Here is a 72089-nt window from a genome sequence, read left to right as displayed (position 1 = left end):
TTCCTGTAAGATGTTATGGAAAAACCGAAATGAACTTTTTGGCCAACCCAATAGTATAGTGTGGCCCCTAAACCCAGGGTCCCAACTATTATGAAGCCAAACATTCACTTTACCATAATAGCAACACAAGTCTGGTACAGTATCAACAACATATTTATCCTTGTTTGTTTCTATTATCTTGAGATTTGTTTTCTTTTTCTTTCTTATTTCTCTTCCTTCCTTCTTTCTCTCTCTCAATCTTACTTATATATGTTTAAAATCCCCTTATATAGCATTTCCATTTGTTGCAAAAATTTTTCTGGGTTGCTGCTGCTGCTGCTAAGTCGCTTCAGTCGTGTCCGTCTCTGTGCGACCTCATAGACGGCAGCCCACCAGGTTCCCCCATCCCTGGGATTCTCCAGGCATGAACACTGGAGTGGGTTGCCATTTCCTTCTCCAATGCATGAAAGTGAAAAGTGAAAGTCAAGTTGCTCAGTTGTGTCCAACTCTTAGGGACCCCATGGACTGAAGCCTGCCAGGCTCCTCTGTCCATGGGATTTGCTAGGCAAAAGAGTACTGGAGTGGGGTGCCATTGCCTTCTCCGTTTCTGGGTTGAGTACCATTTTTTTTCAGAACTGAAAGTATTCAAATTAGTGTATTTATGATGATTTTGATATACAGACTTTTATATATGCATGGAAAGTTAAATCTGAATGTCTTTTAAAAATCATTTTATTTTTTCTTTAAATTTTCTATCATGAGATAAAATAATCACCCATATATTCTACTTGTAAGACTACATTTTTAAAAATAATAGGCACTTTAGTCTATGCTTACTTGCTTAATATATGATTCAGAGTGAAGCTTTTTTCCAACATATTTTTCAAAAGTGAGCCATGTCACAGAGTCATTTATTAAATAATGTTTTATTTCCCTACTGATTTGTAAAAGTATCTAACATCAGAAACAAAATTTTCATCTTGATACTTGATTATATATATTATATAAAAATGATTTTGAAATTGTTAATAGAATTTGACAAATTATTGTAAATACAAAAATATTAAAAATGTCTTATCAGAAAATAATTCTGTCATAATGTTTTTAGGGTAAAATCTTACCTTCTTTTTTATTTTTCAAAGTGTTACAAGTGACCTTTTACAGGTGATGGGTATTGAGTTGAATATGCTGATGAAATCACTTGGTTTGAGAAATGTTTGATAAAAAAATGAAACCTTAAACTACCAACTGTGTTTGAACAGATGATGTTTTTCTGCCTAATGCACCAATATTCATTAAACAGATATATGTGTCCAAAGTTCAGGTATGAATAAAAATGAAATGGATTTTCTCTGTTGCTTACATGTTAATCTCCATTAGGTCATCATTTCTCAATACCTTTATGATTTGTACTTTGTTCTTCAATATAAAAAAGCAATTAAAATATTACAAAGCTTCTGTGAACTCTGAAGAACTTTTGTTCTCATTACTAACCATTTTTAAACTGGAATTCTGTACTTAGCTTTGCAAATTTGCGCAACTGGCTAATTCTAGGATCGTGTTCTATTCCTATTTTCATCCTTCTTATTTCCCTAAAATTTCTATCTAGATTATGGATATTAACTACTAGTAGAGGATATACTAAGAATAATTTTAAAAGACAAAATTCTTTGTAATATTTTACATTATGCTTACTATATCATAATTAAGTGAATCATATGATGTGATGTACTTATCTTTTATATTAATATTTACCAAATGTGAAGAATGACCAGAATTCCCTGCTATATATATCTCGTGTGTCTGTTTCTACCTAACGTTACACTAGATTCTCCCATTATACAAGCAGATCTTTTAAACACATAGTGTATCATTAACCCTCTCTGGTCCATCCATCTCCCTTCCCGTAACTCTCTCTTCCTTACCATCCCCTTCACCTTCCCCCTCACCCTCTCCAACCTATTTGACCCCTTGGAAAATATATAGAGTTAAAGTAAGACAAGTAAGAAAAATGTTTATTCCACTGTATATCAACTAGTCAATATATTTGTATTAAAGGTAAATCTATTTTGCAAAAAATTGTCATGTATTTTTTATGTCTTGTATGTATTATCAATATTTTTATCACTCGTCATTCATGACTTTTCAATCATTGATTCAATCTTTCATTATAAATATAATGATCATATTCAGTTTAGTGTACAATGTATTTTTAAGTGATCTTATTTCATAGAGTGAAATAATTAGGTGATTCTGACCATATTTAATTTATGATTCCATTAAAACTCACTGTTTAATTTTCAAAGATCCTAACAATATCAGTGTCATTGGTTTTATCACTTTTATTGGTTTTATTTATTTTATGTGTTCAACTTTATAATCATAAACAATCCAGGTCAGTTATTATGTTACTGTGATTCATTATTTATCATGATTTAAAATGCAAAATTTAGCTGATCTGGCTTTAAAAAATTCTGTCAAAACACTTTGTTTATACTTTACATGTTCTCTGAGAACCGTGGGAAGAACAGCTTTATCCTCAGAGATAGCTCCTTTCTTTAATGTACAACAGAGTGGTTTTCATTTGCAGAATCAGTCTGGTACACGGCAGGTGTCTCAGTGAAAGAAATTCTAATTTTATTTACCCTTTGTTGAAACCTTCATTTTTCGTAATTAACCTTCTAGGTTCCTGTCAAGAGTCATGTAATTACTTTCATTTTTATTCAGAGATCTAAGATCTAGGCAGCTAATAAGTCATAAAATTATATGTGTATATCCATACATACATATGACACACACATACATGGTAAATTGCTATTTTTCAGGGCATAGGAAAGAATTCTATAAATTGTTTTAATCTGTTGTCTCCATTTTCCCCTGAAGAAACAAGTGCATTTTACTTGCTTAATAAGAAGTCTAATAAAGAATTGAAATTACCTCCACAGACTTGTTCAATTACTGCATTGAAAGGGTTCTTGTACTTGATGAAAATATATGAAGGGATTAAGATTTTTGAAACAAGTACAAATCAGAATATTTGGGTATTTCTGTGATAGTAACACTAAAAAAATATATAGGAAATATTTTCAACTAAATGTATATAAAAACTTTATACTTAATAATCTATATATCTGACAATATTGGGAAAATATAGAAAAGAGATCAACATAAAATCACTTGGATATTATAAAACTACAGTCTTTTAAATAACTTATGAAGGGAAAACATACTTCAAAGCACAGCAAAAATGAGTCACAAAGTATGACAAACAATAATTGAATCTAAATTCAAATTAGAAAAAAGTCTTATTATTTACCATACAAAAATGTTTTATCCTGATAATTGGGCTCAAAGCAGTACTATGTGACTTTGCGCCAAGAGAGGCCATCAGACACGGAGGTTTTCCAGTAAATTAGTTCTCCCACATTCACCAATCCATTCAGTTTTCCCCCATTTTAATCATTAATTGAAAGATTTAGCCACATCTGATTTAGACTAGTACAGATTTATGAAAGTTTTCAAAACACTTTATCTGCTCATGACATTACTGCCTGATAAGTTGTTTTTGTTTTTCAGTTGCTAAGCCATGTATGACTCTTTGTGACCCCATGAACTGCAGCAAGCCAGGCTTCACTATCCTCCACTATCTGATAAGTAGAAAATATAAAAGCAGCATAAACATGATAGTAAAAAAAAATAAAAAAAAACAAGGATAAGCACAAGAGGAGATGGTATAGTTGACATTTCAGGCTAGGTAGTCTTAAAGCAGCACATAGTATGAATTTGTTTTTTGAAAGCCTTCTAATTTTTCATTATGATCTGTAACACCATGCTTGCATTCACTTTTATGAATTTTTTCTTCCAGTTTTATTGAAATATAATTGACTTACAGCATTGTTTAAGGTGTACAGTATAATGATTTTACTATTTATATGCACTGTGAAAGGATTACCACATTGATGTTACAGAAGTTTTTTTTTTTAAGTAAATGTTGTGAATTACACATAAATGACTGGATTTTTCAGTTGACATATTTCAGCCGCCCTCAAAAACAGCACAGAACACTGAGGCTATCCCAAATAATCAAAGGGAGCCTTTGATCTCTATCAGAGGAAATGAAACACCTTGCCCTCTCCTACTTTGCACCCCTGTTTACCTTGTCCTCCCTTTACAATCCCTACAATAGATTATTTTGTGTCATGAACTAAGCCGCAGCCAGATGATCATAATTAAATAATCTCACTGCAGTAACTAAGGAAAGCGTTTGCTTCTTTCATCTTCAGAGATGCCTAAATGAAAAAAAAGGAGTCAGACTTACTCGGCACAGTATCAATTAATTGGTTGTGCTCTGTATACATTTCTTGTTACACCACATGATATCCTTGTGTCACCCAATAAGGCTGCTAAGGAGCTAATCTTTTTTTTTTTTTTTTTTAACACCATGAGTATAAGAAATAACAATATAACTTCTAATTTAGGTTCAAATAGCAAACATGTCTCATGAAAGATTTACTCACTCTAAAATGTATAAGCATCGTGTGTTAATGCGTATAATTAAACTCGGAGCAAAGAGATTTTTTCAACTAAATTAATTCAAGCACAGCAGTCTGTTGTTTAGACTAGACTTACTCTGGTTTAAGTGAGTGAGGCAAATAATAAATCTACCCATAAGCTGTAGTACAACAGGGATACTACCCTTGTGGGCGAGCATCATTCCTAAGTCAGTGTCTCACCTTGACGTTTATTTTCCATAAGTACCCAGTTTACCCTTTAGACAGCATTAAGAAAGCATTCATCTTCAGCAAGGCTGCAAGTCATTGACGTTATCTCTTCCTTGGGCAATAAAGAATCTGATTTCTAGATATGAAAGGATTTAAGTGAGAATAAACTGCATAATGCCCACATTCGTTGCTGCTTTCACTATCAATAAAGAGCTAAATATGACATGCATGATGGATGCATGTTTTGAATAATGTCTGTTTCCAATGTAACAAAGTTTCTTTTCAAGCCATATGGCTGTATAATCTTTTCTTTAAAAACCGCTTTGAGTAAAATTTATTATCTTTTTGAGTTGTGGGAATACTATATTGTCACTTAGACCAACTGAATAAATTAATTTAGATTCATTTTCATATCCTGATGGGAATCCCTTGTCTTAACTCCTTTCTCTCTCTGTTCTCAATAAATCTCCCTCTGTATATATTATATATGTGTGTGTGTGTAACATATATCTACAAATTCTAATTAGTTCAAAGTGACTTAAATTACAAGTTGGTAAAGAAAGAATTTTAACACCAATTGAACAGATTATTGAATAGGGTTAACTTATTCAGCAGTGCCAGTCCGTTACCCAACGAGAAATAATACTTATATTAGTCATGTAGTATACTGGTAATATGGGACTTCCCAGGAGGCGCTAGTTGTAGAAAACCCACCTGCCAATACAGGAGACATAAGAGACATGGGTTCAGTCCCTGGGTCAGGAAGATCCCCTGGAGGAGGGTGTGGCAACCCACTCCGGTATTCTTGCCTAGAGGATCTTATGAACAGAGGAGCCTGGTGGGCTACAGTCCATAGGGTCACACAGAGTCAGACACGACTGAAGTGACTTAGCATGCACACATGCACATGCTGGTACTATACTATTACAATAAACCCAATCTAGGTTTTTAGACAGATCCAGATATTAAAAAGATGAGAACACTGCATCTTATAGAGAATTAGCTCTTTTTCAATGTTTTCTCCCTGAAGTCATGTGACAAGCAAAAATCTGAATATAGAGATACATAACTAGAGATATGGAACTAGAATTCAATAAGTCTCAAAATCATTATACCTTTTGCTTATACAATAAAAGGCAGTATTATGTAGCTTCAAATGAAGGGCTTGGATTTCTATATCAGCTCCACTACTTATCATATGACTTTTGGTAAGTCTTCACCCTCTCTATTCCTCAGTTTCCCAGTCTGTAAAATGTTGCCTAGCTAACTGGATTAGTGAGAATCAAATGAAGTAATATCCATACAGCACATAGGCTTAATACACATAAATATTTATTACTTTAAAATTCATTGATTAATAATTATCAACACTTATTGAGAACTTATTACCTGCCTGGCATTGTCTTAAGTAGAATGAATATTAGTATTATATCCATTTTGCAGAAAAGGTAAACTGACACACTGTAAGGTGATGTTACTTCCCTGTCATTTTACAGATATTAAGGTGTCAATCTTGAGTTCAAGGCCAAAGAGTTTGGCTCTAATATATATCTACTGAGTTGGCCAAAAAGTTCCTTTGGTTTTAAATAAAAATAAAAGACATTTTTTCATTTTCATGAAGAAATTTATTATGTTTAAATTGATTTATTTTTAATTGAAGGATAGTGAAAGTCACTGAGTTGTGTCCAACTCTTTGCGACCCCATAGACTGCAGCCTGCCAGGCTCCTCTGTCCATGGAATTCTCCAGGCAAGAATACTGGAGTGGGTTGCCATTTTCTTCTCCAAACTGAAGGATAATTGCTTTAAAATATTGTGTTGGTTTCTGCCATACATCAGCATGAATCAGTCATAGATATAAATACATCTCTTCCCTCTTGAACCTTCCTCTCACCCTATTCCACCCCTCTAGGTTGTCACAGAGCTCTGGTTTGAGTTCCTTGGGTCATACAGCAAATTCCCACTGGCTATCTGTTTTACACGTGTTAATCTATACGTTTCCATGCTATTCTTTCCATTCATCCCACCCTCTCCTTCCCTACCTGTGTCCAAAATCTGTTTTCTATGTTTATGCCCTGCAAATAAGTTCATCAGTACCATATTTCTAGATTCTATATATATGCATTAATATACAATGTTGTTTTTCTCTTTCTAACTTACTTCACTCTGTGTAATAGATTCTAGGTTCATCTACCTCATTAGAACTGACTCAGATATGTTCCTTGTTGTGGTTGAGTAATATTCCATCATGTATGGCTTCTTTATCTATTCATCTGTCAGTGGACGTCTAGGTTGCTTCCATGTCTTGGCTATTGTAAATAGTGCTGGGATGAACATTGGGGTACACGTGTCACTTTCACTTATTATTTTCTCAGTGTATATGCCCAATAGTGGGATTGTTGGGTCATATGATATTTTTCCCCCTAGCTTTTTAAAGGAAACTCCATACTGTCTTCCATAGTGCCCGTTTCAATTTACATTCCCACCAACATTGCAGGACATCAAAGATGACATAAATAGATGGAGACATATTCCATGTTCCTGGGTTGGAAGAATGAATATTGTGAAAATGACTATACTACCAAATACAATAGTCATTAGGTCGTGTCCAGTTCTTTGTGATTCCATGAACTGCAGTACACAAGGTTTCCCTGTCCTTCACTATCTCCTGGAGTTTTCTCAGACTCATGTCCATTGAGTTGGTGATGACATCCAACCATCTCATCCTCTGTTGCCCCTTCATCCTCCTGTCCTCAATCTTTCCCAGAATCAGAGTCTTTTCCAGTGAGTCAGCTCTTCACATCAGGTGGCCAAGTATTGGAGCTTCAGATTCAGCATCAGTCCTTCCAATGAATATTCAGGGTTGATATCCTTTAGGACTGACTGGTTTGATCTTGCAGTCCAAGGAACTCTCAGGTGTCTTCTCCATCACCACAGTTTGAAAGCATCAATTCTTTGGCATTCAGCCTTTTTTATGGTCTAACTCTTACATCCATACATGACTGCTGGAAAAACCATAGCTCTGATCATATAGGCCTTTGTTAGCAAATTGATGTCTCTGCTTTTGGGAAAAAGGAATAAAAATGATGTCTGTGGTTTTTAATATGCTGCCTAAATTTGTCATAGCTTTCCAATGGTATTTTTCACAGAACTAGAACAAAAATTTCACAATTCATTTGGAAATACAAAAGACCATGAATAGCCAAAGCAATCTTGAGAAAGAAGAATGGAACAGGAGGAATCAACCTTCCTGACTTTAGACTATACTGCAAAACTACAGTCATCAATACAGTATGGTACTAGCACAAAAACAAAGGTATAGACCAATGGAACAAGATAGAAAGCACATAGATAAACCCATGCCCCTATGGGCACCTTATCTTTGACAAAGGAGGAAAGATATACCATGGAGAAAAGATAATATTTTCAATATATGGTGTTGTGAAAACTGGACAGCTATGTGTAAAATAATGAAATTAGAACACTTCTTAACACCATACACAAAGATAAAATTAATTAAAAACCTAAATTTACGATCAGAAACTCTTACAGGGAAACATAGGCAGAACACTGTATGACCTAAATCACAACAAAATCCTATATGACCTACCTCCTAGAGTGATGGAAGTAAAAACAAAAATAAACAAGTGGGACCTAATTAAACTTAAGAACTTTTGCACAACAAAGAAAACTATAAAGAAGATGATAAGACAATCCCCAGAATGGAAGAAAATAATAGCAAATGAAACAGCTGACAAAGGACTACTTTCCAAAATACACAAGCACTTCATTCAACTCAATACCAGAAAAACAAACAACCCAAACAAAAAGTGAGTAGAGGCCCTAAACTGACATTTTTCCAAAGAAGACATACAGATGGCTAATAAATGCATGAAAAGATGCTCAACATGGCTCATTATTAGAGAAACTCAAATTGAAACTACAATGAGATATCACCTCACACCAGTCAGAATGGGCATCATTAAAAAATCTACAAATGATGAGTGGTGAGAGGGTGTGGAGAAAAATGAAGAACTTTACTGAACAACATAATTACTAATCGAAAGAAATTTTGGCCAACCCAATTCATGCTGAATGACTACTACATTTCTCAACTCATGCAAAAATATAGAGAAGAAAACAAAGATGTGAAACCAGAAAAAAAATTATTTAAATTCTATTACCTGGAAGTAAATAGATTTAAATATTATTTCCTAATAGCATTTTTCCTAGGTTTAAATATTTTTGTCAAAATATGATTATTTTGTCAAAAATTAATGTATTTTTAAAAATAACTCTTTACTTAATTGAGGAGAAGCCACAGAATGACCCAAACTAAAAAATATGCCTGACCTAAGTATCTACTCTATTATATTACTTTAATTTGAAGTGAATTTTTCTTATTTACCTGATAGTTTTCAAACTGTGTTATAGTTTTTATTTGTATCTAAGCAATTATAAATGAACTCTATTGCAACACTACTTACAATGGCCAAGATATGGAAGCAACTTAAGTGTCCATAATTAGATGAATGAATAATGTATGGTATCTGTATACAGTCAAATACTACTCAGCCATAAGAAAGAATGAAATCTTGTCATTTGTGACAACATGAATGGACAAAGAGTGTATTATTCTAAGTGAAATAAGACATACAGAGAGAGACACATACTGCATGATTTCATTTATATGTGAAAGTTAAAAAAAACAAAATATATGAACAGAACTAAGCAAAGACTAATAGAGTTTTGCCAAGAAAATGCATTGGTCATAGCAAACACCCTCTTCCAACAACACAAGAGAAGACTCTACACAAGGACATCACCAGATAGTCTACACCGAAATCAGATTGATTATATTCTTTGCAGCCAAAGATGGAGAAGGTCTATACAGTCAACAAAAACAAGACCAGGAGCTGACTGTGGCTCAGATCATGAACTGCTTATTACCAAATTCAGACCGAAATTGAAGAAAATAGGGAAAACCACTAGACCATTCAGGTATGACCTAAATCAAATCCCTTATGATTATACAGTGGAAGTGAGAAATAGATTTAAGGGACTAGATGTGATAGACAGAGTGCCTGATGAACTATGGAAGGAGGTTCATGACATCGTACAGGAGACAGGGATCAAGACCATTCCCATGGAAAAGAAATGCAAAAAAGCAAAATGGCTGTCTGGGGAGGCCTTACAAATAGCTGTGAAAAGAAGAGACGTGAAAAGCAAAGGAGATATCTGAATGCAGAGTTCCAAAGAATAGCAAGAAGAGATAAGAAAGCCTTCCTTAGCGATCAATGCAAAGAAATAGGGGCAAACAACAAAATGGGAAAGACTAGAGATCTCTTAAAGAAAATTAGAGATACCAAGGGAACATCTCATGCAAAGATGGGCTCAATAAAGGACAGAAATGGTATGGACCTAAGAGAAGCATAAGATATTAAGAAGAGGTGGCAGGAATATATGGAAGAACTGTGCAAAAAAGATCTTCACAACCCAGATAATCATGATGGTGTGATCACTCACCTAGAGCCAGACATCCTGGAATGTGAAGTCAAGTGGGCCTTAGAAAGCGTCACCACAAACAAAGCTAGTGGAGGTGATGGAATTCCAATTGAGCTATTTCAAATCCTAAAAAATGATGCCTTGAAAGTGATGCATTCAATATGCCAGCATATTTGGAAAACTCAGCAGTGGCCACAGGACTGGAAAAGGTCAGTTTTCATTCCAATCCCAAAGAAATGCAATGCCAAAGGATGCTCAAACTACTGCACAATTGCACTCATCTCACATGCTAGTAAAGTAATGCTCAAAATTCTCCAAGCTAGGCTTCAGCAATACGTGAACTGTGAACTTCCAGATGTTCAAGCTGGTTTTAGAACAGGCAGAGGAACCAGAGATCAAATTGCCAACATCCGTTGGATCATGGAAAAAGCAAGAGAGTTCCAGAAAATCATCTCTTTCTGCTTTATTGACTTTTTTCTGCTTTATTGACCAAAGCCTTTGACTGTGTGGATCACAAGAAACTGTGGAAAATTCCAAAAGAGATGGGAATATCAGAGCACCTGACCTGCCTCTTGAGAAATCTGTATGCAGATCAGGAAGCAGCAGTTAGAACTGGACATGGAACAACAGACTGGTTCCAAATAGGAAAAGGAGTACGTCAAGGCTGTATATTGTCACCCTGCTTATTTAACTTCTATGCAGAGTACATCATGAGAAACGCTGGCTGGAAGAAGCACAAGCTGGAATCAAGATTGCTGGGAGAAATATCAATAACCTCAGATATGCAGATGACACCACCCTTATGGCAGAAAGTGAAGAGGAACTAAAAAGCCTCTTGATGAAAGTGAAAGAGGAGAGCAAAAAAGTTGGCTTAAAGCTCAACATTCAGAAAACTAAGATCATGGCATTTGGTCCCATCACTTCATGGGAAATAGATGGGGAATCAGTGGAAACAGTGTCAGACTTTATTTTTGGGGGCTCCAAAATCACTGCAGATGGTGATTGCAGCCATGAAATTAAAAGATGCTTACTCCTTGGAAGAAAAGTTAGTGACCAACCTAGATAGCTTATTGAAAAGCAGAGACATTACTTTGCCAAAAAAAGGTCCAGCTAGTCAAGGCTATGGTTTTTCCAGTGGTCATGTATGGATGTGAGAGTTGGACTGTGAAGAAAGCTGAGCACTGAAGAATTGATGCTTTTGAACTGTGGTGTTGGGGAAGACTCTTGAGAGTCCCTTGGACTGCAAGGAGATCCAATCAGTCCATTCTAAAGTAGATCAGCCCTGGGATTTCTTTGGAAGAAATGATGCTAAAGCTGAAGCTCCAGTACTTTGGCCACCTCATGTGAAGAGTTGATTCATTGGAAATGACTCTGATGCTGGGAGGGATTGGGGGCAGGAGGAGAAGGGGACAACAGAGGATGAGATGGCTGGATGGCATCACGGACTCTATGGACATGAATCAAGGCAAACTCCGGGAGTTGGTCATGGACAGAGAGGCCTGGCGTGCTGCGATTCATGGGGTCACAGAGAGTCAGACACGACTGAGAGACTTAACTGAACTGAACTGAAGCAGAAACAGAGTCATAATACAGAGAACGAACAAGTGGGTACCAGAGGGAAGGCGAGTGGAGAGAGGAGAGAAATAGGTGAGGGAGATTAGGAGGTACAAAGTTCAGTTACAAAGTAAGTCATGGGTATGAAATATATAGTATGGGAAATATGGTCAATAGTATGTAGTATTTTGTATGGTAACAGATGGCAAACAGATTTATCAATGTGATCATTTTGAAATGCATAGAAATATTAAATCACTATGTTGTATACCAGGAACTAACATAGTGTTATAGGTCAACTGTCCTTCAAAAACTAACAAAACATAGTAAAAGAGATATGACTTGAGGATACTAGAGGTGGGGGTTAGGGGAAAGAGAAACTGGTTGAAGGTAGGGCTTCCCTGGTGGCTCAGACAGTAAAGAATCTGTTTGCAATGCTGGAGACCTGGCTTCGATCCCTGGGTTGGGAAGATCCCCTAGAAGAGGGAATGGCAGCCCCCTCTATTATTCTTGCCTGGAGAATCCCCATGGATAGAAAAGCCTTGTGAGCTATAGTCCAAGAGGTTGCAAAGAGACATCACTGAGTGACTGAGCACAGCACAACACAGTTAAAATGTACAAACTTCCAGTTATAAAATAAATAAATAGTAGGAGCATAATGTACAACATGATAAAGAATTCACGCTACTATTTGTTATATATGAAAGTTGTTAAAAATGTAAATCTAAAGAGTTCTCATCACAAGGGAAATTCTTTCTATTTCTTTAATATTATATCTATAAGGGATGATGGATGTTCAGTAAACCTATTGTGGTAAACATTTCATTATGAATTGATATTTAAGTCAAATCATAATGTTGTACACCTTAAACTTATACAGTGCTATATATCAATTGTATCTCAGTAAAAGTGGAAGAAAAAGATTTTAAATCAATCAACTCTAGAAACATAATGCATGTGCCAGCTTAAAATGTTAGAGGAATTTTTTAAGCCTTCAAAATAATAAAAACAATGACAAGAACAAAAACAAAACCTCTAGACAAAAAATGAATTTTAAAACTTAAAATCAATAAGAAATGCACAAAGGAAATGGTCAACATTATTTAGTTCATGTGCAAAACATTATTTATGCCAATGTCTAAAACAAATGTAAAGGACAGAAAAATTAAAAAAATTTAACCATAAAACGATGGAAACAATGAAAATTATTATTCTTAATATATATTAAAATCACTAATTTATAATAAAATAAATATTAAGTAAAAAGGCAAATATAACATTTCATTAACAAAACAATAAATACGTATAGCTAATGTAAATATGCAAAAACAGCATATTAGCAATAAAATATGAATTAAATTAATAAAATGTTATTGTCTTAAGAGACAAATAGAGCTAAGTGATTAAACTTTAGTTTATTAATGCCCCTGAGAATGCAGCAAAAGTGTAAGTTTTATTTTACTAACTCTATTTTGAAGTTGTGGAACAGGATCAGTCACATTATGAGGATGTCTTCCCAGTTAACAATCCTTCTGTCCCTCATTGTCTACAAATGCCTGAAAGTGTTCAGGGCAAACCAATCCACTCACAAGTGTGAACAGAGGGAACCATGTTGTTCTTTCGGAACACCACAAAAGCCATGGCCAGTCAGACTGTTTCTCTCATAAATGTAGATTGAGAAATAGAAGAGTAATCTTTTGGTTAAAAGTTTAAGGTATGATCTGGAGATCTGTGTGGTGGCCACACACAGGCTGTGGTTTAAAGAGTGAGAAAGTGAGAGACACAGAGTAAAGCAAAGAGGAGCGTCAGAGAGACGTTGCAGATGACTTTCATTTCCTCTTCAGTCTCTCCCTGTGGCCCGGCCTCTGTGAGTTCTAAGAAACCTCTGTGTTACTTAATAACAGATGACTATTTTTTGTTCAATTTGATCCTGATATTTGAAAGAAACCAAATCATAATAGAACAAATTGTTTGAAAAGCAGCTTGAAAGACAAGCCACAGGCTGAGAAAAGACATACCTGATAATGGATTGTTATCCAAAATACATAATGAACCCTTAAAATTCAACGAAAGGAATGGTAAATTAAGAAAACAGTGAAATACTACTGCATATCTATAAGAACGGTCAAAATCCAAAATACTGGCAACACTGAATGCTGGTGAGGATGTAGAGCAACAAGAACTCTCATCATTGCTGGTGGAAATAAAAAGTGGTACAGCCATTTTGGAAAACAGTTTGTCAGTTTCTTACAAAATTACACATATTCTTACCATACAATCCAGCGATCTTGCTCCTTGGTATGTACACTAAAGAGTTGAAAACTTAATGTCCACACAAAATCTTGCACACAGGTGTTTACAGTGAAAGTGAAAGTCTCTCAGTCATGTCCGACTCTTTGCGACACCATGTACTATAGAGCCCATGGAATTCTCCAGGCCAGAATACTGGAGTGGGTAGCCTTTCCCTTTTCCAAAGGATCTTCCCAACACAAGGATCGAACCCAGGTCTCCTGCATTGTAGGCAGATTCTTTATCTGCTGAGCCACAAGGGAAGCCCGGTATTTATAGTAGCCATATTCATCAGGCTTCCCATGTGGCTCAGCTGGTAAAGAACACGCCTGCAGTGAAAGAAACACAGGGGATGCAGGTTCAATCTCTGGGTCAGGAAGATTCCCTAGAGGAGGGTCATGGCAATCCACTCCAGTATTCTTGCCTGGAGAATGCCATGGACAGAGGACCCTGGTGGGCTATAGCCCATAGGGTAGCAAAGAGCCGGACACAGCTGAAGCAACTGAGCATACACATTCATAATCATCCAAACTTGGAAGTAACGAGATGTCCTTCAGCAGGTTAACAGATAAACTGCGGTACATCCACACAATGGAATATTATTCAGAGCTAAAGAGAAAGGATCTACAAACCCTAAAAAGATCTAGGGGAAACACAAATGCATATTACCAAGTGAAAGAAGCCAATGTGAAAACTCTACATACTGTATGAATCCAAACACCTGTCATTCTGAAAAGACAGAACTATGGAGATCAGTGGGGCCAGGGGTTAGGAAGAAGGGAAGAATCATAGGCCAAGCAAAGGGAGCATTTTTAGAGCAGTGAAACTATTCTGTATGATTCTACAATAGTTGATACAGGTCATTAAACATTTGTTCAAGCTAGTAGAAGACACAGGAGTGAACTTCATATAAGCTGTGGACTTTGGGTGATAATGATGTATCATTATCAGTTGTAACAAATCAGTTACAACAAATCAGTTCATCAGTTGTAACAAATATATCACTCTGGTGCAAGATATTGATATTGAGGAGGACTGTGCGTATGTGGAGGCAGAGTGCATACAAGAACCTTTAGTACTTTCTGCTCCACTTTGCTGTGAACCTAAAAGTGTCCTTTTAAAAATCTTTTGTTTTTATAGCAATTTGAGACTGTTTTCAAGAACTTTAAAAATATCATAGGGGAAACCCATAATTCCATTTCTAAGAACCCATCCTGAATGATGGATATTCAAAACAAGTCTACAGATAAGTTATAAAAATGCATTGCGTAAAAAAACATATTTTGGACAAAGAGTTAATTGCATTGTTGTGTGTGTGTGTGTGTGTGTGTGTGTGTGTGTGTGTGTATATATATATATATATATATATATATATATGTCAGAGAAGGCAGTGGCACCCCACTCCAGTACTCTTGCCTGGAGAATCCCAGGGATGGGGGAGCCTGGTGGGCTGCTGTCTATGGGGTCATACAGAGTCGGACACGACTGAAGTGACTTAGCAGCATGTATATAAGTGGCGCTAGTGGTAAAGAACCTGCCTGCCAATGCAGGAGACTTAAGAGATGTAGGTTTGATCCCTGGGTTGGGAATATCCCTTGGAGGAGGGCACGGCAGCCCACTCCAGTATTCTTGCCTGAGAAATCCCATGGACAGAGGAGCCTGGTGGGCTACAGTCCATAGGATCACAAAGAGTTGGATATAACTGAAGCAACTTGACACACACATATAGAAGTGAAAAGCAAAAAGCAATACAAACAATAAAGAAATAAAGATGTAGACAGCTGGCTAAATTGTGATAGATTTATGTAGTTCAATAATCAGCAAAAGGAAAACTGTTTACAAAAGATGATTCAAAAATCTGATAAATTAATAATTTACAGTGCTAAGTAAAGATTATAATGGGAACATCTATTTCCTGGCTATACACTATTTTAACTCTACACTATTTTAACTCTAACAGTGTGGTTTCCACTTCATAGCACAAATAGTCAAAAAGTAAGAAATCATTACTAAAGAAATGATGTGTGAAATTGCAATTTTAGAATATTAGGTAGCATGGCAAATACTGGTGAAGTCCTTCATTGCTGTTTCAGGCAAGCTTTACAGTGCTCGTCTTTATTGTTGGGTTGCTATAATTTACTGATATATTCCAATGACCTAAACTATAGAAAAATTGTTAGGAGAAATTTTAAAGTGCTATTCTTTCTAAATACCATTTAGTTTAATTTTTAAACTAAATTTTCTTAGCAAATTCTCTTTATAAAAATTTTCTTAAATTTTTAAAAATTAAAATGTATTTCAAATACATTTTTGTATATGTGAAGTCTAAAAATTACAAGAATTCTGCAAGAGTAAAATAAATACTTGATTACTTGTAACCTTCTTCTCTCATTAGTGAAGACTAATGGAACTTAAAAGAGAATTCAGAATGAAAAATATGCCATTTTAGAACAAATATTTTTCACACAATATCTAATGACCTTTTTTCTACAAAATAATTGGTTAATGATAAAGCATTCAAATTTCAATTTTTGAAAGCGTATTCTCATCAACGTTAATATTAAATTTAGCATGAAGCAACCAATTCCAAGTTAAACATTCTGTGATATAAAATTTCAAAAGAATTGAATGGAGCATAAGTTCCTACTTATGTCAATAATATCTATGTTTGTCAGGTTACATCTCATCCCTATATCGTCCCTAGTATACATTCTAAAGATAGTATTGCAGTCATTTATTTATATGTAGAAACCATGATCATTGTGAAATTGTCATACAGATAATTATCATCAAAACAATTATTTATAGTATTTTTTTTCATAGTCTTATAATGTCAATATACTTTGTGTGGAAAGTTTGTGCCCATTGAAGGTTCTGGAGCAGAATGGCTAAGATCAGAGGCTCTGGCAGAATTAAGCTCAGTTAGAATGGTACAGATCTCACAAAGATGCTGTGAAATTTGCTGACATAACTGTGGAAAGTGACTAGAACAGTGTTGCCATCTAGTAAGAGTTCACTAAGTGAGTACATCTGGTTGAGCAAATTGAAATCAAGAGAGAGATACTGTCGCTCATGTTCATCTTGTCTACAAATGACTCCAACTTTAATATTTTATCATTTCCTATTTATGATATAGGAAAAGTTCAATTGTTCTTACAGTTTTTCAGGATTGCACTGTGTATGAATCAGTAGTCAGTAATATAGTCATTCTCACATTTAGTCTTCTATGCTTCTTTTTAAAGACTCTGCTTCTTAAAATTGTGTCCTGTACTTTTATATTATTTTTCAGATTTAATGAAGTCATCAGAAAAAAGGGAAAAACAAATCTCATACATATACATTCGTCATTGTGTTCGTAGCAAAGAGGCACCCGGTATCTTTCAATTCATTGCAGCATTATTTCTTTGAGGGACACTTTTTTATTTTTAAGTTCTTGATTCCTTTCTAAAAGGTCTGAATCACTAAAGTCGTCAAATTAAGTTTCAGATTTCTCCTTTGCCTTCATTCCCTACCCAAGAACCAGCTTCCCCTCTTGGGCATGGATTGTGTTTGGGTAAGAAGGAAGACTGTCCAGATTGATAAAGCAATACCCCTGGGAAAAGATGATTAACATGTATAAAGGGATTTCCCTGCAGTTATAAATACCAGCGTGCACTCTCTTGGTGCTTCAGAGCCTCCCTGATGTATATATGCAGGTAGTGAGATTTGAAACGGCCCTTTGAGATGGTAATATAATAAAACTGACTTGAGGAGTGGCACCTCTTCTCCGTTTTCTATTCTTTTGTGGGAATGAGTTGCCAACCTTTTACTTCGACTGATAGCTTTATACCTCTGAATTCTGAGTCTTCTGCAACTCTGCCTCTGATAATGCATCCCAGTGCTGCGGAGTGCCTACCAGTCTCCAACCACGCCACCAACGTGATGTCCACAGGTACTAACTTTATAACGGTCTACATGTGGCTGCGCCTTAAGATGTCAGGATGGGTGCTTTGAATCTTGTTAGTTTAGAATCTCATTTTTTAAAAAAATTTAATGTGTATTAAGTTCAATATTCAGGATATTAAAGAAGCCAAAATGCCTAAGAAAATATTCAAAAAATATTAGCAAGTGTAGTAATTTCAAGTATTGTTGATTTTATTATAAAAATCTGTCTTCTATATAAGTAAACAGTGAGTCTGAAAACTATTTCTATGCAAACATGTATGGATAAAGAGTAAAACTAAAGAAATAATGTAAAATAATTTAAAAGGTGATTTTTTTTCATCTTAGAGATTTATTTGGTTTTTAGATTACATTTATTACCATGTCTAAAAAATGCTGTACACCTCATAGTAAACACAACTGAATGATTCCTAATACCAACAACAGTGGGTTTCAAAGAATGAAATAATTAGATGTTTAAATACACTTGACTCAGATGGTAAAGAATCTGCCTACAATGCAGGAGACCCAGGTCTGATCCCTGGGTCAGGAAGATCCCATGGAGAAGAGAATGGCAACCCACTCCACTATTCTTGCCTGGAGAAGTCCAAGTACAGAGGAGCCTGGCAGGTTACAGTCCATGGGGTCGCAGAGTCGGACACAATTGAATGACTCACACTTTCACTTTAAATACACTTAACTTCTTTAGAATAGCTAAAAACTCAGAAATCAAGTCTAGAGGCAGTATAATATTTATTTGTTTATTTTTAAAACTTTTTATTTTATATTGGAGTACAGCCGGTTAGTCATGTTTTGATATTTTCAGATGGATAGCAGAGGAATTTAGCCAGACATATACTATATCTATTTATACCCAAACTCCCCTCTCATCTAAGCTAGAGGCAATATAATATTTAGAACCCATGAACTGATTTGAATTTTTTCAAAATTTAGTTCTGAAGAGATTTCAACCATTAACCAAGCTTTTATATTTTCTTATATAACTTTCGTAGATGAAACTTAAAATTAATTCAAATATATTGTCTCAAACACAACCAAGCAAATAAGTATGTTTTGTTAATGTGTCCACTTTTTACTCAGTAACAAAGGGTTTTGATTAATAAACAATGTCTTGGGTAAATGTCTGTTAAATAACACTTTTCACTTGTAAAGCAATCTAAATATGAACTAAATTTTATAAATTTAAAAATCAATTTGAGTTGATACATTTATATGCCAATTTAAAATATTTTAGCCTTAGATTTTGTTAAAATTAAGCAGCTTTGAAAGTTATATGTAAGTTTGGTATTAATCTTCAACAGAATTTTCAAGTATCTGAAGATCATATATCTAGATTTTGGGAAAATTCCTAATATAGAGATGTTTTTTATCTACTGAAGAGTCTCAGAATTTAATTAAACATATATTGATGCAAATATCCTCAAACATGGTTTTAAAAAATTGTAACAAAGTATTTTTACAAAGAGGTGTGGTATAAGTAAATTTAAACAATTATCACATATTGTTGTATTGTTCAGTCATTAAGTCATGTCCAACTCTTTACAACCCCATGGACTGTAGCATGCCAGACCTCCCTGTCCTTCCCTATCTCCTGGAGTCTTCCCATACAATTATCACATAGCTAATTGTGTATTTTAAATAATGGACATTTAAATAGATTGAGAATGAGACGGATAACGCATTGTTTGCATAATATACTGTATGTGGATAGTATTTGGCTAGAATAAAAATTGGAATTGAGGTTAAAATTAAGCAGGTTTAAGCTCAAAACCCTATTTACTTTAAAATAAATAAAATTAAATAAATAATGTATCTAGTAAATTAGTTTCTCATTTATACGACTTCCCCAAATCAGCAAAACAAAAGGAATTTAAACCTTGGAAGTAAAAAAAAATCATAATTAGTAAAAATGTCCTAAATGGCTATTGTTATTGTTTTAAATAGCAATAGCATTGATTTTATAATTTCTCCATCAAATTGTAATCATATAGATCTAATTGTCTAGGTAAAGAATTAGAAATGATTATAATGAGGGGGAAATGGCAACCCACTCCCGTGTTTTTGCCTGGAGAATCCCAGGGACGGGGGAGCCTGGTGGGCTGCCGTCTATGGGGTCGCACAGAGTCGGACACGACTGAAGCGACTTAGCAGCAGCAGCAGCATAATGAGAGAAGCAGTTGGATATTCAATGCGTTTCATGTTTGTTTAGTTTTGGAATGTGTAGAAATCATAACACAAAATGACTTCAGTTCTATGTGTCAGTTGTAAAATGAAAATTTATACAGATACTTTAAAATATTAAAAATGAGTTATAGTTAGAGAAAATGTTTTACTTTATGTCTTTAATTGATAGAGTACATATTTTCAAAAAGGACTATAAATATCTTCTAATATCATATTATTCAAGAAGATACAATTATATTTTGAAAATCCACCACTCTATTCAGGATATAATGGGGAAAAATAAAAAATAAGATACATAAGACAACATTGATTAGTGGTTTTATTGTTAGTAGTTCATTGTGATTCAAGTTGAAAGCTTGATAAAAGTTAAATAATTCAAATTTAATTTCAAACTACACCTCAATTCAGTGATACTTGTAGCTATTTATACATGAAGTTAAATTATATGCTGGATTCAACCTTTATAAACCTCTAGTTTGACCAGCTTCATCATTAGAATTATTCAATTAATTGTGTGCATGCAGAAAATCTACAAGTTCATGGTTTCAATACCAGGCTAAATACATTGTACATTGTCACAGAGTTTTTGTAAGCCTCTGAATTTAATGGAGTTTTATGATCATACCCAATAAAAGGCTAGTGGCTCTGCCACTTCCTCTTTGATGGAAGAAATTTGTTAGGTGAATAAGCAGAAGTAAAAGTAAACACAGATGAAGAGTTGATTTCTGCATTCATTGCTCCAGAAAGAGACAATTTTATAGTACCATGTTATATGAGAATTTTAAGAGACAATCCTCTGGTCAGTTCTTTGCAATGTCTACATTGGGTGAAACCTGCAAAAATTCTGCAGCTTCTGGTTGTGTGCGTGTGCTCACTCAGTCATGTCCGACACTTGGCAACCTCATGGACTGTAGCCCACCAGGGTTAAAACTGGTCAGTTACGCAACTCAGAGCACTGGATATAATTAATGAAGGCTTTAGTCCACTGTGATGATTCATGAACTCATTACTTGGGAAAATTTTCAACCCCTAGTTTTAGCATACTCATCAGAGAACTGCCCCCAAATGAGAACAAATTATTGGCATATAACTTTAAGAATAGCATAAATGTGTACTTTTGAAATGAAACGAATGTGTCTTGAATCCTCATACATTTTCTTACCAGTCCCGTCTATTTTGTCTTTGATCCAAACTCCTAAATGTTTGTGCACATGTTTTGTGGTGACAACATTGGGAAACACAGCAACAGGACTTCATTATTCTGTTCCTTCCTGTCATTATGGAAACCAGTCATCGACCTATGGCGTGATGGCAGGTAAGAAAAATTGTCTTTACATGTAAGATTGAGTTTGGGGACGCTTGGATGCATTTTCTGGGTCAAAGGGAATCTTGACCAGAGTGTATCATGAAATTCAGATCTCCTAACCTTAGAAATTGCTGCTAAATCCACCACTTACTATAATGGTCCCTGATCTGTGACACCTTCAGAGATCATAATGATTATACCTGATCACTGCTGTTCTCCACAAGTCTGAAATGAACTGCTATGCTTCTTAACTCCTGTGTTTGCTTTGTATGATTTTTATTCTAATTCTCTGTTGCCAAACTGCTAATTGTCACTTTTTTATGCCATTGGTGGGCTTGCCTCCAGTGATAATAAGGTAGCTTTATGTAACTATTTAAATTTAAAAGTAAATTAACTAAAATAAGGTCAGATTTAAAATTCCTCAGTTGCCAACAGTAAGCAAGTCAGCAAAATCTTTAAATGACCACTTCATTGCCCGCCTCCATACCAACAGGGTTAATGATTATGAGGTACGGAACTTAATAGTCATTTCCCTTGAGATTTTGGCTGTTCCTTCGGTTCCTGAATTTAAAATAAAACAGGAAAGTGTTTAATAATCTTTTGCGGCTACCAAAGCAGACAGACTAACTTATAGAGCATTTTCCTCATCACAGTATTTCTTTTGGCCATTTGGTCTATAAAGATAAATAAGACATTGAAGGCTAAGAGAGATTTGCAGCTGCTTTAGCAATAGTTGAATCTTTGGCAGCCCTGTCTGAGATGCTCTGAGTCTTGGATAAGATTGAAATAGTATAAGTTACATACTTATTTCCCTCTGGATAAAGAAAGCATCACTAGATCAAGATAAACTATCTTGTTTGTTGACACTTAAATGAAGGTATTGTTAGCAAATTTCTTAAGGAAAAGAAAATCTGGCCTAAGAGATCCACTCATCACAAAATTTATGACTTAATTTTAGACTATGGCTGTACAGTAATTTTTTTGTGCACAGAAATTATTCAGAAATCTCTTAATCTTTTATTTCTGCAGCAAGAAATAATTTCAGTGACAATAAACTACTAATGTTCTATGTGAAAAATATAAATGTGTGTGTGCATGCTTCTATGATAGTTGTTATCTAAATAGGTAATTTAAAAAATCAAACATAGATTTATGCCTATATATTTGAAATTAAATTGAACAAATAATTTATTTCACCAACCTTTAATTTCTAAAAATTTCTCAGATTAACACTAAATAAAACATTAAAACTTTAAAATGAGATATTACAGAACAAATTAGCTTTCCCTACATTCTGTTAGAAAGCATTCTGAACAAACTCATATCCTCACCTTTATGATGAAGTGAAAACTGATGTTCTTAATGTTACCTTTAAATCCTAATGTCTCTCTTCAATAATTAAAAAATAAGGAAAGTCATATTTTTCTTCCTCTGTGAAAACGGATCATTTATGATTTGTGTACTTAGCTGTTAATCAGTTTCCATGGTTAATGAGAGGATCTCTCATTGAAGATGAACTACTTTCATTATAAAAATAGTAGAATAATGTGCATTTAGCCACTAGCGCTCTGGTCAAATGCTTTCTGTGGCCTCCACCACACTTGGATTACAGAGACAAGAAATGACGAGCTCATAGACACGCGCTACTCTTTCTTGGAGGAGAGAGTCCTTGCTGTTCCTTCACAGTAATTCCGAGGAACCCAGGTGCAAATTAAGTCATCTCTGCACCCTGCAAGGGGCAGCAATGAGTGGAGGTTAGCCATCAGACCAAACACTGTGAGATGTAGGTAGAACACCAGATCTAGGTAGAAGCTGCTGAGTTCCACAGCTGGCCTGAGAAATCTGACATCCCTCCGGTTTCCAGGGTTGCAGATAACAAGCCCAGGTTCACAATGAGAGTCCACAGGCAACTCAGGTTGTGCTGGTCCAGGTTTCCTCAGCAGGCCCTCAGCAAACTCTCATCTTCACTAAAAGTTAAAAAGGAGAGGTCTTTGGAAAAACCTTTTAAAATGATTCAAAGCCTTGGTTGATGATAATAACAAAAAAAATTGATGTCCTAAGCTTTGGAGGTATTGCTGTAGTCTTAACCCAAAGTTACATATATTTTGTCGCTGAAAGAAAAATTCACCATGGCAAACATAGAGATTATATTTGAATATTTTTGAGAGGGAGATAATTAAAATGTGATGTGCTTTGTAATTTGTTACAATGTCACTATTTTGACATATATTCAGTATTAGCCTTTGCATCACAGCAGATTAAATCTCAGAGAATCTGAACCTTTCCGCTGTCATCCCCAGAGAAGCTACACAAATTGAGTTATAAAACACAGGGATTCAGAAGTATTCAGGAATTCAGAAAAGGTTTAAAATACACAAGAGAAACCTGGTAATGTCATTCGAATTTTCTGAGAAGTCTCAGGCATTCATCAAATCAGCCACTTCCACACAATCCACAGAAGCATCTAATCACCAACAATGAAGATGCATTGTCACATACTCCATATAAAAGAGAAGCTGCAGAAAGAGCCATATTTCAAAGGGTGTGAAATTGCTTTATTTGAATATGGTTATTTTATCCCTATACTCTGATGCTTATATTTAGTCTGAGCATTTCATTAAACCAATAACCCACTGGAAAGCAAGAGCTACGGCTCATATTTTAAGCTAAGGTTGGTAGGAAGGATTCTAATCATCAGATGAATCCTCTGTGCCTCATAGTCCAAGTGTGGGGATATCAAAGAGAATGATTGGTGGGGTGAAATGAATTAGCCACACCAGGAACTAATTATAAATCTCGTTCAAATGAGCATCTCAAAGTGTTAGTCTCTTCACATCCAAGTTGAGATGGGTACCATACATAGCTCTATCGGAGTTGAGTTGTGGCAGCTTTCTACCAACTCAGCCTGGTTTTCTCCTTGATCTTCTCTTCAGATACATTCGTAGTTAAATTTCTTCTTCTGTCTCTTCTCTCCTAAGTACTTAAATAATTCAACAGCCTACAGGATGGATGATAGGAAAGAGGGAATTACAAATACTATTCAAAATTCTCTTCTAGATAAACACAAAAGAAAACTAATAACAAAAACCTTTCAAAATTCTGATTTCTGGGTATACAAGGTGGTGTCTGTTCTCATTTGTAAAGCTGGGTGAAAGTTGGAAAGCAAACTTAATGAGCTGTGTACCTTGTCCACTATCCTGTGTAAACTGGGCCAATCAGCTACATTGTAATGATTGCTAAACCCAGCAAGGTTATGTGTCATAATGGCCACCCAAGATGTACAGTAAGAGTCCTTGATTAAAAATTGACCTTAAGAGGAAAGCAAAATAGCTGATATTGGAAAATTATTCAAGGAGATGAATGCTCTTTTTTAATGAGATGTAGATAATACGAATAAAGGATGAGTATAGCTGAAAAGTGTCTTTTGCACCTGGGCTAGGACAAAAGGTACCAGAAATATGTTTCACATTTACATAGGAAAACAGTCTACTTTGGAGGCCATCTCTTCATTCTTGTCTTTTTTCTATTTCCTTTTTTCTTTTTTGTTTTATTTAGTTTTATTTTTGCCTCACTTATTCTGGATGTGTTGACACTAAGGGAAGAAGTAATTCTGACCATCTTTTGCCTCTGGATCATGAAAGGCGCCTGCAGTAGCATGGACACTGTGTATTTTCCTTAAATTATGTAGCATCTGTCTCAACTTCACAACTCAAAAGCCGCCACAGGCAATCTGTAATCAAATGGCCATGGCTGTGCTCCAAATCAACCTAATTTACAGAACTAGGCAGAAGACCTGTTTATATGTGGATAGGATGTAGCAATGCACAAACGAGAAAAAAATCACAATTCAAATTTATGATTTGTTTCACATTGTCATGCATGAACGTAAAAAAAGAAAATAAATGGAAATATTTAAATGAACTTTGCTGTGCATATCTACAGCAAGGTGGGGGTATTTTACTGTGTCCTTCTGCTTCCCCTGTCTGCTCTTTTAAAGCTTCTAGCCCACAACCTCAGAGATGTTGTCAGTTAGCATCTAGCTGAGCCACGTGCTGCAGAAAAGCAGTCTGTCCCCTATCATGGGACCTTGAATCAGGTGCCTGTAAGGCGCGCTGGACCTCAGCTTCCCATCATCTGCTTTCAAAGACTTAACCTCTGTTCGTCTCCCTCCTCTGCTGTCCAGAAGTCCGTGCAGAGCCGTTCAGAGAGGCTATGGCGGATTAATCTGCAGAGTGGAAATCCATCTTGGACTGTAAAGAATGTACAAACCCTTCCAAGCTATTTAGGTGTGCACTTGTTCTAGGCTTATAGACAAGTTTGGTTTATCAGTGTTTTGGAAAATATTCATGAAACTTCTGCGGCACACAACTTTCTGCATCTTGTCTCTCCGTGCTCAAACCCCGACTTCTTAATATTCCAGGCTTTAGAAAAACCTTTTAAAATACCTTGTCACATATACCATACCAATCAAATCCCATTTTTCCCCAAATATAGAATCATATAATAGAAATCAGTTTGTCTGACTGTGCTTGTGACTGTCCCAAATTTCTGTTTAACATTAGCTTCAGGAAAACTGTGTCCCTGTGGATAATTGTGGATACTTTCAGTTAATGAAAAATAAAGCAGCACACATTGTGTTTTCCTTTCTCCTCTGGATGCCAAACTTTTAAACATGGTATTTCTTGTGTACTCTTTATGGACTCATGTTCAAATTTATTTTCTAAATGTCCATTTCTCCAGAGTATTTATAATGTATACACTAGCTTTAAATCTTTCCATAGAGATGGCACACTTCCAATATTTTAGTAAATACTTACACTACTTTCGTTTGAAAGCATCTTTTGTTTGAACGCATCTTTTGTTTCAAAGCATTTGTTTAATGTGGCCAAATATATTTAAGATGCCGAATCCTTGAGTCATTTGATTTCCCTGAGTACAGATTACCTGAAAAATGAACTGATTATTGATGCAGCTTATTGCGGTGTTCACTGGGCTTCACTTCTAGTTTCAATTGTATAGTGAATTCATCTTAGCACCCAAGGAAAGTTATTTGTTTTTATATGGATTTTAAATTGTGGATTAAAAAAATACACATTTTTTTCCTCTGAAAATAAAGCAAAAGTCCTTAGATAAATATTAAGTAAATGTTAACATAAAGGTGATAAATTTTTTTATATACTAGTATTTTACTTAACTAGTAGAAATCTAAAACTAATATTAGGCCAAAAATAAGCTTTGTTAAAATGTAACAAACATTTTAAAAATTGAATTTTGTAATAAATTAAAAATTGATAAAATTGTTTTTTAAAATTTTATCTGGTCTATTCAATGTACCACCCACTAAAGCAAAAAGTGGATTATTAACAACAACAACAAAAAAAAACTGGATAGTTTTGATTTTTGAAAGTAATATGAATTGCTTTAGACAGAAATAGTTTCTTTTTGTACATTTTTTATAGCTGTGAAACAGCTAAACTTATTTCATGATATTTTGCTTAATTTCTCACTTGTATGTTTTTTTTTTTTTCAGAAAAATAATAGTCTACTGGATAGGGGTACACGTCAAAATTATATTTTCTCATATAAATAATATGAGCCAACAATTTACTGGCTTGCAATTTTTCTTTGCTCATTACATATTGATATATTAATTTAAGATTTATATACTCTGGCAAAATACACTATTACTCATGTCTGATTTCTGACTGTATTTATAGAGAAATTATAAATAGCATAAAACTGATGTATTTTTTAGTACGTTTCTAAGAATGATTACTGCCTATATTCTATAGTCATTTAAATTTAATTTATACTCATAAGAAAAATGATTAATTATTGAATATTTTATTTATATCAAAATGTCTTCGTTATACCCATGTCATTTAATATAAAGTGAAATTCTTAGGAATAAAAATGTAACATACTGCTGAAGAAAACAGAAATAAAATGTGTGGGAATTTAGCTTATACCATCCTGTCACCCATATTCCCTGACTGAGACAGTCTCCTCTTTCCAAGTGAAGAATGAAATCTAGAAGCAATTAAACAATTAAATCATGTAGTTTTTTGAGATTTCTCATTTAACTAACTCAATGGATTCAGTGCTCCATCATTTATGAGGGATTATGTATCATATCTAGAATTGCACCCTTCCTTGACACTTACTTTTTCTTCTTAAATAGTAATCAAGAAATGATTCCATCATAGTATATGTTTTGCAAGAATCTTGTTGCAGACCTTCTAATAGATCTTTAAAAGTTACTTTTTGTCAACATCCATCGTTACCATTAAATCTATTTAAACCTTATTAATGTATTTTGTGTTCTCATAATTTTCTTTTTACCTGCCTTTACCTAATTAAGCATTTACTGATAAAACATTGGATTTCTTAATGCTGTAATATCAATTTTTCAATGCTATAAAAATTTCCCAGCATAGCACTTAACATACACCTTGATTATAATTAAGAAAATAGAGATCAAAATATACATTCTGGTAGAGTTGAACCTCAGATTCACAGTAACAGATGAATAGATTTTTGTTTGTTTGTTTTTGGGGAGCCAGGCTGAATTGCATAACCAGGAATCAAACCCAGGCCCCCTCTACTGGAAGGATGAAGTCTTAACCACTGGACCGCAAGGGAAGTCCCTAGATGTCTTTTAAGAGAAAAACATTGATGGAAAACTCACACTGTTTTGAAATTTGCTTATTTCTATTTAAATTATTTGCAAGTCCCTGTTTCTTTCCTTTGGCTTTGCATTATCTTTGTTTTCGCTGCTCCCAGGAAGGTGGAAAAAAGTGATCCCATTTATACTAAGCTACACTGACTTCTACTTCAGAAAACTGAATGTCAGGTAACCTTTTAGAACTGAGACTGGCCTTCACAGAACAATCTGATGGGCCAAAATTTTCCATGTAGCAAAATGAGGGATAATTACAAATGGTGCTTTTCTTGTTGTTACAGGGAGCTTAACCCCTTGTCTTTATAAGTTTCCTGACCACACGCTGAGTCATGGTTTTCCTCCCATGCATCAGCCTCTCCTTTCAGAGGATCCCACTGCCGCTGATTTCAAGCAGGAGCTCAGGCGGAAAAGCAAATTGATTGAAGAGCCAATAGACATGGATTCTCCAGAAATTCGAGAACTTGAAAAGTTTGCCAATGAGTTTAAAGTGAGAAGAATTAAGCTAGGTAGGTGCTTGTTAACAGCTGTGGGACACACAACCCCATCTGCAAAGTCTTACGCTATTACTGTTTCGTGTCTTACACGCTGCTCAGAAATCCAAGACAATTCTCATTCTACATCTCTACTGTGGATGTAAGTTACTTGAATTATGAAAACCTACAGAAACCTTCACTTCCTTCTAAATTCTTAGCAGCCAAAATGTATAGATTTCTAAATTAATGGTCTCTTTTTCAAACATAAGTTCAGAAATACCTTTGTTTTATTTGAATTAATACCTTTGTGTGATTCAAAGGCTAAAAAGCTGTGTGAATTGTATCCCTCTGCTTATCCTTCCTGTTTATCAATGTTATTAGTTTCTGTGTATCCTTCTATTCTATGCATATTCATATAAGCCAATTCATATATTTCTTCATATAGATGTTTTTCATTTGACTATTTTGGAGAGCTTTCAGTATTAGTTTTTTAGAGAACTCTTCTTTTTAATGCATCTCTCAATTCCATTTTATGAATATATTACCAGTCTCCTATTGATGGAATTTAGATGGTCTTCAATCTTATGTTACTGAAGACAATGATGCAAGGATTAACTTCATAAATAGCATTTTGCACCTATAAAAATATATGTGTAGGGAAATTTTGTTAAAAGCAAAATTGCTTGATTGAAGAATATGTGTATTTGTAATTTCAATAGATGTCAAATTGGTCTCTATGTAAGTTCTAACAAGTCTTATTGCCACCATGAGTATCTCCTTTGCCACTCTTCAGAATATGAATTCTGTTAAGGCAGAAGTTTTTTGTTTTTATTTCCTTTAGCTTTCTCCTTAATGGCATGTCCTCAGCACTTGGAACAGTGACTGGCATATAGAATAAAAAATAGTTATTGAAGGGAAAAGATGCTATTAATCTTTTGGACCTTTGCAAATCAGTTAGATGAAAGTAGTAGTTTCATTTTAAATTTCCCTTATGAGTGAAGAGTGAAAGAAGTTCTTTCATGTGTTGGACAGGCATTTGTAATTCCTTTTCTGTGAGCCATCTGTTCATAGCCTTTGCTCGCTTTCTAGGGTGAAGTGTTTTTAATATAAATAATCATAATAATTAACCTTGATTTAAATGCATGAAATATATTTTTAATGGATTGAACTCATAGTACAAACTTCTGCATTTGTGGACTGAGCCATTGGTAACTTTTAATGATATCAATTGATGGGCATCATATGTAATCATTTTATGCATACAGGTATATAGCCTTGGGCCCTGAATTAATATGTAGTTACTATTTGTCATAAACACAGCAGTAGGCATCTTTATAACATTTATTTTCAATTTACTTTTTATATGACTGTGAGTGTTTCAAATTCTACATTGATGACATTTATCAACTTATATTCTGAGAATGTTTGAGACAATCTATGAAAACTTTTTGCCTGGAGATAGAAGCATTACCAAATGATATAATAAATGCTTGGTGATATACATAAAATGTTGTGTGACCAAAGTCTCATAATAAACATGCTTTTAGGGAAAGTAAACACAGTTCTTAGTTTTATTTGGTAACTTCAACATGTTGAATTTTTCACTCTTACAGTTGAGATAAAAATATTTGTGATATATCACCATATATTTTACATATTATATTTTAATATCTATAGATTTTGAGCATATTTCAACAGATGCCTAATAATAATGATTAGAGAGAAATTTTAAATGTCTTCTAAAGTGTGTGTTAAGGATTCCCTCATAGAACAGCTGGTAAAAAATCCACCTGCAATGCAGGAGGTCCCAGTTCAACTCCTGGGTCAGGAAGATCCGTTGGAGAGGGGATAGGCTACCCATTCCAGTATTCTTCAGCTTCCCAGTGGCTCAGCTGGTAAAGAATCTGCCTGCTCTGCAAGCGATCTGGGTTCAGTCCCTGGATTGGCAAGATCCCCTGGAGATGAGAACAGCTACCCACTCCAGTATTCTGGCCTGGAGAATTCCATGTACTGTATAGTCCATGGGGTTGCAAAGAATGGTCTGGCTACATTTATATTAGGTTATAAAAATGATTCATGTATAATTACTACCGTATATAGCACAGTGGCAAAAAAAAATACTGGATACATTAAAAAGAATCATTTCACTACTTTACACCTATGCTATATTGTCTAGAAACATTTCTTATATATTTTTGCAAAGTGTGTATAACACATTTATCCAATTTGGCTAAATATGAATGGCAGATGTTCCTATCTGAATTCTTTTGACTTCTAAAGTATTAACTTATTAACTAGAAGGAATTTTTTAAAATACCAGGCAATTCTACACTGAGTAACATTACTGTTATTCTAAATTGCCAACAAATATATTGTTAAAAGCAATATTTAATAGTTGACAAAGATACATACACACATTTACACAATAGTGGACCAAAATCAGTGTTTCTTGCAAAACTGAAGCTGATGGCCTTTGTTGTTCTTTCACAGGATACACCCAGACAAATGTTGGGGAAGCTCTGGCAGCTGTGCATGGCTCTGAATTCAGTCAAACAACTATCTGCCGATTTGAAAACCTGCAGCTCAGCTTCAAGAATGCATGCAAACTAAAAGCAATATTATCCAAATGGCTGGAGGAAGCTGAGCAAGTAGGAGGTACAAAAGCTGTGTTTCTGGAAACAGTGATATTTTAACCTGAAAACAATGGTTTCCCTTGGTTGAATTTGTGCTAAAGCGAGAGGTTTGAAGTTTGGTTTGATTTTTCTCTTTGACATGAAAAATAAGTATCTTGTTTCATCACACTATAAAGAAAAGCAAGGCCAGTGAAAGTGTAGAAATAAAGGTATTGAGAAGGTAAATAATCAGAGAATAAAATATATAGGGAAAGTTTCTACACAATGTGGCAAAGGTGTAAAGTGGTGAAATGATTCTTTTTAATGTATCCAGGTTTTTTCCTGCTGTGCTATATACTGTAGTAATTATTCATGAATCATTTTTATAACCTAATATAAGTGTAGCCAGACCATTCGCACACACCATTCTTTCTAGTGAATAACAAGCAATTGCTAGATGAACAATTTAATGTGATAAAATTATTTACTTATATTAATGTCAAGGCTGGCTAAAGAGCAAGGTTTGATAGCGTTTAGAGCAACTGTTTCAACAAAGATAGCGTATGATTTAAAGACAACTGTTAATATTTATAAAGTTAGTATTTTTTTTCTGTGTTAACATTTTAACCTAGGGCTTTTAATCTAAAATGATGATAATTCTATTTTGTATTGTTTTATAAAGAAACTTTAAATCCAAATCTGATAGTTAAAAAAAAAAACCTGCTTTGTTTTTGTAATTATTCACTGTTTTTGCAACACAGCTTTATACAATGAGAAAGTTGGTGCAAATGAAAGAAAAAGGAAACGGAGAACAACTATCAGGTATACTTTTGAGATATTAAAAGTTAGTGGAGAAGAAAATGATATTTTAAAATGGAATGAGCATTTGAGTATAATATAGGTTCAATATAACATGAAAATGAATAGAGCCAATTGAGAAAATAAGATAGGTGAAAAAACACAACATTCAATATAGTACTGCTGAGAAACAGCTGGAAATTTAAAATTTGATGGAAAAAATATGTATTGTTTGATTCAAGAACAGTTTTGCTCTGCAGGTTTTGGATAAAACAGAAGCTGTACAATCACAGCTAAAAAGAATGACTGTTTCTACTGTCGGTTTAGACGTAAGTCTTGCTTCAGGAAAGACCCCATGGACTGTAGCCTACAGGCTCCTCCGTCCATGGGATTTTCCAGGCAAGAATACTGGAGTAGGTTGCCATTTCCTTCTCCAGGAGATCTTCCCGACGAAGGGATTGAACTCGGATCTTCCACATTGTAGGCAGATGCTTTACCATCTGAACCACCAGGGAAGTCAATATGTTATCTATGTTATTACAAATTAACAAAACTGGTCACTAGTATTTTAGTTGCTTAAAGTTCAAAGTGACTTCTAGCATTTCAAGCCAGATTGTTCATTTATCTTTTTGTAGTTTCCATGAGGTTCATGGAGGAATTGCTAAAATACAGGTTTTGTTTTGGTTGGTTAGTTGTACACTAAACACTTCAATAACCTGAGTTCTGGGGGGACATTTAGAAACGCATACAGAATTATTTTCTTCTCAGTAAGTCAGTGCCCTCTTGTGGCAGAAAGTGGGTAAACAATGTCTGGGTTGCCTTCCTTAATTTCTTCCTGTGACTCTGGTAAAAGGAACCTACATGAGACAAGCATCTAAATGTTCAAAAAAAACTTCACATTTATTATTGTTGAAGAGCTTGGAAGGTGTTTTCAGAGTCTTTAGGTTTCCTTTTTACGTTAATGTTAATACTAATGTTTAGGAAATTTAACCTAACTTGATTTCGATCATCTCCCTTCTTCTTTTCTGCCAACTCCCCACCTCCCAGTATTGCTGCTAAAGACGCCCTGGAGAGACACTTTGGAGAACAGAATAAGCCTTCCTCTCAGGAGATCCTGAGAATGGCTGAAGAACTAAACCTGGAGAAAGAAGTGGTGAGGGTTTGGTTTTGTAACCGAAGACAGAGAGAAAAACGGGTGAAAACAAGCCTGAATCAGAGTTTATTTACTATTTCTAAGGAGCATCTTGAATGCAGATAGGCTCTCCTATTGTGTAAGAGCGAGCTTGTCTGCTTTTCATTCCTTTCTCTTCTCCAGCCAAAGTAGAAATTAGTTATTTGGTTAGCTTCAAAACGTCACATCCGTAATTTTTGCAGAAGTGTTTGTCTTCTACTTTAAAAACAAATACAATTTAAATTATGTTGATGAATTATTCTCAGAAGGCACATTGTACATTTTAAGCCAAAAACTAATAGGATTAAAACAATGATTCTGTCCCTCTCACTATATCTTTCCCTCTATGTCTCCCTAACACACACACACACACACACACACATACACACAGAAGTATGCACATGTGGTCTTTTAGTTTAAAGATTCTTTTTGCAAAGGCTGTATATCTGCTTTTTAATATTTTAGTCAGTTCTGTCACATAAAGAATATCAGTGGAGAAGATCCAATTAGAAAATTCCTTACCTGATGCCCTGCTTGCCATCAATTTTAATAGTTTGTTTGAACTAAAAGTTTTGCACTTAAGAACCAGAGGTGCCTTAGAATTTAATTATTGCATTTAGGAATGAATCTTAATCAGAAGTGAAACCTTTGAAGTAATAATTAGGGCACAGAGCCCAAAGAAGTGTTTCAAAAGAAATTTGTAGAAATATTAATTTATGATCTTTTTATTCTTCCCAGACATTAGCTTTTTGATGTTTAGCTATGGAAAATATGCTTTATGGATTCTTGAGCCCCACACTACTGTTTCTATAAGCTATAAAAGTACAAGGAAGATGTCTAGGGATGTGCCTGGGAAAGCCTTTGCTCAGAGTGGAAAGAAATCTTTGTTAAATGAACAAGGGAGTTTACTCTTAACAGTGGCTACAAACTTGAAGAGAGTCAAATTTAATACCATAGCTCATTTTTGAAATCTCACATCCTAGAAAATCATCTGGGGTCCCATCAGAAAAGAGGATCATTTTTGGTTTAATTAGTTAGAATATGATTTATTGCTAATGAAAAAATTTGCTGTATTGAGCTTTTCAATTCAGGGAGTTGCACCTTAAGGAGCATGTATTTAATAAGACTGTGCACCACTGTACAGCATATGGAATATAGCCAATAGTATATAGTAACTTTAAATGGAATATAATCTATAGAAATATTGAATCACTGTTGTACACCTGAAATTAACATAATATTGTAAATCAACTATACTTCAATTTAAAAAAAGAATGCACTTCTTTAAAACTTGTAGGTAGAAGCAAACTGTGATGCGTTACCACTGTCAAATAGCGACTTTGTTTTGCATTTTGAATGTCAATCTGCTGGCAATGTTTACCCAACTTATTTTATATAACAAAAAATGGGAACAGTTAGACTAAATTTCTTTATTTAGAATGCTTACTAAATAAACTATACTGTCCTGTCTCTTGCTTTTTGTAATATTAATAGAGACTAAGGATTATGCAGATCATAATATATGTAGATTATATATATATGTGTGCACATAATCAACATCAATTGGATAGCTGGAAACATTGATATATTATTAAAAGCAAACAAAAAAAAATCAGTTTTCAGTGGCCTGATAATCCATGCTTAAGTACACATCTAGCACCCAGGAGGTGTTAAATACTATCCAGATACATACATACATATATACACATATTTATGTATACTATGTATATATAAAGACTTTTCATAAGAGTAAATTCCAAATTATTCAGCTGTGTGGATTTATAACTTTTCTCTTGATAATTCATTTGCTTAAAACATGCATTAGTTGGGGAAGTGATTCATTAGTTTGTAAAAAGCAGAGCAAAATGTACATACAGACCGACATTCCTAAAAATACATGCATGCGTGCTGTTGAAACTTGCAAATAAAAGCAAATGTAATGCATTATAAATCTAGAATAGTGACTCTTTGCACTTAAATATGAAGCTTCTGGGAATGTTCAATCTGATTCTATATAGCAAAAACAAGCACGGATATGTGCCTCAGTCATTATTACAGATGTTTAGATTATAATCAGACATTCTTCTAAAAGGTCATTCTTTCCAACTTTAGATACAGTTAGCATTGGAAACCAGTTTTTCTCCCTAAAAAACATCGAGGCAATATTTAATATTGAAATAGCAATCCCTTATTTACTATTTATTACTAGTAATACTACTACTACTAGTCCCTTATTACTAGTTATTTACCAGTTGTAAATGTACTGGTGTTTGCTATTAACTCATTTCTATAAATGAGTTTTGAGACTATATTTTCTAACTATTTAGATAGTATTTTAATAGATATTGGCTTCCTTAAAAATAGAAAATGGTGAATGTTATTTAGAATTCTAAACTGCAATTAAACAAGTGACAAATGTGATTTACTGTGGTGTGTATGTGTTTAACATTTGGGAATACATCCAAAGCTTACATTAGCCACAGAGCCTTTCCATTCCTTGTTTTTATGAGCTCTTCTGTGAGAAATCTTCAAGAATTTCAGAGTTCCATTAAAATGAAAGGCTCTGTTTGTCACTTATACCTATTGGTACACTCAGTTTTACCCTATAGAGGTGGCTGAGAAATTCATTTAATTTACCTTTCCATTTCTAATGGTAAAAATAAAGAATCTGCCTGCAAAGCGGAAGACCCAGTTTCAATCCCTGTGTCGGGAAGATCCCCTGAACAATGAAATAGCAACTCACCCCAGTATTCTTGTCTGGAAAATCCCATAGCCAGAGGAGCCTGGCAAGCTATGGTCCACGGGGTTACAGAGAGTCAGACACAACTGCACGGCTAACACTTTCACTTTCCATATCTAATGGTAAAAATAGTTAAAAGAATTATTTTCAGTGTTTGGGACAGAGATGTGTGTGTGTGCACCCATGCATATTTTCAGGTTCTTGGGAGGATGGCTTGTGGGGAGGGGGAGTGTGTATGCTGTTCCTATAGCTGGGTACCTGAAATCAGACTTCAGGATCCTCAGGCTTCCTTGAAGGGAAATTCAATCCAGTTGACTCTTGAAAGAACTAAGTAATAGGAATTGTCTTAAACACATTTATGGACTCAGAAATTGAAAAGTTAATCTATTCTTCTGTAACTATAAAACCCTATTCATGTAGAGTAATGGCATCAAAAGAGAAAGTCATCACAGGTCTCTTTTTCAGATTTGCACATACACAGTTTAAACATGGGAATGTCTGAAACAGGGGTACAGATTTAAATTGGGCCAACCAGGACCAAGCTAGGGGTGTGGCTACTGGGCTAGTAAGGAATGTCCATGGGGTGAGGGCGGGCTTCTCCTAAAGGCATTCATTACAAATAATATACCTCAATGTGCAGGTAACATGAAGCTCACAGGTCACCACATTTTCCACTCTGGTCTACATAGGCACAATTGCTTTAAAATTTATTTTATTGAAGTATAGTCGATTTACAAGGTTGTATTAATTTCTTGAACTCATTTCCACTACCTCTGCCATAACCAGACACTCCCTCTCCAAACGTAAGAGTAGTCTGTGCAACACAATCAGCTGACAGATGGTCATTTTATGTTTTCTAAGATGAGTATTGACATTTTTGTGCCAAATTCTACTTCTCTCAGACTCAGTGATCTCCATCCATGACATTAACATCCAGTAATAGAATATGACATTGGGCTGCATCCTTCAGTAAGAGAAATTGCTATCCTCTTCCGCTCACTTTCTATTAGCAAACTGGTCAGTTGCTAAAGAAATCCTTTTGCCAAAAGTAGGAAATGAGGAAAATCAAGTAAACATATAAATCAGTTGTTTCATTAAACTCAGTGTGTAAGAATCCTCGTTTACTAATTTTAAGGGTCTAGAAGGAAGTTTTGTTTTTTGCTGACAAAGGTCCATATAGTCAAAGCTATGGTTTCTCCAGTAGTCAAGTACAGATGTGAGGTGGACTGTAAAGAAGGCTGAGCACCGAAGAATTGATGCTTTCCAACTGTGGTGCAGGAGAAGACTCTTGAGAGTCCCTTGGACTGCAAGGAGATCAAACCAGTCAATCCTAAAGGAAACCAACCCTGGATATTCATTGGAAGGACTGATGCTGAAGGTGCTCCAATATTTTGGCCACCTGATATGAACAGCTGACTCACTGGAAAAGATGCTGATGCTGGGAAAGATAGAGGGCAGAAAGAGAAGAGGGTGGCAGAGGATGAGATGGTTAGAGAGCATTACTGACTCAATGGACATGAGTTTGAGCCAACTCTGAGTTAGTGAAATACAGGGAAGCCTGCGTGCAGCAGTCCCTGGGGTCGCAGAGTCAAACATGACTTATTGACTGAACAAGAGGCAGCATAACTTACAAATTTATGGACAATGCTCATGAAAACTAGAGCATTTTATAAATATAGCCAAATCAAAATGACTCTATTCTTTCCTTTGGGTCCCAAGGTCTTCTGTGGCATTCATGTTTGACTGAAATTGTTTTTAAAAATCTCTAAGACTTATCTGTTTAAAGATTTTAAAATGGTTATCCCCTGCAAGTTCCAGGAAAGAAATTATCAGATAAATTTCATGTGAAACCACCAATTATTAGATTTATTCCATTCACAAGCATCAGTTCTATACCAACTGCTAGTTCTTAAACAGACATATAAACAGCATTGTTATCTAATTTTTCCTTCCAAGAAAGTAATAAAAATCATTCTTTTGAAAAATTACCAGATATGCATAAAACTTTTAACTTTAGCAGAAATCAAAAATAGAGTAAAAGAGATAAGGGGAAAAAAAAACATAACAGCAATAAATCTTTATTGAGGTTTTTTTAAAACAAAATAATTTTAACAACAAAAAACCCCACATGTAAACAAGAAAGTAAATAAAGTTAGTTGGCATTATTATGTACATCCAAGAATCAAGACAAGTCCTGTGTTAACATTCCATAATCAAGTAAAATGTTTTGACCCATCAATGCTCAGGGTACCTGTATTTAATGTCATCAATAATGAAATCTTATCTTTGAACATTATAAAATGGTTTATGGATTATAAAGTTTAGGTTTTCATTTTTCTCATCAATCCTTATGCCATATGTCCACTAGTCCTAAAATGTATTTATGTTGTCCATATTAGTCCAAAACATTCATTGTCCCAAATTAACCAGGTTACAGTTATTTGATCTCCTCCAGAAGAGTTTTTAAAGGGTGGGATGTACTAAAATCCATATATGACAACATCATTTTTCAAAGCTAACATAATTCTAAATTCTATCTAACTAATCTGCCATGTCTTCATTTCTTCTCACTTTCTATACATACATTAAATAACATAGCAACTTTACCTTAAAAAATGCAGTTAATACATTAATACACATTCAGGCAGCAATTTCTGACAAAGCTGTAGTTTATTTACCAAGAAAAAAATGTTAATTTTTAAAATTTAGGTTGAGTACTGTCTTAGTAGTGTAACGATGGCTTCATCAAACCCCAATGAGGGTTTGATATACACATTAATACAATTCAAAACTAAAGAGATTCAATTATAATTCATATGGAAGAAATCTTCTCAGTTCTGGAAGAAAGACCAAAATATATTGTTTTATTAATATAAAATGTTATTAATTCAGTGTCTGTTTTTGCTAATTATATTTAATTCACTTTATAAGCTTTAAAACAAAGTGCCTGGCTAATTTTTGCAAGAGGCTTCAATTTGAGTTTAAAATGTAGTTCTTTTCTGTCAGTTAAAATAATTTAAAGATGTGCACAATATGTTTGTACTGTTTAAGGCAGGTGCCAAGCACATTTTCAAAGGTAATAAACTTACCAAGTAGAATGTTCTCCCAAAGGAAAAGAAAAGCTCATAACAGTTTTTGTTTAAGACAGATGTTCAAATAGCACTCTTCTTTTAGGTGATTTAAAAATAATTTGACAGCTGAACCGCCTATGGTCATAACACGTATCACTTACAAAGGACAAGTAACAGACACAAAATTAATGGTACTTTTAATATTCTTACAAGTCTCTTTAAGTTGGTGCCTCGTGGCTTTAACAAGATTTGTATTCTGTGTAAAAAGATTCAGAACGTAAATACACTAAGGAATGAATATAACTCCTCTATGCCATGCAGAAAAGAAGTCAACATTTTACACATCATCACTCTCAAAGAGTTCTAATTAAAATCCAAACTGTTCCCATTTTTGCATCATTGTCATTCTTTGGCAAAAGATTCAAAATAGCCATGGGTTAGGAAAAACTGTTTACTCATGGTCTTCATTTTTGCAAAATAAATGTGCTTTGTAAAAGGAATCTTCACTCTGCCTGGTTTATACTAAATAATTATTATAATAGGCAAAATATAATGGCTTTTTTAATTAATCTACTCCTAAAGCTTTGAGTTGCCGTTCAATCTCTTCATCGGAGATTGTAGACTTTGAAGTAGAGGCAGATGGTAAGCTTCGGGCAGCTGATGGAGCTTTGGCCATCTACATTAAAGAGAGAAAAAGAGAAAAAAAAATGTATTAACAAACTTTCGGGTTAGGACATAAAGGATATGCTGCAAGGGGTGTAATTTACTTTTCAAACAGATATTAAAAAACATACACCTAACATAAAGGAAACCTGAAAATAATGAAGTGAAGAGAAAGCATTTCCATCTGAGAGAATAGGACATTCGTTCATACCTTTCCAGAGATTTCAATTCCAATTTCATCAAGAACTTGATTCACAATGTCTTGGCTTTCTTCTTCATCATCAGAGGCATCAAAGATGTCATCAAGTGTGTCATTGACTTGAGGGGAGAAGAGGAAACAAAGCAGTTACTTTCAAACAGATTTCAGGTTAGGTTTATATTTTTAGAAAAAGGCCTAGCAATGTAATTTACACAGTGCAAATAAAATCTATGAATAGATGGAGAAAAGTAAATACCTTAGATAGTTTACACTTAAGGAGAACAGAAAAAAAAAAAAAACAGATTCTGATAAATGGAAAGGTGAATGATTATAAAAGTTTCAAATGGAAGAGATGACGCCCATCTGGAAGGAAGAAATACTTGAGATGGTCACTGAAGGACACGTAGAGATACAGTAGCATGAGCAAAGTCATAGTGGAAAGCAACAGGGATACAAATAAGGAAGAGTAAGTTCTTCTGTTTGACTATGTAAGATGTATAAATGCAAAGTGGTTGGGAAGGAAAGAATTTTAAAAACTGGCCTATGATTGTTATTAACATGATCACTGGAGAAGGTCCCAGAGGAAGAAAGACAAGTAACCTAGCCTGATCTCATGTAAGCACCCTGCTAATTGGTTGTCCAGTAAACTGACTAATATTTGCCAGCAAGAGAGTCCCTGTTTATGAACTTAGCAGGCTGTTTTTGTTTTAGGATTGTTGTAGCTACAACCTATGGGTTTATATCTATGAGTTCCTTGAAAAGAACATATAAGATAGGTGACCATCTGAAGTATAAATATATTTCCTACACTTTATAAATGTCCTGTTGAACATGAAATAAGCAAACAGATTAGACATATCATCTATGATGCTTATGTCTGTTACGGGAAGAAAAGATCTGGCGAGTCATTTTGGATGGCCCCACCCCTCTCCCTGTTCTGCATGAGTATCTTAACAGCTTGTATCCTTGACATTGCTAATAAAGCTTGATATTGATTAAGATCTCTACTGAGCATTGTTTGATAATTTTGATTTTTTGTGTTAGTTTAATAGTATAAAATCAACTGGAAAAAGCTAAAGAGCTTAGGACCAAAAAAAAAAACAGAAACACCATCTCTGAAGAAGTAAAGTGAATGCTAAACTTTTATTTAGAATCTCAGTTCTTACACTTAGTAACTGGCCAACTTTATGGGAAGTCACTTTACCACTCTGGGCCTCAATATTTGTATTGAGAAAAGAAAGGGGCTTGACCTGAAAATTGTTTTTGATTTATGATGTGGGACTTTATTTTTGTAGTCAGAAAAGTGCCACTATGGGAATCTGATCAGCATGCTCAGAAGTAAGCCTCCAGAAAAATTATTTAGCAGTGATACTCAGATGGTAGTGAAGTAACAAGGGCTGTAGGGAGTCCAGGTTAGAGTTAATAAGGGCCGGAATGAAACACTACTCACAGGAAAAAATGAAAGAAGAGGACAGAGAAGCAGCACCAGAATGGTGTAATCAGGATTAGCAGAGAAAAATGTTTTCAGGAAAAGTGTGAACAAATTTAAAGATGTAATAAAAATTTCCCAAAGATCTTGTTTCCAAAACCTGAATGTGAACAAGCATTGGAACAACACTGTAAAATATAAATTCTAATTTGAAAAAGATATGTCCATCTAAACCTTGTATTTATCTCTGGATGAAAATACTAATGTTAATACACTTTACTGAAAAAATGAGTAACCACCAATAACTACTATTCTTTCAGATTTGCAAATTACTAAAAAACAAATGAGAACAACAGTGATAGACACGAATTTTAAATACAGGCTTATTGATTCTCTTCATTATGGCTTAATGGAATATTTAATTCCTCCACTAAGATCTGCTCACACCTGTGCCATCATTGGAATCCACATAAACATGTTAGATACTATGATCATTATATAAATGGCAATTCTCTCAGTCACTAAAAATTCACTAATGATGTTTTTGAAAAATTATATTTTTAAAAGTAAAAGTGAAACCTAAAGAATTTTTGAAACTGTCAAAGATATATGCATGTGTGCTCAGTCATGACTGACACTTTGTATTCCCATGAAAGAGCCCATGAGGGTCCTCTATCTAGAGAATTCTCCAGGTAAGAAAACTGGAGTGGGTGGCCATTCCCCTCTTCTCCAGGAAGTCTTCCCAACCCAGGGATCAAACCCAGGTCTCCTGTATTACAGGCAGATTCTTTACCATCTGAGCCATCATGGAAGCCCCAAGAATACTAGAGTGGGTATCCATTCCCTTCTCCAGGGAATCTTACTGACCCAGGGATTGAACCCGGGTCTCCCGCATTGCAAGCAGATTCTTTACCATCTGAGCCACCAAGGAAGCACAGTGTTGTTAAACCACAGAAGGAAAATAGATACTCTGAAATAAAATACTAGGACTATCGTGAATTTAGTAATCCTAGTAATTTAGATACTACTTTATACAATAAATGCTGTCAAATTAAAATGTTAGGAGATAAACAACAGCTAAACTGACATATCCCTATACAGCTGTAAAATAGTTAAGACAATATCTTTGTGAAACGATGCTAGTTTTGACATATTATACAAATAACAATTCAATGTTGACCAGGGTGCTGTGAAGGGTCACTCATTTGTTTTTTATGAAATAAAGACTGGATAGTCCTTCTGAAATAATCTGGTAGGTTGAACAAAATTGAGAGTCCCTTGGATAGCAAGGAAATCCAACCAGTCCATCCTAAAGCAAATCAGTCCTGAATATTCATTGGAAGGACTGATGCTGAAGCTGAAACTCCAATACTTTGTCCACCTGATGTGAAGAACTGACTCATTTGAAAAGACCCTGATGCTGGAAATGATTGAAGGCGAGAGGCGAAGGGGACAAGAGAGGATGAGATGTTTGGATGGCATCACCGACTCAATGGACGTGAGTATGAGTAAACTCTGGGAGTTGGTGATGGACAGGGAGGCCTGGCATGCTGCAGTCCATGGGGTCACAAAGAGTTGGACATGATTGAGTAACTGAACTGAACTGATGAACCAAAAGTCTTATAAAAGTTAACAATCTAAGAACACTGAAGAAATTCAGACAAAGATATTACAGAAACATATCTATCAAAAGACTGTCAAATAAACTGAACATTTTAAAACAATCTTACCAATATAAGAATTGTTCAATAAATTAGGATATATTGATGTTATATAATATTAAATCCATTTTATATAACAAAATTCAAGGTTATGAGGTCATCTTTATGTTATACTACTATGTTTTTAAAGGCAAGATAAGATTCAAAATCATCTATGTTACCTCACTTTATAAGATATAGAAAAATATAGGAAAGAAATAATATTAACACTATAGGTGGTATAATGATAAATTTGTTTATAGCCTTATCCCTCTTATTCCTCATATTTCTACCATAGTATGTAGTTTATACTCAATAAGAAGAAAATTAAATATTAAATTTAGATTCTGGAAGGGGAAAAAGAAAAAAGAATGAAAAAGTTCCATTATCTCTACCTGTAATATAAACAGATCTTCTAGAGTATGAAATATATATCTTCTATAATATGAAAAAATATAAATATATCTTCTATATATTTATAGATCTTCTACAGTATGAAATAATCAACACAACTCTTAAATTATCTAACTTATACTAGGAAGCGTTGTTTTAGTCACAAGTTGGTTTTGTTTCTCTAATCTATAAAGTAAAACTGCTGAGGCCAAATAGCACAGAAATATGGCATCACATATTTTACATTTTTCTCTCAGCTAAATGTTAACAAAATTTTGAGCCTTACACAAAAACTTGATGAAATTCCAATACAGTTGTCTATTTAGAAGGGAGCTGCATCATTTCTGTTCTCATTTGTGTCTTCATGGGTGAGAATATGAGGTTGTTAGTAAATAAACTTTCTAATTGAAAGATGAAAAAACTGAAAATTTCATTACAAGTGATTGAACTTACTCATTTCTTCAGTCATTTCCATTTTCATGTTTTCCTTCTGGAAATTCTGCATTGTTTGTAATGTCTTTTGTGGATCCATCTTCTTGTTTACTGCCTGCATTGTCTTTAAATATATGAAAAGATTCATGTTACGTACATAATTATGAAAATTTTACTATGGAATAAGTCCAAAGGGAACACATCAATACAGGTAGATTTTTTTTTTAAGATAACCATTCTGCCATAATCAAACATGAAAGTGTTAATATTATTAAAAAAATTAAACTACTCATTTGGAAACCATCTGCTTAACATCTATATAATAAAGACCACTGTGGAAAAACTTATCTGAACAGTAGGCAAAAAATTATGCAATAAAAAAATACTGCTAACAAAATCCATTGCTACTCATATAGGAAAACTACATTTGCCTATTATGTGGCAAGCAGGTAATGTCTAAATTTTTTTTAAAAATTAACTTTTTTCCAAAAATTTTCATGTCTGAATTAAAGGACACTTATTTAACCTATTTATTCATTTAAAACCATGATTTCAAGAAATGATAAAAACATTGAGCTTTGCAAAAAATATGTGAACATTTTATATTCACAACTAATTTAATTAAAACAAATTAATGATATCAAGTATGGCCAAAATATTTTATATATTATTATCATATATGTATCTGGGTATATATGTTTATTGTATGTGTGTTACATAAGATATGTCAGTTCAAAGATAGAGAACAAACAGTCTTTTATGCATGCTGCAGCCAAAGTCATTTTTTCAAATATAAGACTGTACCCTCCCATCCCCCACCAGCTCACACATACCTAATTCTCTAGGGGCTTTGCATTGTTCTTAGCATTGAAAACTCAATTCCATAAATAGACCAAACATCCCAACCCTGCCTCACAAGCCAGTCACATTCTGCACCACTGCCCTCTAGGTACACTGAGCTTCTATTTCCTTAACTGTACTGTGTTCCCTCCCACCACAGGACCTCTGCATATGCTGTCCCTCTGCTGGAATGCTCTTCTTCACTTGCTTTCACTATAAATACTGCAGAGTTTAGTTTCCCACCTTAGGGCAGCAGTTTCTGACACACTAGGTTAGAATAGATACTCCTGTTAAATCCTACTCACTACAGATAAAAGTTGATGTATTGGTGTAAATTATATGACATTATTCGCAAATTACAGTACTTTTACAAAAATATACTAGTAACAACTACAAGGCTGACAGTGATAACAGAGCAGCTAATGCTGATATATATTATTTCTGTGTGCCAGGCACTATTTCTGTATTCTAAGCACTATATGTATTCAATATAATATTTAAAGTTAAATACATTTAAACCTAACAAGTCTTTATATGCTAGGTATTACCATTTCCTCTCTATTACAAATGAAGAATGAAGAGCTTGTCAAGATCACACAGCTATCAGGTAAGATATGAACCCAAGTAATCTGACTCCAAAGCCCATGTTTCTAATCACTGAATTAAAGGGAAAAAAAGTAAAAAGTGTTAGTCAGTCAGTCATGTCCAACTCTTTACAACCCCATGGACTGTGGCACGCCAGGCTCCTCTCTCCATTGAATTTTCCAGGCAAGAATACTGGACAGGGTAGCCATTCCCTTCTCCAGGGAATCTTCTTGATCCAGGACTGAACCCGGGTCTCTTGCATTACAGACAGATTCTTTACCATGTGAGCCACAGAGAAGCCCAATCACTGACCTAAAACTACCTCTCAAATGGGATGCTTTGTAAATAGACTTTAATCAGCACTTGCCTGGTTATGCTTCCCATTTCATCCCCATCACTTATTATACTTCCTACCTAGTGGACCTAAACAAATATTTCTTGAATTAACAAATTTTTAAGAAATTTAAGTGAAAATTCTAATTCATCCATTGCTATATGGCAGGACCACATTAGGTATGTTTTCTTCCCCTATCACTTGCAGAAAATTGCAAAATGAGTTGTCTTCCTCCTCAACATTATTGAAAGGTCATCCAGCTCTGGTGTATGATCTTAAGATAGGACCTTACCTTCAAATTAGACAGATATTTAGTTTTATCGATTTGTAAAACCAAAAAAGGAAAACAAAGTTTTTTTGCTCTTAACCATGCATTTCCACTGTAAATGACTAAGATCCATCAAAAGTAAGTAAACTGACCGAATAAGCTTTATTCAGAATAGGCAGCTTTGAAACAATCTGTTTCTTAAGGAACACAGTGTGCCACTGTACTTACTGTACATAAAATGGACACATTCTATTTCATGTGTTCTGTGGTCTAAAAGGCAATTTTAGTCAATCCTCATTATTTCTGAATTTGCCTACTCACTAAAATGTATTTGTAACCTCAAGTCAATACTTGCAGGACTTTTATGCTCGTTTGTGGACATACACAGAGTGGCACCAAGTTTGAGTGGCCCAACAAGCATAATTCCAGCTTAGGTCTCCCAAGATGACACCCTGCCGTCTTGACTCAGCACTAATAATGTAAATTAGTGTCATCTTTGTGGTCTATTTTTTCCCTTTTGGTTGGTGATTTCACTGTTTAAAATGCTCCCCTAAGCATAGGACTGAAGTATGGTCTACACAAGTTAACAACAACTGTGATCAAAGGCTCACAGGGACCTAACCCTCCATTTCCCCTAGGAATAATGGTTCGATATTCCCTAATTCAGTGTTCCTCAAACTTTATAGAATGTAATTACTGCAAATAATGAGAATTAATGGTTATGGACTATTTTCCTAATATATATAACCCTATACTTTCTCTCCTCTGTGGTTAATCTTTTCTTTTTGTTCTTCATATTCATGCTCTTTCTTCCCTTGATTTAAAGCCTGCTGATAATTTTGGTCTTCCAGAAAGTCTTTCACATCAGTCTATTCAAGGATTTGTGCAGTTCACTGAAACATGGAGAATAGAATGTTGTAGAGCGTAAGCTTCCTTTTTAGCACATCTCAACCTTCTCCCACCCCCAAAATGAACTATGTAATATATGTGAGAGCAGAGCCTTTGTCTTGAACTTCTTCTGGTCTCTCACAGTTCTTAATACACAGCAAAGAGCTCAGTATTTATTAAATGTCTGAAAGGCTCACAGTCTTTTAAGTTCTACAGTAAAATCATTGAGTTTTTTTAATCTAAGGACTGTAAGTTAAACTTACATTCCTGATAAAATGAACTGATAAATTCTGAAAATATTCATGCATCTTTCTGACAATTTCATGAAAATGAATCAAGAGGAAACTATAATCCAAATTATTATATCAGAATATATAGCATATGAAATAAGAAGCCCCAAAATCTTTTTAAAATTTAAGGGAAAAAAAAAAAAACAACTAAATAATGTTTTAAGTCAATTTCAAAAATTTAGACGTTACATGTAATCCTGGAAGAGTGGAAGTGCCTAAAACAAAAATTTCATATTAAAACAAATTGATAAAAAGCCTAGAGATATTTATTTGTATTATGTTTAATTGTAACTCATTTGATTAAAAATTACAAAGATTCTATACCATATATATGTTATTTTTATAATATGTAGTCTACCAGGCTCCTCCCTCCATGGGATTCTCCAGGCAAGAGTACTGCAGTGGATTGCCATTTCCTTCTCCAATATATATATTATATATATATATACATACACACAGATAAAAGAGGGAGCTTTAAATCTAATTTGAATGCTGACATTTAAACGTCTCAGATGAAATCACAAAGCCATGGATATAAAGGTTTCCACTTACTTTTGCTGTAGTAGACATGGCTCCTGCCATCTTCATCTGAGAATTCATCACTTTTGTTTGTGTGGACATGGAAGTGACTTTTGAACTTACAGCAAATGTTCTTGTTTTCTGTTTCCTTAGATGTACAAGCTGCTTGGCTAAAACTCTGCAAGCTTCTTTATTACCAATCTTGGCCATTTTCTTAATTTCTAATTCCTATCAGAGGAAATAAAAAGAAGGAGTAAGATCATAAAAGGGGGAGTCCTCAGTGATTTGAGAATAGACTGAGCATACACATTATACCCTTTCACCCTGATTATGAAGAAAGAGGGTTTTACAAAGTCATACAAATAGTCATTTGAGAGGGGAAACTGTTTTACATGTTTATATGGATAAGACGGAACTAGTACTGTGTTCTACGCATATAAAGCAAGTCTACAAAACAGTGCTCACATAAAGCCAAAAAGAAAACTTAAAAACTCAATCCAAAAGTAGGCAGAAAAAAAAAAATCAAATGAGGAATTGGTAGAGGATAGCAAAGAAAAAAAAAAAAAGAGTACAGTGGTAGCTCCGAAGCTAGTAATACAGACAACTATCTTCAATGAAAAGGTCCATTTACTATGTTAAGTAAGAGACAGATTGGCAAATTAGATGTTGTTTAGTTGCTAAGTCACGTTCGATTCTTTGTGACTCCATGGACTGTAGCCTGCCAGGCTCCTCTGTCCATGGGATTCTCCACACAAGAATACTGGAGTGGGTTGCCATTTCCTTCTCAGAACATAAAAATACATGCTATCTCAAGAAAGCAACTTTAATTAGCCAGGTGAAGGTGAAGTCACTCAGTCGTGTCCGACTCTTTGCGACCCCGTGGACTGTAGCCTACCAGGCTCCTCTGTTCAGGGGATTCTCCAGGCAAGAATACTGACTGGAGTGGGTTGCCATTTCCTTCTCCAGGGGATCTTCCCAACCCAGGGATTGAACCCAGGTCTCCCTCACTGGAGGCAGACGCTTTAACCTCTGAGCCACCAGGGAAGCTTAATTAGCCCTTTGTTATGAAATGCCCCCTTTTATTCTGGTAATATTCCCTTTTCTTTCTTTTTTTTTTTAATCTAGTTAATGTAACCACTTCAAATTTCCAGATTTTACTAAGTATTTATATAGAATATATTTGTTCTAGCCTAGAGTAAAATCTGGAAATTTGAAGTGGTTACATTAACTAGATTAAAAAGAAAGAAAGAAAGAAAAGGGAATATTACCAGAATAAAAGGGGGCATTTCATAACAAAGGAATTAATACATAAAGATGTCAAACCAATCCTAAATGTGTATGCACCTAAAACAGCGCTTTCAAATTTATTAAGTGCAACTGATACAACTAAAAGGAGAAACAGACAAAGACACAAGTAGCATAAGGGACATCAACAACTCCTTTCTTAAGTATATTGCTGTATTTTAGGACAAGTGGACAGAAAAACTATAAAGATACAGATTTACAAAAGCACGATCAACAATTTGACCTAACCAACATTCACTAAAAGCTCCATCGCCAACAGCAGAATACTCTTTGCAAGTGCACATTTAAAAAAAAAAAAAAGGAATTACCAAAAACATACCACATTCTGGATCAGAAAACAAGGCCCAACAAAAATAAAAGGATTGGAATCCTACAAGTGTGATCTCTAACTGGAGTGAAATTAAACTAGAAAGCAGTAAGAAAAATAAGAAATGAAAATAACAAGCAGAAATTAGGCAACATGGTTCAAAATAAGTCATGCAAGAATTGATGCTTTCCAATTGTAGTACTGGAGAAGATTCTGGAGAGTCCCTTGGACAACAAGGAGATCAAACCACTTAATTATAAAGGAAATCAACTCTGAACATTCACTGGAAGGACTGATGCTGAGGCTGAAGCTCCCATACTTTGGCCACATGATACAAAGAGTCAACTCATTAGAAAAGACCCTGATGCTGGTAAAGATGGAGGGCATGAGGAGAAGGGGGAGACAGAGGAAGAGTTGGTTGGATGGCATCATGGACTATATGAACGTAAGTTTGAGCCAACTCTGGGAGATAGTGGAGGACAGGCAAGCCTGGCGTGCTGCAGTACATGGGGTCATGAAAACAACAATAACAACATAGAAAAAAAAATCACAGGGGAAATGAGATAATATTTTGAACTTAAATAAAAATGCACATATCAAAATGTGTGAGTTGCTTAGAAATTTAAAGTGTTAGAGCTTACATTTAGAAAAATTGAGTATCTAGTAGGCTTCAAAATAGAAAAAGCAGAAAAAAAGCAGAGAAAATAAAACACAAAGTATATAAAAGAAAGAAATATATAAACAAGAGAAGAAATCTATAAACTAGGAAGGAAAAAAATACAGAAAATTAATGAGATCAAAAGCTTTTTCTTTTATAAGAAATTGATCAAATTGATAAACCACTGCCAATTAGAAGAGAGAAAAAAACAGACAGAGAATACACAAATGACAAATACTGAAAATGCAGAGGAGGGCATCACTTAATAACCAAAAGATGTTAAAGAATAGTAAGAAAATATTATAAACACAATGCTATTACATTTTAAAATTTAGTAGAGATGAACAAATTATTTGACAGATGTGCACTACCAAACCTCATTCAAAACGTAGAAAGCTTGATCCATTCAATACCTATTTTCTAAAAATTGCAAATTTTAGAATTTAAAAATCTAGCCACAAAGAGATTTCTGTTAAGTTCAAACATCTATCCGCAAAGAAAAGTTCACTCCTAATGACTTTACTGATGAAATTGATCAAACATTTAAAAAAGAAATACACAGACCCTTCCAGTAAATGAAACAGAAAGGGAAACTAGCCAACTCATGCTTTAAGGTCAGCAGTACTCTGATGTTAAACTACATAAGGATACCACACAAAAACATAACTACAAATTAACAGCTTTTATGATCAGAGATACTAATATTCTTATGAAAATTTCAACAAATTGAAATAAAATATTTTTTAAAAAATTCATCATTACTAAGGAAGTTTATCCCAATAGCAAAAGTTTGATTCAACTTTGGGAAATCATCAGTTATGTAATTCACTATACTAACAGACTAAAGAAGAAAAACTACATAATTATCATCTCAATAGATGTAAAAAGACAGCACTTGACAAAATTAGTCCCTGATAAAAACTCTCAACAACTAGATAAAGGAACTTCAACCTGAGAAAGGGCCTCTACAAAAAGCCTATAGCTAATATAATGATAAAAGGATGAAAAATTTTATTTACACAGATGACATGATTGCCTATGTAGAAATCTAACAGAATCTACAAAAAGGCTACTCGACTAAGTGAGTTTAGGAAGGTTACAGAATAAAAGATCAATGTACAAAAAAATGAATGTATTTCTATATATCAACAACAAAAAATATCAGAAATATGAAGAAAGTAGAACAAGATCAGTATAACCCTGAAATGACCCGGGAAATGACCCAAATGTTCATTAGCTGGTAAATGGATAGTCAAATTTTGCAATGTCCACATAAGGGAATAACAGTTATCAGTAAAAATGATGATACATGTAATGACACTGATTAAGCTCAAAATAATTATGACTGAAAGAAGCCATATAAAAGTGAAATCACTTTAAGATTTCATCTATATAAAATTCTTGAAAATGTAAAATCTACAATGACAGACCAGTGTTTGCCTAACTGAGGAGGACATAGAGAGAAAGGGGATGGGTAGAAGCGATCACAAAGGGAATAAGGAAACTTTTGGGGATGATGGATATGTTCATTACCTTGACTGTAGTAATGGTTTCATGAGTTAATACATATGTCAAAATGTGTCAAATTATTTGCTTTAAACATGGACAATCAATTGCATGTCAACTATACCTCAAGCATGTTCGTTTTTAAAAATGTTTTAAGCATATACATTTAAAAACATAACAGAAAAATACTTAAAGATAGCCAATCTATTTTAAAAGTATATTCATTATCAAAGACATTGTCAATAACAGTTAAAATATAAAGTAAGACACCCCACTGGTTAACATAGTTATTTTCTTGCAACCCTCTCTTGTTTTTTTTTTTTTAATTAATTAATTTATTTTTAACTGGAGGATAATTGCTTTACAATACTGTGTAGGTCTCTTGTTTTCTAGGACTATTTTATCTTTGCTGTTGATTGAGAAGAAGATGGCTGTTTTGAGCAATATTTCTTCCTAGGCATTTATGTCTTTCACAAACAGAAGAATAATTTGATTTTATATTCAGCAGAATAAAGACTGCTGATAAAAATCAGGAGAATGACACAGTAAACAAAGGTAACCAGAAATTGCAGGAAGGTATTAAATGCCATTTTTTTAGTAAAGTAAATCACTTACCACCTGCCATGGGTCTGTTTCCTAGTTAGCTAATTACTCCAACACTGACTTCTAAATTTGTTAGAAAAGTTAAACTGAAATTTAATGTTCTACTTACCAGCTGTTTTTCTTGTTTCTCTAAAGCTGCCCGATCTCTGATTATAGCCCTCTGAGTACCTCGTAACTCTCGATTCTGTTCCTTTATTACATCTAAGAGAATCAGAAAAGAAACCTAAATGTATGAATTGTAAGATCTTCTTTAATACCACTTAAAATATTGGAATTAGAAACCTCAATTTAAAAAAAATTACAAGATGTTAAATTTTTTGTTTCAATAAACTAAAAATTAATCAAATGTTAGAATGAATTATAAATACTGATTATATAAAAAAACACTGAAGTACAAACACATTATAGTCTGAGGTTTAGTCAAAAGAATATATAAATCACACTAAAGTACTCCCTTAGAGAACTGATTATTATACATTGCTTTTATGACATGTATATATATGTCACATGTATGCAAGCGAGTGAGCAAACACACACACACAACATTTTTCATCTTTTCCCTACTTCAATATTACACGAAATTCCAAAAAGGAAGACAGGCAATGTGTTTATTAAATCTTTTTTTCTACACTATGTCATCATCATTATAACAGAATAAAGAGAAGCAGCCAGCCTTCCAATGAAGCAGACAGGGATTTGAATCACACATCTGCTACTGGATCATTATATGATGGTTTCCTGTGAAGTCAGTTAACACTCTAAACCTCAGTTTCTTATAAAATAAAAATTATCATGAAGCACAAAGAACACTCACAATGACCTGATATACTGTAAGTGCCATTCATTGTTAATGTCTTTCTCATTAATTTCAACTCATGAGGATCCATCAGTCTTACCTTTTGAAGAATTAAAGTATTAGTCTAACTGATTGACCACAATTTAGATTAATTGTTACTAAACAGAGATTACTTCAAAAGATCACAGATACCAACGGTAATGTTTGCCAAACTGTTTCCGCACTGTGAGGAAACTTGCTAAGTACTTTACATAAAGTATGTGATCCCTTCATGGAACACAGTCTTGTCATGGCGCAGGGGCTTGTGTAACTCAAAAAAGCTACAAACCATGCCATGCTGGGCTACCCAAGAGGGACAAGTCATAGTGAAGAGCTCTGATGAAATGTGGGCAGCTATTTAAAATCCTAAAAGGTGATGCTGTTAAAGTGCTACAATCAGCATGTCAGCGAAATTGGAAAACTCAGCAGTGGCCAAAATTGGAAAAGATGTCTTCATCCCAAAGCCAAAGAATGTTCAAACTACCACACAGTCGCACTCACTTTACATCCTAGTAAGGTTGTGCTCAAAATCCTTCAGGCTAGGCTTCAACAGTATGTGAACCAAGAATTTCAGATGTAAAAGCTGGACTTAGGAAAGGCAGAGGAATCAGAGAGCAAATTCTCAACATTCTGTTGGATCAGAGAAAACAAAGGGATTCCAGAAAAACATCTACTTCTGCTTACATGACTACACTAAAGCCTTTGACTGTGTGGATCACAACAAACTGTGGAAAATTCTTAAAGTGATGGAGTACCACACCATCTTACCTGTCTCCTGAGAAACCTGTATGAAGGTCAAGAAGCAACAGTTAGAAACTTACGTGGAACAACTGACTGGTTCAAAACTGAGAAGGAAGTATGACAAGGCTATGTATTGTCACCCTGCTTATTTAACTTCTATACAGAGTATCATCAATAGAAATGCTGGGCTGGATGAATCACAAGCTAGAATCAAGACTGCAAGAGGAAATAACAACCTCATATATGAGGATAATACCAAATGGCAGAAAGTGAAAAGGAACTAAAGAGCCTCTTGATAAGGGTGAAAGAAGAGTGAAAAGGCTGGGTTGAAACTCAACATTCAAAAAACTAAGGTCATGACATCTGGTCTCATCACTTCATGGCAAATAGAAGGGGGAAAAGTGGAAGCAGTGACTGCAACCATGAAGTTAAAAGATACCTGCTCCTTGACAGGAAAGCTATGACAAACATAGTCAGTGCATTAAAAAGCAGAGACATCACTTTGCTGACAAAGGTCTGTATAGTCAAAGCTATGGTTTTTCCAGTAGTCATTTATGGATGTGAGAGTTGGACTGTAATGAAGGCTGAGCACCAAAGAATTGATGCTTTTGAGTTGTGGTGCTGGAGAAGATTCTTCAGATTCCCTTGCACTGCAAGAAGATCAAACCCGTCAATCCTAAAGGAAATCAACTCTGAATACTCATTGGAAGGACTGCTGCCGAAGCTGAAGCTCCACTACTTTGGCCACCTGAAATGAAGAGCCAACTCACTGGAAAAGACCCTGATGCTGGAAAAGATGGAAGGCAAAAGGACAAGAGGGTGGCAGAGGGTGAGATGGTTAGATAGCATCACAGATTCAATGGACATGAATTTGGGCAAAGTCTGGGAGACAGTGAAGTACAGAGGATGCTGGGGTGCTCCAGTCCATGGGGTCACAAAAAGTCAGAAATGACTTAGCAACTGAAAAACAATTCAGTATGACGTTCATAATAATGCCATGAGTTGGTTTTTCTATTATTTTATATGTATCAGAAAATATGTGTTAATAAGTTTAAATAACATGCCCAAGGTCACAAGGTAGTAAGCAGTAATGCCAGATTTGGATCCAAGTTTTGTCTCCTGAATCAGTGGTCTTAATCATTTTACTAGAGTACCTTTTCAGTAAAGAGGTAGAATTTAAAACTACCACCACTACAACAGATAGAAGAGTCTCCTCATTAGATGGCACTGGGAAAACTAGTCAGCTACATGAGAAAAAAGAAAGAAACTGGACTCCTGCCTCACACCATATATAAAAATTAACTCAAAAGAGAAGAACGACTCAAATATAAGAGCTAAAATCATAAAAGTCTTAGAAGAATACATGGGAGTAAATCTACATGATTTGGGTTCTGGCGATAGATTCTTAGGTATGACACTAAAAGCACAGGCAACGAGAAAAACAGAGATGAAGCAGACTCCATGAAGACTAGAAGCTGTGACTAAAGGGCGTTATCAAGCGGAAAGACGATGCAGAAAACGGGAGAATACATGCGCCAATTACATATGAGTCTAGAATCCAGAACATATATATATACCTCTTACAATTCAAAAACAAAGGACAACTCAACAAATGAGTGAACACCTTGCACAGACATTTGGCCAAAGAAAATACATAAGTGGCCAACAAATATTTGGAAAAGATACAAAGTATCACTACTCATTAGGGAAATCAGAAACCATTTCCCATCTGCCAAAATGGCTATAACCAAGAGTCTTCTTCAACACCACAGCTCAAAAACATCGATTCTTCAGTGCTCAGCCTTCTTCACAGCCCAACTCTCATTTTCATACATGATTACTGGAAAAACCATAGCTTTTACTAGATGGACGTTTGTGGCCAAAGTAATGTCTCTGCTTTTTAATATGCTGTCTAGGTTGGTCATAACTTTTCTTCCAAGGAGCAAGCGTCTTTTAATTTCATGGCTGCACTCACCATCTGCAGTGATTTTGGAGGCCCCCCAAACAAAGTCTGTCACTGTTTCCATTGTTTCCCCTCTATTTGACATGAAGCGATGGGACTGTATGCCATGATCTTTATTTTCTGAATGTTGAGCTTTAAGCCAACTTTTTCACTCTCCTCTTGCACTTTCATCAAGAGGCTCTTTAGTTCTTCTTGTGGGTAGGAATGTAAATTATTTCAGCCATTGTGGATAAAAGTTCAGTGGTTCCTCAAAAGTTGAACATAAAATTACCAACTCATCTCACAATTTCCCTCCTATTTACCCAAAAGAACTGAAAAAAAAAAAAAAAAAAGTACCTAAACCATTACTCTACACAAATTCAGCACTAATTAAAATAGTCAAAAGGTGGAAACAACCCAAATGTCATGTACTGGAGAGACAGAGGATTGGTGAGTCATTGCTTAATGGATACAGGGCTTTATTTTACGGTGATGAAAATGTTCTGGAATTAGAGATGGTGGTTATACACCATTGTGAATGTACTAAATGTTACTGATCTATTCACTTTAAAGTGATTAATGTTAAGTGAATTTCAACTCCATTAAATAACAGCAAAGTCAGCAACCATTATCTTTTGTAGTGATGGAGCATCACAACTTATATTCTACACATTTCTTATTGTAATGAAACTTTACTCAGAATAAAAATAACTAATTATACTGAATAATAGGTATATTAAGTGCTTCACAACAACCCCCAAAGGTAGGTACTATCATTTCACTTGTTTCAGAGGCAGGAATTGGTATTTGGTGTATTTGGTGAGGTAATCTGCCTAAGTGGAGAAGGCAATGGCACCCCACTCCAGTACTCTTGCCTGGAAAATCCCATGAGCGGAGGAGCCTGGTAGGCTGCATGCAGTCCATGGGGTTGCTAAGAGTCAGACACGACTGAGCGACTTCACTTTTCACTTTTCACTTTCATGCATTGGAGAAGGAAATGGCAACCCACTCCAGTGTTCTTGCCTGGAGAATCCCAGGGATTGGGGAGCCTGGTGGGCTGCCGTCTCTGGGGTCGCACAGAGTCGGACACGACTGAAGCGACTTAGCAGCAGCAGCAATCTGCCTAAGGGAGAAAAAGCGCTAGGCTTCACCCCACAGGCATTCTGATTCCAAAGCCTCTGAATATGAAGCTTGTAGGAAAAAAAATAAAGTTACCAAGGACACAATCCTTACAAAGAGAGACAGTTATCAACAAATAATACTGTTGAACAGAATGAAAAACATTTCATGTCATTATATAAAATCAACTACAATGACTGAATAAGAGTTAAAAATAAGATGTCAGAGCTCCTATATCCTACTTACAAAACATCTATTTCTCCTCCTCTACTTAGTCTGTTTCTCAATTAAGTTATATTGGTGGACATCTCACACTCAGGATTTACTAAAGAGACACTCTATATGTTCCTTACACACAGGTATAGGAAACCATACAATATCTACACAGGAGATGAGAAGAGAGGGAGCTCTCTCCCCTCACTAACTTTCTTCTGGATGGGAAACATGTTTCACTTAAAAAAGAAGAAGGGGATAGTCTGTAGGCAAATATATTTGGGAAATGTTCAAGTTGAAAAAAATTTTAAACCAATTTCTTTGCTTCAAGGCTTCTAAGAACATTTAATATACAAAAGTATATTGTCAACCTTTAAGGGAAGAATATGTGGTCAATTATTCTCCAAAGTCATTAAACCAGGAATCCTTTTAAAGAAACCTCTATTAGCATTTTTTGGGTAGAAATGTTTCATGGAGCACTGGCTGGGATCCTATTCTTAAAAAACATGACTTGTTAGTTTGCTAGGGCTATTATAACAAACACCATAGACTGGGTGGCAGAAACAACAGAATTTTATTTTCTCCTAGTTCTGAAGGCTAGAAGTCCGAGATTAAGGTGCTGGCAGGGTTGGTTTCTTCTGAGCCCTCTCCCTTGACATGCAGATAGCCACCTTCTTCTTGTGTCCTCATGTGGCCTTTTCTCTGCTATCTTTTCTTCTTATGATAACACTGGTCCTACTGGATTAGGGCTCCACCCTCATGACCTCATTTAACCTGTTATCTCTGTAAAGACCCTGTTTCCAAATACAGTTGGGATTCTACATATGAATTTTAGGTGGACATAATTTAATTAGGTCTACACACATGATGTTTTTCCTCTGCAATCTACAGACTGACACTAAACAAAACAGCAAAGAAAGCTCTCATTTCCCCATCTTTCAAAACAATCATCAGCCTTATCCTCACTACTTAAACCTTCTCAATTTCCCTGTTTTGGACGTAGTTCCCCTATCTTGCCCAAGACAATGGATTGGTATGAAAACACTGACCAATTATCCTACTATTTCAAAAGAAAATATGCCCTAAATTTAACACTATAGTATTACAAGTGAACTGTTGGAATACAATCCTTTTGCACACTAAAAACTCCCTGAATTCAACCAGGATAAGATGAAATATTAACATAATGATGACGGTCTTCTAAAGTTACAGGAGTACTGAGCTGAGAGAGAAGCCACCATATTGATAAGTTGAACTGTGACTAGGTAATTGACACAGTGTAAAGCAACTGCTGAAAGCACTGACTGTTGGATCTAGAAAGATCTAGAATGTTATCAATATATATTTTTTCATTACTAAGGTCATATAATGAAAAATTTATATTTGGTCTCTGTCTTGAATTCCTGGCATAGAGCTCCCAAAACCCCTGGAATTTCCTGAGTGATAGAGATGTCTTTTGATCTAAGGAAGTGTACCTCTGGAGAGTTCAGGATGGGGCTGAAAGTCCAAATGCTTGATTAGAAGGTGAGGCCTTTCAACCCCATCCCTCAGGGGAGGGGAGTAGAGCCAGAGACAGGGTTATAAAAACTCTTAAAGAGACTGGAAGAGTTTCCAGGTAGGTGAACATACTGATGTTCTGGGAAGGTAACATGTCCAAAGAGGGCACAGATACTCTGAGCACCACCCCTCACCCCATCCCCCTGCATAGTACCTTGCTTCCATTTAGCTGTTCCTGAGTTGTTTTCTTATAAATAAACTTGTAATACTAAGTACTTTCTTGAGTTCTGAGAATTGTTCTAGTATGTTTTCAAATCTGAAGAGAGAGTTGGGCTGACACTAGTGTTTACAGCCGGTCAGTCAGAAGTACTGGTGGGAATCTAAGACTTGTGACTGGCCTCTTAAATGAGGACAGTTTTGTGGACAGAGCCCTTAACCTGTGGGGTCTGTACTAACTCCAAACAGTTGTTAGGATTGAACTAAAGTGCTGGAGACACCCACTTGGTGTCAGAGAATCAGAATAAAGAATAGATATAGCCATCTTTGTTGAAATACAAGTATTATGACATGATCTTTAATAAAACATAATTTAATCAAAATTGTTTGATTTCACTTTTCTTAATTTTATGTAACTATGTGTACCATAACTGTCACTGTATATTAGAGAAGGAAAAATAAAGAAAATTAACTACCGCATATTTCACAGCCTGTTGTTAATGACCTATTAATATTTAAAGAGTTCTAAGCTATAATCCGAGACCATCTAATGTTACACACTAGACTGTATAAAACAAAACTGTAACACTTTAAAATATATTAAGGTAAGAGAGAAAAGATAGTAAATTTTTTTTTCATATGAGATAATGGGTGTATCCTATGAAACAAATTTTCTTTAAAAACAATTCCTATACTAAACTCATAGTTAATAATTTGGTCTTCAAATAATTCAGAAGGAATAACATAAGAAAGGTTAGGAGACATTCTTAATGTTCTGAAGTCAAAGTTTATTTCCCATTAAATTTATTTCTTAGTAGGTCTGATTTCTTCCTAAGATTACAAGCTCTTTAAGAGCAAGAAGTATATTTTATTTATTTACCTATTTGTATTTACATTTTACTTCATGTCAACAACTATACCAATATATTTGTTAATTGTAATCTAAGGGAGTACAAACATATATATACCAAAATATGAAAGGATTTATCTTATAGCCATAATTTAACAGGTTCTTTAAAAATATGTAATAAAATTTATCGATTATCAAGAAAGATGGCTAATATTTTAACAATAAAATCTACTAGTTATCAAGAAAGATGGTTGACAATATAACAATGGCAAAATCTGAGCTATGACAGATTTTATGACATTTTCGACAAAGGAAAAATGGAGCACTGAACTTTCAAACTGTGAAAACGCAGGGATGTGCCTATGGTGTGCTCGCTCTGTTACCACCTGGACGTGTCGGAAGGATCCAGCGGCTGCCCCACCCACCATCTTGTCCTCACCCACATCCAGCACAACACTGCGAAAAAGCCACTCAGGCCAGCTCCACCCTGGGCATTGAAGCCTTTCAGGCTCTTCTTATTGAAAAAGTAACACATATGTGTAAGAGTGATAAGATCACTGAGTTAAATTTTGGACTTAAGAAGATACAAACAGACCTAAGGTCGTTCTTTGGTTCCCAGTCAATAAGGTTTATCTGATTACCAAGAAAAGAAAAACAGAGAGCCCAAAAATAAACAGTGAAATATAAAAGGGTCTCCCATGTGATCTAGCTCACTAGAATTTTCTACTGGGTTTGAGTCCAAGGCCCAACTGGAATCATGGTTGTTATTTCTAGACTCTTCATTTCCATACTGTTTGCACATCTGAGGATTAAAGCAAAAAGTAATTACATGCTGCAAATATGAAAAGTGAAAGTCGCTCAGTCGTGTCCTACTTTTTGCGACCCTATGGACTATACAGTCCATGGAATTCTCTAGGCCAGAATATTGGAGCGGGTTGTCTTTCCCTTCTCCAGGGGATCTTCCCAACCTAGGGATCAAACCCAGGTCTCCTGTATTGCAGGTGGATTCTTTACCTGCTGAGCCACAAGAGAAGCCCAAGAATACTGGAGGGGGTAGCCTATCCCTTCTCCAGCAAATCTTCCCCATCCAGGAACTGACCCAGGGTCTCCTGCATTGCAGGCGAATTTTTTTTTTTTAACCAACTGATCAGGGAAGCCCAGTTTTTTCTTTTTTTTCATCCTTTCAAGTGCCTATATTTTGAGAGAAGGGAGGGAGCTCAAGCTTGCAGTCAGGATTACTGTGCCTCAGGAACACTAAGGCACAACTCATACCACTCAGCTGTGTTTAAGCTGGTCTCCTAGACAGCACCGGCTCTACCGTGTACTGGGTTTGCCACTTTACTATAAGGTCATGATGGACTTTTAATTTAACATATACCATACTGTCTGCTTTTAAATGTATTTCTTCAGAGAAAAATCATTTTGATTTATGCAACTGTATTGCCTATCCTGAATCTAACGATTACGTGGATTGAAAAAAGGAGCACAAAATGCTTCCACATCCTGCTTTACCATCTCCATGAACTGGCTTTTGGGGATTAAGATCCAAGAGGAAAGCGAGTGTCCTCTTTGCATTTTATGTGCAAGGTCTGCAAGCTAGTATCAGAGGAAATAGTGGCTACTGTGGCACTGGTAGAGTGGGTATTAGATAAACTCTGATCATGGCTATGAACAGAAGAGCTGGGAGCGTGAGTTCAGCTAAAGCTGTCATGAAGAGCTCCACAATCAACAATAAAGGGGGATGAGGTACTGGCCATGTGAGGATATACCATCTCCTTAAGTTGACGAGGAGAAAAAAAAACAAAAAACTGCAAAATGCTACAAACTCAAAGGTTAAGGGCTAAGAAAGAAATACTAATATTAGAGGTCAGTAACTAGGGAATACTGGCTTTGAAAACCAAATTCACAAAGGCAGAAGGACAATAGCAGTGAGAGAGTGGGTGAGAAGAAATCAGAATTTGATATGGAAAGCAAACTTGTTTCTCAGGCTTTGGACATGGTATATCAGAAATCTGAAAGAAAATGTATCACCTAAGTAACCAGTTTTAATACATGGCAAAGAAAAAATAAAAACAAAAAATAAATAAACAACTATGGGAAACAGAAAGGAGAGTCGAGAATCATGGCAACAGCTTTACTCTGTACTTGGTCCAGACAGCCAAGGGTTTGCTTAAAAACCAGGCTGAAGTTGAAAAACTCAGCAGGACTCACTTGAAAGGAAAAAGTGGAACACTAAGAAGAGAACAGGAGTCTAGCCCTGTGGTAGCACAAAAGGAAGCAACAAGGAATGCTTCTCCCCCACCAGGAAAGTCTGAAAAGTAACTCAAGCCCCGAGGAACTCATTGAAATGAATTTGTTCATGGTTATTAAAATATCAGTGTTTTCAGGAATTTAAGGAAGGTTTTAAGATGTCACCTGTCAGCAGATCTTTGGGTCTCATGTGGGTCTCAAAGACACAGCCTTTAGCATGCTCATCAATAACAGCTTCAGAAAACTGCCAAGGACATTTTTCAGCTTAGATAAGTAAAGGAATGAGTGAAAGATCCTTTGAAAGAACAGTCTCACAGATAAATGGATGGACTTGAAGGTAGAAAATGGTAGCATGAAAAGAAATACCAGCCTTTGGTATCATGTTTGGAACGGAGAAATGTAAAGGAAAGACATTTCATATGGAAACATCTGTTCCTGGGCTTCTGAAAGGGCTTCCTGCTTTACTGTTCTCTATGCCTAGAAGGCTCAGGTACCCGATCATCACATAACTATTTCTTTCTCAACACTGTGTTTTTCTCTCAAATGCCACATAAGTAGGAAAGTCTTTTCATCACCCAGGTAATCACTTCCCCCACAAACAACAGCAACAAAAACAGCAGTAATGAATTGGGGGGTGTAGGGGTGGACAACTAAGGACATTTGGAATTTCACTCCATATTAAATAATGCTATTGGGAGTTCCCAGGTGGTGCTAGTGGTAAAGAACACACCTGCAATGCAGGAGACATAAGAGACACAGTTCCAATCCCTGGGTCTGGAAGATCCCCTGGAGGAGTACAAGGCAACCCACTCCAGTATTCTTGCCTGGAGAATCCCATGCACAGAGGAGCCAGGTGGGCTACAGTCCATGGGGTCGCAAAGAGTAGGACACGACTGAGAGACTTACACTGTCACTTTCACTTCTGTACACTATTAAATTTTTTGAGAGTCATAATGGCATTGTGGTTATACAGGTGAATATCCTATTCTGGGAAATATTTGCTGGATTGTCACAGTTTCATGATGTCTATAACTTACCCTAAATAATTCAACAACAAAAACCCATATATGTGTACAAATGTACTTAAAAAGACATACACACATAGAAAGGGAGAGAAAACAAATGTGGCATAATGTTAATAATTGGTACACTGAGGCAATGAGAAAATGAGTATTCACTGAATATTGTCATTTCAGCTTTTCTTTAGATCTGAAATTGTTCCAAAAAAAAAAAGAAGAAAATAAACAGTCTCCATTCCTATAAATAAAATGTTGCAATATTTTTGCTCAGAAAAATGTTCAGAAGAGTATTGTGTCTGTGAATTCTTTACTCAATTATTTTTCTTTGGTGTACGAAGAATTTAGAAACCAACCAGAAAGCAAAATTTGAGTTTTTAAATATTCAGGATAATAATCATTCTGGGAACACATACCATGCAAAGAAAGATCTCGGTACTGTAGGTAGCACAATGAGAATGTTGTAGTTTATCTGGAAGAAGGCAGGGATATTTCTGAAGGGGATCTAATTTATGTAGATGATAAATTTTACCCCCTCTTGTTAGATTTATCCAACTTAGTCAAAATTTCACAAGTTTTGAACTCTGGAAAAGCAGCATACATAAATAGCACCCAATAAGGCAAAACCCAAGAAGCTTTGTTCCTCTACTGTCAATAACAGTCCTCAAATTATCTCTAAACTTGAACTAAGGTTCAAGGTGGGTGGTGATAATACAGATGTAGACTACAGGATGTGCTGGATACTGGGAACACCACTCTTGGTTAGTAACTGCCACTACTTTGGCATTTAGTCTCTAAATTCTAAACTGCTGTAGAGTCATTCCCATTTATGCTGAAGACTCTCTGCAACCATCCAAATGTGGAATGTGGAAAAACTTAAGAAAAGCATAATCCAACTTTGGAAGTGCGTGAAGATCTACTTTCATTCAGGAAAATACAAATCAAGATGTTAAAAGAAAAAAGTGGGAGGGGGCACAAGGAGTGAGGTATTTAACACAGTTTGCAAGAGAGTTCCAGAAAAACATCTATTTCTGCTTTATTGACTATACAATACCCTTTGACTGTGTGGATCACAGTAAACTGTGGAAAATTCTGAAAGAGATGGGAATACCAGACCACCTGACCTCCTCTTGAGAAATCTGTATGCAGGTCAGGAAGCAACAGTTAGAACTGGACATGGAACAACAGACTGGTTCCAAATAGGAAAAGGAGTACATCAAGGCTGTATATTGACACCCTGCTTATTTAACTTCTATGCAGAGTACATCATGAGAAACGCTGGGCTGGAAGAAGCACAAGCTGGAATCAAGATTGCCAGGAGAAATATCAATAACCTCAGATATGCAGATGACACCATCCTTATGGTAAAAAGCAAGAAGAACTAAAGGGCCTCTTGATGAAAGTGAAAGAGGAGAGTGAAAAAGTTGGCTTAAAGCTCAACATTTAGAAAACTAAGATCATGGCATCCAGTCCCATCACTTCATGGCAAATAGATGGGGAAACAGTGGAAACAGTGTCAGACTTTATTTTTCTGGGCTCCAAAATCACTGCAGATGGTGATCACAGCCATGAAATTAAAAGACGCTTACACCTTGAAAGGAAAGTTAGGACCAACCTAGACAGCATATTAAAAAGCAGAGATATCATTTTGTCAACAAAGGTCTATCTAGTCACAGCTATGGTTTTTCCTGTGGTCATGTATGGATGTGAGAGTTGGACTATAAAGAAAGCTGAGCACTGAAGAATTGATGGTTTTGAACTGTGGTGTTGGAGAAGACTCTTGAGAGTCCCCTGGACTGCAAGGAGATCCAACCAGTCTATCCTAAAGGAGATCAGTCCTGAGTGTTCATTGGAAGGACTGATGTTGAAGCTGAAACTCCAATACTCTGGCCACCTGATGCGGACAGCTGACTCATTTGAAAAGACCCTGAAGCTGGGAAAGATTGAAGGCAGGAAGAGAAGGGGATGAGAAAGGATGCGATGGCTGGATGGCATCACCGACTCGATGGACATGGGTTTGGGTGGACTCCGGGAGTTGGTAATGGACAGGGAGGCCTGGCGTGCTGCGGTTCATGGGGTCACAAAGAGTCGGATACAACTGAGCGACTGAATTGAACTGAAATGAGGTGGCACTGAAGAAGAATTTCTAGAAAAAGAAAAAAACCTGTTCAAATTAGCTACAGGAAGAAAAAAAGAGAACTCTACACATAAACGTATCATAACTAAAAATACATCAGAGTGAGAAAGAGTATTGTATATACAGATGAATATGAGAAGAGTTCTTAGGGAAATGACATGGCTAGTAAGCAAGACAAGGAACAGATCAAGCATGGCACTCACTTGATCCTTTCATGCTAGAGACTCAATAAATGGATTTATAGTGAGGAGTAGCATAGTCAGATTTGGATTTCATATATATATATATATCAATCACACAGGCAACTTTACAGATGAATGATTTAAAGGCTATGAAGCTACAAGAAGGAAACACAGAAAAGTGATGTAAAAAAGTTTAAGATAAATGGGACCTGAATGAGAAAAAGAAAGCTCATATGTGACAAACATTTAAGAGACAAAAGGAGGACTTGGTAATTAATTAAAGGTAGAGGGCAAAATCAAGGACTGCTACACATTGGAAGAGGAAAACCCAGGAAAAGAACTGACTTGAAAAAGATGGTGATGAATCTTTTTTGGGACCTCTTTTAATCTGAGGTACTCTGGGACATCAAGGTGGAGATACTTAGCAAACTATTAGATACACTGATCCGAAACTCAGAAAAATATATCTAAAGATACACAACTGGGATCCATCAGCACTTAGGTTATAACTAAAGTAAGAGTTTAGATAAGATCACGTAGGGAGAAAATGTATGGTTAGAATAATGGCAATCCAAGAGGGAACCAAGAAAAACACTAACATTTAAAGGCAAGGTTAAAATAAGAAAGGAAGGAAGAAAGAAAAGAAAAACATAAAAGGAAAAGGAGTAGTCAGAAGAATCTGTGGAAAATGAAGACAGTGTTATGTTATGCAAACCAAAAGAGAATTTCAAGGAAGAAATTATTATCAAAATCAAATGCAAAACGTAGCCCAAGAGATCACTAAAAATGGGATTTAGTGATCTAGAAGTCACTGATGATCTTAGCAAGATCTCATTTATTACATGAGATGTAAATCAAACTGCTGTACAATGGCGGGTTGAGGGGAGACGTCAGAGAAGTACAGAAGTGGGGATAGGAGACATCACCAATCCTTTGAGAGATTTAGATGAAGAGTAAAATGAGTTGGAAAATACTTCCTAAGAAAACACTGGGTTAAGGGAAAATATTTCCTCTAAGAAAATTTTGCCTTATAGACAAAAGGTATGCCTTACATGGTATCTACCAAATGCTGAGAAGTCCATGTACTTAGCAAGAACCGCAAAATTAAATTGCGCCGCAGGCTTTTCAGTAAGAAATAAATAACAATGATAATGCTCAAAGAGAGGAGGTCATGACTCTGTCACTTAGTAGCTGAGTGATCCTGGGCAAGTTACTTAGTCCTTTGCTTCTCAGTTTCCTCATCTATAAAATGGAGATGACAATAGTGCTTATAGGTTTTGTAAGAATTAAATAAGATACAATATGCTAACACAGTGTGCTGGCTTAGACTGCTGCTGCTGCTGCTGCTGCTGCTAAGTCGCTTCAGTCGTGTCCGACTCTGTGAGACTCCATTGATGGCAGCCCACCAGGCTCCCCCGTCCCTGGGATTCTCCAGGCAAGAATACTGGAGTGGGTTGCCATTTCCTTCTCCAATGCATGAAAGTGAAAAGTCAAAGTGAAGTCGCTCAGTCGTGTCCGACTCTTAGCGACCCCATGGACTGCAGCCTACCAGGCTCCTCCATCCATGGGATTTTCCAGGCAAGAATACCGGAGTGGGGTGCCATTGCCTTCTCCGGCTGGCTTAGACTAGCACCTCAAATTTGTCTTTGTTGAGGATAACAGACAAAAAGTATATAACACTTAAAGAGCTTTACTTTTTAACAGGCATATTTAGCTGTGCATTCACAAGTCCTCATGGCATCTTGACTTACAGGTTCATAATTAGATTTACAAAATAGGTCACCATTAGTCCACTTAGGGAAAAAATACAAAAGGAAAACAAAACAAAAACACATATGCATGTATAAGTGTGTGTATATATATATATATGTACATATATATACACAAGTCATTTCAGTTGTGTCCGACCCTATGGGCCACAGTCCACCAGACTCCTCAGTTGATGGAGTCTCTCCAGGCAAGAATACCGGAGTGGGCTGCCATGACCTCTTCCAGATGATCTTCCCGACCCAGGGATGGAACCCACATCTCTCACGTCTTCTGCACTGCAGGCGGATTCTTTACCGCTGAGCTACCGGGAAAGGCCTATACAATGTGTCTGTGTATGTGCGTGTATACATACATATATATCTCTTAGAAATCAGTATAAGGAAAAGCAAGTAGTCAATTGTAATTTCAAATTCAAAAGAATCTTTCTCTTCCTTAGCACTGAGCTACAATTCTCATTAATTTCTGTAACAAAGTATACACTGGAGAGACTTGTTCATCTTTGTGTCAAAAATGAATTAAACATAACTCTGAATAGTAATAAATGCTGTAATGTTTTCTCCCTTTTTAATTTACATATGCAGTATTCTTTAATGATATAGTATGCAACTCTTCTAGCCAATCCAAAGAGACAAGAAAGATTCAATTATTCTCCAGCTCTATAAGCAGTTACATATTTTTCTTATATATCAGAATTTCATTACTGCTGAAACAGGTAAAAAGACAGCATACAGTAAAAGATCTTATGATCAATAATCAACGAGTCTGAGGATCTGGCAGACACGCATAAGAATACATTCACTTTCAAAATATATAGCCTCATTATTGCTAAGATGAATGCTGTCACCTTTTAAACAAAACATCTTTTTTTTTTCCTGAGAAAATAAGGAATAAAAGCATCAGCAAATCTCCAGATCAAAGTAACAAAAGTACAGATCTACAATTAAGATGTCATTAATTGATCTCAATTGACATGGTAATTTAAGAAAACATCAAGTATGCAGTTTGCTGGTTATAGTAAAATGTACATAGTGGCCAAATTTCATATTCAGAAATTTCACACTCAGATCTTTAAGTCAGTAGTATAGTTCTTTCCAAAAGTCCTTAAGATCTTTTTCTCGCAAGTAAGTCTATTCAGCAAAAACATCATTTCTTGGATGAATTAACCCAGCTGCAAATAAGTATACAGCTAAACATCCTCACAGCACATCTTCATTGTCTTTTTTTTTTCCTGCTCTATACTTCAAGTACAATAGTCACTGGATTGCCAAAAGCACCAGGAAGCACAGCACTGAGAATATAGAACTGATTTTTATGTCTTTGTAATTTGACAGACATCAAGCAATTAGAGCTAGGACGTTTGGCTTTTAATGTTAATTAAAAAAAATTAATTTGTAACATCATAGTAAGATGCAACCCTTTTCCCTCTGTTTACTAAATTCTCACTCTATGAGACTTAAACAACCAAAAAAAAAAAAAAGATACACCTTTTTTTCCCCCCTGGAGTACTATACAATAATTGAAAACCATAACGTTGGTACTGAACACTGAAAAAATAAAGCGTCATGTTAAAGATTAACATTCTCAGGTAAAATACACATAAAACTCATTTCACATAATTGTATTACTTCCTATCCAAACTTGATAGTTATTCCAAGTATTGTAAGTGGTATTTCTCAGTTAATAAAAAGTCAATTTCACCCATTCAGAATAACCAAAAATTATTATTATGTATCACACAGTATTATGCTGTGTGACAAATTAGGGGTAAAAAGACATGTGCTGAAGTAAAAGGTAGTGCGGAGGGTAAAGATGCTATCTCTGTCATCCTCCAAAAAATAATTATGGCAGCACTGGAACAGTCAATACAAAGGAATGAAGGAGTTACCCCACGTCTGGATTGAGCACCCTGTTTGTACCAATCACTGTCTAGCTACCACTGCTCCTTTTGTAGCAGTTAGACCCTTACAAAGAAGTGATTCTTTGATTGAATCAGCAACAACCTAGACTCAACATGTAATGTGAAACACGATTTCTAAATAACTTGAATGAATTTGATTCCTGGCAAAGTCAATGAAAACATCAAGGCTAATTAAACAGCTATATAAGCATATATGACAATCACTGCTTACAGACACCAATTTGTATATTCCTGTATTCACTTTTTCCCCTTAAAATGACATTGAGTTAAATGTCCGAAGCAATGCAAGCATATTCAAACACAAGCGTCTATGCAGATAATGCAAACCACATTTCTTACTTTAGATAGCAAGGTATTTATACGAGACAGAAGTCAACTATGAAAAGGAAATCCAGGTACCTCCCTTGGATTTCTTTTATTTTCCTACTGGTGTCAGTCTAGAAGCATTTATTTCACATCTCTGTTGATGCTGTGGTCCAGACCAAGTTCTTTTGGTAACTGGAGCCTATTACACCCTCCCCCCACGTCAACAAGGGGTTCCGGTTTGGATGCTCCCAAGTAGTACAGCTCCAAACTGAAGGAGCAGTAAACACGCACAGGAAACCAACAAGAAATTCATCAAATCACTAAGTCTAATGACACTCAAGGGTCAACCGCATCCTGCCTCCAGGAAATGCTCAGGATACAGCTGAAGGAGAAACCTGGGGACGGGGCGGGGCTGTTAAGGATTGTGTTATCAGAGAGAGGAAGCCAGACTGCCCAGGTGAGACTGAGGTAGGGCGAGTCCGAAGAGACAGGGAAGTGGAAAAGTGACGCACGAAGGCGGTCACCTGTGGGGCCACTTGATCCAGCCCCGCCCCCAGGGACAGCAACAAGAGTCAAGGCCGGAAGTCCCCCAAATAAGCCTGCGAAACGCAGAGCTAGGCCTTTTCGGCCAGGCACGGAACTCACCATCCACGGTTTTCTTCTTGAAGAGGGACGCCATGGTCAGGAACCGCACCCGGGCAGCCCGGCTCGGCCCGATCCGGCCCGCGAGTGAGAAAGAACAAGGAGGGATAGGACAGACTCTCGCAAGGTTCGGGATGGCGGAGCGGATGGGCAATTGAAGAGGGCGGGGTCTGCAGTCAGGACCCGCGGAGAGCGGGTATCCACGAAGCCTACCGCAGCCGAGTTGCCCGGAGCTCAGGTGACCGCGAACTAAGACACTTTTTGGAGAAGTCACTTCTAGGCGGCGCCTGCGCGGTTTGCGCATCCGCCTGCGCACTGCGGCGCCTGAAGCCGCGGCCGCTGCCCTCACTTCAGCGGCTGCCCACTCTCCAGCTTGCCGGGGTCCTGGCGCCGGGAGTGATGCGCCGCTAGCGGTGTTAGCAGTACTTGGGGGATCGCGGGCGGGGTCAGGTGGCTTCTCGGTCCGGGTTCCACGCTGAATGCGGACAGAGATGATCCTTGGCGCTCTCGGTGCCCAGAAGAAGCTGGAAGTAGGGGTCCCCAGAGTCCTAGGACAAGCGTGGGTCGTCCTGGAACCAGTTGATTTATGACCATGCCCTTGCTGTCTGTATTAAGCCTTTTATAAGTGCAGGGGCTGATGATAATGCTGAGGTCCGTGCCCTGGTAGTGTTTGTCTTGAGAGTTTTCCGCGGTGAGTGGCTCAGCAATCTCCCCGACGCCCACCCGCGCAGCCCCTGCGGACCCAAGGCGCTCACTGCGGCCCTGGGCCCGGGGCTCCCATTACCCGGTGCGGGTCTCCAGGGATCCGGTTTCTAGGCTTGGAAGTGGCCGGGAGAAGGGTGGGGAGCAACTTTCTTAATGTAACGTTTTTTATTTAGTGCTCTTGACTGGAAACAAGAAAAAAGAAATCCACACACATTTGTTGTACACCGGCTTAAATGTCTCCAACTCTGTTTTTTAATATCTGTTTCTTGCAGTTGCTCAAGAAAAATATATAGCTACACTGTGAACCTATTAGAATGTTACATACCTGTATATTGGTGTTCACTGTGGAACAAAAGCTTTATATTATGTACAAGGAAAAGCATAAAGAATTATTTAAAGAATCCTTCTGTGTATAAGCGTAAATAAGGGAAATATTATTTTTGGATCAAGATCTTAAATTCATTGTTCATTTTTGTGTGTGTATGTATGTTTCCCTCTCCCTCCCTCCCTCCTTCCCCCGCTTTTACTCTCTGTGTGTTTGTATTTGTACGCATCTCTGCTTAATATATTACTTTGCTACTTATAATTTTAAGTTTGCATTGAACTCTTTTTCTCCCAATCTATTAGTGCTTTAAGCAACACTGCCTTCCACAGGATGAAAATAATAGTATTTTTTTCCCAAAGATGTGATTTCTGACAGGAAGACACCTCAATAACAGTATCAGTATTATCAATCACCTCTGGTTTTATGAATTATGTCTCAAGGATTTTTAAGTATTTGAGGTAGTCAGATTTCCCCTCCTCGTTTATCCCCCTCTAGAGACATCAATGGCACCCCACTCCAGTACTCTTGCCTGGAAAATCCCATGGATGGAGGAGCCTGGTAGGCTGCATTCCATGGGGTCGCTAAGAGTCCGACACAACTGAACGACTTTTTTCACTTTTCACTTTCGTGCATTGGAGAAGGAAATGGCAACCCACTCCAGTATTCTTGCCTGGAGAATCCCAGGGATGGGGGAGCCTGGTGGGCTGCCATCTATGGGGTCACATATAATCTGACAGGATTGAAGCGATTTAGCAGCAGCAGCAGCAGAGACATCAAAGCCCTCAGGGCTAACTGTTCTTCCTGCCGTTGCTACTGAAATTTAGCTGAGAATCTGCTCAGGAAAACTTTCTTTTCTCAGGAAAAGTATAATCCTCTTACTCCTCAGGTTATTTGAGATATTGTGGGAAGGTGAAAAAGTAAAGAAATGGAAAAAAAGGTAAGCAGGACACAGTCTGTGCGCCCAAGGCCTGGCCTTTCCTGGAGTAAGCTCTATGGCAAAGAGGCAATTTACCCTGGCTGCCTGTTGTAATGAATGGCACTGAGTAGTGCTTGAATGCCTGAGAGGCAATAAGCTGTTCTGTGTGTAGTGATCCTGTTCTTCCCTGCTGCAGTCACCCTTGTTTTATTACTCCTACACAATCCCCCCCACTGACCCAATTGTAACAGTTGGGAAAATGCCAAAATACTTAGCAGCAACCATATGGAAGACCTTCCAAAAGTGCACAGCAGGAGCTCAAGATGGGGCTTCATCATTACAATAAAGACAAAATAGAAATGTGTAGTATTTAAACCCAGCACTGGAATAGCGTCATTCTTCCCTAATTTGAAGCAGGCTGATAGCTGGATAAGCAAAGTGGAATCTATTCTGATTCATTGGTGTCCAAACTGTACCTGTTTATATTTTATGGATCACTCAGAGAAGGAAATGGCAACCCACTCCAGTATTCTTGCCTGGAGAATCCCATGGACACAGGAGCCTG

At 35.9% G+C, this 72089-nt stretch overlaps 2 protein-coding genes across 3 annotated transcripts; one reads left to right on the top strand and one right to left on the bottom strand.

Annotated features, from left to right (window-relative positions):
• Positions 1-17835: 17835 nt before the first annotated feature.
• POU1F1 (POU class 1 homeobox 1) lies at positions 17836-33301 on the top strand. Of its 2 annotated transcripts, none has more exons than XM_068976066.1 (6): positions 17836-17977; positions 21416-21487; positions 28442-28666; positions 31124-31288; positions 32007-32067; positions 33091-33301. In XM_068976066.1, the coding sequence occupies exons 1-6, from the start codon at positions 17836-17838 to the stop codon at positions 33299-33301; spliced, it is 876 nt and encodes a 291-aa protein (XP_068832167.1). The 2 variants fall into 2 exon arrangements, with proteins under 2 accessions (XP_068832167.1, XP_068832162.1); XM_068976061.1 differs by having other exon boundaries at positions 21338-21487.
• Positions 33302-37838: 4537 nt separating this feature from the next.
• On the bottom strand, positions 37839-69837 carry CHMP2B (charged multivesicular body protein 2B). The gene is made up of 6 exons (XM_068972994.1): positions 69582-69837; positions 52054-52145; positions 47599-47793; positions 43863-43965; positions 39900-40006; positions 37839-39701 (listed from the first exon to the last, which is right to left on the bottom strand). The coding sequence occupies exons 1-6, from the start codon at positions 69613-69615 to the stop codon at positions 39591-39593; spliced, it is 642 nt and encodes a 213-aa protein (XP_068829095.1). The 5' UTR covers positions 69616-69837; the 3' UTR covers positions 37839-39590.
• Between the last annotated feature and the right edge of the window lie 2252 nt (positions 69838-72089).

Source organism: Capricornis sumatraensis, chromosome 1 (assembly GCF_032405125.1).
Source record: "Capricornis sumatraensis isolate serow.1 chromosome 1, serow.2, whole genome shotgun sequence".
In the NCBI taxonomy this organism is placed as follows: Eukaryota; Metazoa; Chordata; class Mammalia; order Artiodactyla; family Bovidae; genus Capricornis; species Capricornis sumatraensis.
This window is presented reverse-complemented; position numbering and strand designations above follow the sequence as displayed.

Bases quoted from the DNA above. Each gene is read 5' to 3' on its own strand.
- POU1F1 (XM_068976061.1), top strand. From the start codon at position 17,836: ATGAGTTGCCAACCTTTTACTTCGACTGATAGCTTTATACCTCTGAAT. The intron at 28,667-31,123 runs GTAGGTGCTTGT...GTTCTTTCACAG, and splicing joins AGTGAGAAGAATTAAGCTAG to GATACACCCAGACAAATGTT. The intron at 31,289-32,006 runs GTACAAAAGCTG...TTTGCAACACAG, and splicing joins GGAAGCTGAGCAAGTAGGAG to CTTTATACAATGAGAAAGTT.
- CHMP2B (XM_068972994.1), bottom strand. From the start codon at position 69,615: ATGGCGTCCCTCTTCAAGAAGAAAACCGTGGATG. The intron at 40,007-43,862 runs GTAAGTTCAATC...TCTCCCCTCAAG, and splicing joins GGAAATGACTGAAGAAATGA to TCAATGACACACTTGATGAC. The intron at 39,702-39,899 runs GTATGAACGAAT...TCTTTAATGTAG, and splicing joins GAATTGAAATCTCTGGAAAG to ATGGCCAAAGCTCCATCAGC.